The 72089-nt window shown below is 39.2% G+C and overlaps 1 protein-coding gene across 3 annotated transcripts; it reads left to right on the top strand.

The window, feature by feature from the left end:
* The first annotated feature begins 18240 nt into the window (after nucleotides 1-18240).
* On the top strand, nucleotides 18241-55588 carry LOC105006160 (glycophorin-C). Of its 3 annotated transcripts, XM_020055000.2 has the most exons (6): nucleotides 18241-18493; nucleotides 19522-19623; nucleotides 19996-20133; nucleotides 31498-31623; nucleotides 51905-51946; nucleotides 53734-55588. In XM_020055000.2, the coding sequence occupies exons 3-6, from the start codon at nucleotides 20052-20054 to the stop codon at nucleotides 53928-53930; spliced, it is 447 nt and encodes a 148-aa protein (XP_019910559.1). In that variant the 5' UTR covers nucleotides 18241-18493; nucleotides 19522-19623; nucleotides 19996-20051; the 3' UTR covers nucleotides 53931-55588. The 3 variants fall into 3 exon arrangements, with proteins under 3 accessions (XP_019910559.1, XP_019910558.1, XP_010862833.1); XM_020054999.2 differs by lacking the exon at nucleotides 19522-19623; XM_010864531.4 differs by lacking the exons at nucleotides 19522-19623; nucleotides 31498-31623 and having other exon boundaries at nucleotides 18245-18493.
* The last annotated feature ends 16501 nt before the right edge of the window (nucleotides 55589-72089 follow it).

The following is a 72089-nucleotide window of genomic DNA, read 5'->3' on the forward strand; positions in this document are numbered from 1 at the left end:
CTCGTTTAAATCTTATTTATCTGAAAGATATCAGTTTGTTAGTGTGGATGGCATATCCTCTGACAAGTCAAAGGTATGCTTTGGAGTTCCTCAAGGCTCGGTTCTGGGCCCATTACTTTTCTCACTATACATGCTCCCTCTGGGCGATGTAATCCGAAATCACAATATTAACTTTCACTGTTATGCTGATGACACACAGTTATATATTTCAATGAAGCATGGAGAAGCCCCTAAATTAGCTATTTTGGAAGCATGCGTTTCAGATATTAGGAAGTGGATGACAGAGAATTTCTTGCTCTTAAAAAAACCTTGGCGTTACCCTTGACCCTGACCTCTCTTTTGAAGAACATATAAAATATGTCTCAAGAGTTGCTTATTTTCATCTTCGAAACATCGCAAAAATTAGAAACTTTCTATCAAAAACTGATGCAGAAAAATTAATTCATGCTTTCGTTACTTCTAGATTAGATTACTGCAATGCTCTTCTCTCTGGTTATCCAGACAAATTAATAAATAAACTTCAATTAGTGCTGCACACAGCTGCTAGAATCCTAACTAGAACAAAAAAAAATTTTGAACACATTACTCCTGTCCTGGCATCCTTACATTGGCTGCCTGTTAGGGTTAGGGCTGATTTTAAGGTTTTACTCTTAACCTATAAATCAATACATGGACTTGCTCCTACTTACCTTGCTGAAATGATCCAGCCATACATACCTACACGTAACCTTAGATCGCAAGATGCAGGCCTTTTAATTGTACCTAGAATTTCTAAACAAACAGTTGGCGGCAGGGCCTTTTCTCATAGAGCTCCACTCCTGTGGAATGATCTGCCAATTAAGGTTAGAAATGCAAACTCAGTGCAAACTTTCAAGTGTCTACTAAAAACTCATCTCTACAGCACGGTTTATAATTAGGTGTAGCCTGGCCCGGGGCGTGAAGGTGACCAGTAGGCTTGATACTGTCCACCCTTGCTGTCTTGCCAGGTGGGCTCTCGTCGCCACTGGGATGCCCTCCCTCCAATGCCCTTCGGGGGAAGAGTCACTGGCTTGTTGTTGACTCTCTATTGCGCACTTGTGCAGTTGGGCTGTACGCTGCTAGCAACACTCGGCCCTCATTCAGGGGGGTTGCGGTTGGTGGGTGTCCCTTTGGTTGATGCCTGGCAATGTGGTTGGATTGATTTCCTGCCTGTTGGGCCCTGTCCGGGGCCTCCCCCGGGTAGGGCCACAGTGTCACCGGACCCCCCCGTCTCAGTTTCCAAGGTGTTACGCTGCTATATTATTGTGCTGGGGGACATGAGGGATGTACTACTAACTTTTCTCAGTTTCCTCCAATTTTAAATTTTAGAAGGAGATGAGGTCCTGGTCCACACCTGCGGATTACCTGGTTTGGGGGGACCGTTGCTGTTCCTGTCCTTGTCCACCTGGTCATACTTCTGACCTAGTCTAAAATCGAATATACTCTGGATTTAGCCAAGAGAAATGTATTTATTATTCCAATTGGACTCTTAATATCTCACCCGGCACAGCCAGAAGAGGACTGGTCACCCCTCTGAGCCTGGGTCCTCTCTAGGTTTCTTCCTAAAATTCGACCTTCTTAGGGAGTTTTTCCTAGCCACTGAAATTCAACACTGCTGTTGTTTGCTCCTTGGGGTTTAAGGCCGGGTGTCTCTGTAAAGCACTTTGTGACAACTGCTGTTGTAAAAAGCGCTTTATAAATAAATTTTGATTGATTGATTGATTGATTGTAACACTATTTTCCAGCAATAAATGGAATTGGAGTGTCTGCTCGGACACAACTAATCTTGTTAGCTTATTGTCTCAACCAAAGAGAAACCTTCCTAAAACTTATCTGCGCTCATACAAATACGATAAACAAGAACATCGAATGATTTTCTACATAGTATTATTGTTTCTCCGTCATCATCAAGAAACGTACACATAGATTTCCTCGACTATCTAACCATGTAGCAGAATGAGAGGATGTAACCTACTAGTCAAGTATTGAAAGGTAGCCAACTCTGCATCACTGTTCACACAAATCAAATGCAAAATGTACCCTCTTTTGTCCTATGCTCACGTTCCTTTTGTATATTTTAGTTTCTGGAGCGTTCTGTGTAGGCCACATGAACCCAAACAATGCTTGTCATTGGCCTTCACCTCACACACCTTCAAGGAAGTACACGCCTACAAACGTCCAGGCCGTCAACTTTTTACTTGCAACCATGGCATGGGGATAGTGTCAGTCCTGACCCTGCCAGAGACTGTTTAACGTTAACTGCTGGTATGTAACGGTTATTATCTGATATTTTAATTATTAAATGCTGCATAAGGCAACAAAGATGTGTATAGACAGTATCGCTATCAAATTAAGGACAAATCGTGGACTGTGAGACATCTCAGGGACATACAATCCCTTTACTCATTCACTGAAAATGAACAGTAGGAATGCTGGAGTGAATCGAATCAGATAATAAACAATTGGACATAATTACCTGAAATCAGCTACAGGAATGTTCCGCTTGTTTTAAAAGAAACTGAGACTTGACACAAAAGTATTTATCTAGGTAAGGATTGTTCCAAGTTAAATAGTACATTTTAAAGCAACATTTGGCAAACTCTGACCCTGTCCCTGAATATATAACTTATTCATGATAAGGAAACCATATGAAAAGTATTGAGGTTTGCCTTGTTAAAACTAACATGGGTGAGCAAGACTCACCTCTCCCCTCTGGTTATGTAATTAGGAGCTGAATCCCTACAGTGGGAGAGCTCTTGGGGCCAGGAGATTACAACACAGGTTTTTTGTCCACTGCGACTGACTGTGACTTATCTACAGTAGACCACCTTAACAGGTATTGACAACATGAGGTTGACAACACCACTTCTGTGATCATTTCTGAGACAAAGCCAATATACATTTGTATGGAATTTCAACCTACTTGGACAACGTTTGTTAAATGTAATAGATTATTTATCAGTCAGTCTGCTCTCTCCCTCTCTCACACACACACACACAAATACACAGATACTTCTTTACTTTTCCTTATTTGCCATGGGTTACTGTCCTTGTCAAGACTTCTGGTAATACACACACATGCCTTAAAAGGACAGATCAATAGAAATACAAATTGTCACAAAAAATAAAAACACACAATAAATATGCAATTCAGTCATTTTGAAGTAATATGCTAATGGTTGTGTTTGTTCAATTTATTCCAATTTGTCTGTATTTCTGCTCGAATGAATGTGTGTGTGCGGGCATGTGCACATTCAAAGCGGTCTTAAACTTGTCTTACAGTAACAATACATAAGGGTTTTAATTAACTACAACAACATGGAGACCATCTCACTAATGGATCAGAGAGTAGGTACTTGAAAGAGAATATAATACTTGGAAGAGAATATATAATCTTGGAAAATAATAATAAAAAACTAAAGCTGCAAGCAGCATTGAGCAAGGTTTAGCATTCAGACAGTAATGGCCTTATACCACAACCTTTGTGTCGAGTTACACAAATGCACCATATCTCCCTTGCTGCACCAAATGCTGAATAATTTTCTTCTGTCCATTAGCGCCCTCATGTGGCCAAATGTATTTACAACCAAACTGATTCAAGACCCTGAGTATGTGTGCCAATTTTCATCACACTGACTGCCACAGATCAAGTATTAATGTGTAGCCATATCAAAGTTACAGTACATCTGAGTAGTGTTTTGTGCATTTTTCTTCATTGATATTATAATATGACCATTCATTTCCGGTTTATAATTTAAATGCCAGACTAAACCCAAGTGAAAGGTATTCATTATTTTTGTTAATAATTACATAATCTAAAATATTGATTTATATTATAACTTGCTGTGCAGGGCACCACTTGATTGTTATTCATTAGCAGAAAGTATTCTTTATAGAAATTTAGGTACAATAACAATAATCTCAATGATAATCTGAAGGTAATTATATTATTTGAATGACTAGTTTGTTTTAATTTCTCATAAGACAGAAGTAAGATTTTTTAGCATGAAAACATTTATTATGGGACCATGATGAACATAGAAAATTTAATTAAATCAAGGCAGTTGATGTGATATATGCAATTTAGTTGACTTTAACACATCATAAAAGGGGAATGGAAAACAGAGCTTATGACCATCATCACCATAAGTACTTTTGTCAATGGTAATTCCACAATAAGAATGGAGTAATTTCATAGAGGTAAACACAACCTAAAAAACAATCACGTCCATGCCAGTGTGAGGACAGAAATTAGAGAACTACATTGATATTGCTTAAGCGATTCTTTTGATCGAGATGAGTGGATAGCTGTTCAGGAAGGGAGCAACCAAGTGAAGCGCTTAACACTCTAGGCACGGAACATATCCTCGGATTGCCTGACACATTCCATGTCTGATCCAGAGTCATTTTTACCCCCAACGATTTGAAGAGGTTCATAATATTGTCACATCAGTAGTAAGTAAATAAATTGTACAATTATGTGTAGTCAGCCCTATGACACGCTTTTCTTGAAATAGGACAAATATGACATGCTTTACTTGAAATATAAAGTGTGTATGTTTTGTTTTTATACTACAGTAAAATTTTTCCCTTGGATATTGTTACAAGGAGTTTGTCTGCCCTTCCTCTGCCTGTAGGTGAGTTCCGGTACCCGGGGGTCCCCCTGCTTACAAAACAGAGGAATGTTAATGGTAGCATATCATTTCAGAGGAGATAAGGCAACATCTTGTTTACAAGGGGTCCTTTAGAATAGGCATGGGAATGAATGGCAGGTCATAGTTGGCAACTTTAGAGGTTTGTTACATCAACATGGGTATATTTCTAAACACCTCTGGGGTCTGTAGGTTTTTAGGTTGGGCTCATACTATATTGTTTAGATCAGGCTACTAAAGCAACTAAAATAATGAAAACATTTCATTACCTAATATTGAGGGGTTAAATTAGGATTTGGAAAGTGGGGAGCCCTGCTTTTTACTTTCCAGTTATACCTAAAATGTTTAATGGCTGGCCAGTGGAAGTACAGGAGCTCAGCTTCCCAAAGGACTCATTTCGACAATATGTGCAGGAGCTCAGCACCTGCGGGCTCCCGCCCAATTTAATCCTTGCTTATAATGTCATATGATGACTAATATTTGTGGGGGTGTTTTTACAACTTCTGTGTGGGACCTGTCAACTGGAAGCATATTCGCATCAAAGCTTTTAGGAAGTGCTCTATCATCCTGGCTGAAGGATAGGGGGACTATGGCCATGGTCATGTGTAAAACTAATGAGACGCTTATTTTATTCCAAGGATCTTCTGACCTTGATGATGCCATGAAGATCTAGAACATTTGTCCATTTTGAGACAAATTCATTTTAAAAAACTGCTTTGAAACTGATGGGTGGTTATGTATGTTCCTCAACTACTGTACCTTTGAACCTCAGTCTCATGCCACAGATTCCCTGACATGGCATAACAAATTATCATTTATTGTCTCTTGTATAGATTTTTGTTTCCAATCCAGATAGTAAAATCCATACACACAAACAGCGCATAAGGGGCATAAACAGACAGATCCATAGCAAAAAGTATTACCACTATTAATCAAAATTGTTTGTTCAATTTACACTGAATTGACGTGGGTATGCATCTGTGTGTGCTATGCATGAGATTGTGGACCATGCATGTGTATGTGTCTTCAAGAACAATCATCACAAGTCCTCCTGGACATGCCTGGCGGTGAATGTAGCAGGGTCTTCATTAATTAAATCAACAAACAGCCTACCTCGCTAATGGATCAGAGAGCTCAGCTCCACTCAGCTAGAAACTTAGATAACAATGAAGATACACTATGTTGAAGATATAGAATGTTGATCCTGGATAATAATAATAACAAAATAAAATGTATTTGGTCTATAAAATAATAAAATATATAATTAGCATGTGTATATTTTTAAAACCTCTTGGGTTGATGGGTTGTTTTATGAGGTTAGCGTTACATCAGATGACTACATGAACCTACAATATTGAAACACTTCATTACTACATATACTGTATAATGTATAGTATACTAATACGACTGATATTCCTCACCATCATTCTAGAGCCGTCCTCTATGACCATGTAAATTAATGAGGGCTGAAGAGCAACGAGCACTTTGCCAATGTTTAGTATCACCCACTAACACATCCAGGGAGACAGTGAGTTTTCTACGTATGAAATGTAATAGCTAGAATGACAGGCAAACATCTGGTGCCAGTGAGATGGTTATAAAAACAGTTTGCTTAGCATCTGTAGTTCCTGACAGCCCCCAGTCACCCCCATTTTTAAAAGAAAATGGCGGCAATTAAAAAGCTATTCAGTTCCAGCTAGCCAAGTTTTATCACACTGCAGTCCATCAATGTTTCAAGGAACATTTCAGCTCGCTCCCTGCTCAGTGGGTGATGCGTCTTTGAAATATAAGTATACAAGTCCATTCATATAATTTGATAGTTGCTGTCCATAAATGAGTCATTACCTTGTATGTTAAATACCTCAGCTACAGAGAAACTCTGCTACAGAGGAATTTAAAATCACTTATTGTAGAGTAATAAACCCACACTGAAAACTCGTGCAACTCATATATCTCCTTGTCTCAAACCCAAGGTTTTACACTGCTATATTAATGTGCTGGGGGAGTAGTTCTCCCTCTCCACTGTAAATCCGTGTAAACCTAAGGAATGCACTCTCTAAATATTTTTGTCTCCTGCTCCATTCAAACTTAGGAGGACATGAGGTCTTGGACCATACCTCCCGAGTACAAGGCTCTAAAGACTCATTGCTGCCACTGTCCATAGTCCTCCCAGCTGCGTTGCAGATGAAGACGATACCGGACGATTTCAGCTGCCTGTCTGATAACCATCCCCCCTCCACCTGGTTCTCCCTGTCCTTGTCCATCTGGTCATGCTTCTGACCTGACAGATTAAGTTTTATAGACTCTGGACCCAACCCAAATGCATTTCCTAATTATTACAACTTGTATACTTAAAATGACAGCCAAAAGAGGACTGGTCACCCTCCGAGGCTGGTTCTTCACTAGGTTTCTGCCAAAATTTTGGCCACTCTTAGGGAGTTTTTCCTAGCCACTGTGCTTCAACATTGTTGTTGCTTGCTCCTTGAGGTTTTAGGCTGGGTGTATTGTAAATGCATTTTGTTATGTAAAGAGGGCTTTATAAATACATTTGATTGAAAATATGAGGATTTCTCAACATATATTTATATTGATTTGTGCCCAGAGTATGCTTATGAAATATATTACTTGCGCTTCTCACAATATCATAATACAAGGCATGTCATACAATTTAACGTTAAATATTATGTGTTAAAATAATTAAATATATTAATATGCTGTACTTTAAGCAAGAAAGAGCATATCATTATGAAAACAATATGCATACATTTTACAGTATCATGAATTCTATTCTTCTATGTAAAAGTACTTCAAAGAAACGTCTAGATATCATAATTAACACATGACAGGAAACAATACAAATATATATCAGTTAGACGTAAATGCTAAATGCAGGACGGCTCAGGCATGGAATACTAATCACGACACCGAGACGCTTCCATCCCGCTCACTCCAGTCACATGTGTTGTGCACCAAACCCCCTGGGTGTGGGGGTGCCACATGACTTGTAGGCCAGATCAATCACCTCACGCAACTAGTGAGACAGACGCAGTTTCGACAACGGCTGGCCCACCTTGGGGCCACCGTGACACACAAAGCGCTGGGCCGTGCGCTGCACATACTGTGTCAACCTCTCTTCCCTCTCTCCCGCATGGGGAGGGGGAGAAATCATCTTAGGCAGAAAGTCGTCGACAGCGCACAAAGGCCACTGACCCTCTTAGCAGAGATCAGAGCCAACAAAAGCGCAGTTTTAAGGGACAGCGTCTTCAACTGTATCTGATCAATTGGTTCGAACGGCGCGTCACACAGCGCATCCAGAACCAAAGCCAAATCCCACTGTGGCTACGGCCGCCGAGCCACAGGCCGGAGACAGCCAGAAAACTTTTCACCAAATGATGACTAAACACTGACATCCCATTGAACCCTTCATGACACAGATCGCACATGCGTATACCTTGAGCGTGCCATCTTTGCTGATCAAACACTTCAGGAACGACAGGACACAAAGAACGACAGGACACAAAGATCCTCCAATGGCTAGCTTAGTCAGCCGACATGGAAGCCGCCCTCGTACCCTGAATGGTAGCGACTACCTCCTCGTTCAATCCTCGCTGCAGCAGCCTGGCCCTCTCAGGAGCCAGGCCCATAGCGGCTGGCCCAGCACAGGGAACGCCCAGATTGAGCTGTTTGCCAGTGTCAATGCCCCGTGGCAGTAAGGGATCGGCCACGGCGTCCCCACCGCCATCTGGGGCGAACAGGATAATATTGCCCCTCCGACCACACCCGAGACATGACAGGGAGAATGCACTGTAGAGGGGGAAAACGTGTACAGCAGTACTCTCGGCCACGGCTGGTGAGCCAACGCGTCCACGCCCAACGGGGGCCTGTCTTGCGCTTGAAGAGAAAACCCCAGGGGGCAGTGCCTATACTCCTACGCGAACAGATCCACCTGCGCCTTCCCGAAGCATCACCAGACCTCGGCTGAAATGTCGGGATGGAGACGCCACTCGTCGTCCCGGGGACCACCCCGAGACAGCAAGTCCGCGCCCACATTGAGCTCTCCGCGAATGTGAAGGTCCCTCAGAGACCTGAGGTGCACCTGCGCCCATTTGCAGATCCGCACTGCCAACAGGTGGAGGGGCAGAGACATGACCTTGCGGTTGTCCGACCACACCAACATGTCCTGACTCGGCAGGGTCGGTGTGAAGTGCAGCAGCACGCGTCTGACTGTGCCCAACTCCAGCCAGTTGATGTGGCGCTCCGACGGAGACCACGCCCCTCTGACTGAGTACAACTGACACGTCCCGCCCCAGTCCGTCAGGGAAGCGTCTGTAAACACCGGGACCCGAACCGACACTCTGCCCATGGGAACCCCACGTAGCAGAGTGCGCGGGCCTCTCCAGTACACTAGTTCCGACTCCAGAGAGCTCGGGACCTTGACCAACCGCCGCCGGTCAATGCTGACGCAGAAATCCCTGGGGTCTTTCAAGAGATGCTTCATTGTGAGCATGCGAAGCAGCCTCTTTGACACGTATTTGTTCAAAACGCGCAGGTCGACAATCGCCAGCAGGTGGCGCAGCCGAGGACATCTGTCCTGAGACCTCTGTGGGGCGAGCAGAAAACTACTCCTCACCCAACAGAACCCTGCCTGGGCTCCCACACCCGCCAGCCACCCCAGCAGCGGCAGGAGGGGGAGTCACAGACTCATGGAGTCTGAGACCACCGCTCTCAGTCAGAGACTGAGGGCAGGAAGACCGCTCACTAAACCTACCCGAGCATGCAACAGCCATCTGCAATGAAGGCTCACTCACTGATAAGTAAGGTGCACACACAGCTTTATTTACCAGAGGAGCTCCCCACGAAACACACACAGGGTGGGGAAGCGTCCGAGGGACACTCCCACCCAAAGAGTCAGGTACGGCGTTTCTTGAACGGCAGGACCTTCCAGCCCCCCTCGTTCTGCCGGCTGGAAGGAGGAGGAGGAGGAGGGGATGACCTTAGGGGGCGAGGTTCCCTCACCTCAAGCTGCACTGGTCGAGCCGCATCCCCTCGTTCTTACATTTCAAACTGATATTTTCATCCATGGCAATTAAACTGCTCCAACAATAACGGGTGTGCAATACACATTTTCCTCAGGATAATTACATTTCGGGAAATGTCACACTTCCATAATGTGCACAACGCTGCGTCTACAATTGTAATTAATAGGTCTAATTGTAGGCAATATCAACATTGTATGTGAAACATGATGTGTTCCATTGGCCTTATTTGATATAGTGATATGTTTTGGCTACTATAGGTAATGAGGCAATAACTGTGATTGGACTAAAATGTGACTAAAACATAAGGGCATTTTGTTGACCATAAATGCACTTTGTTTTCGTCATTTTGACAATAACTATACAAAATCACTATTCAAATGATATGTGTCTAAAACTGAAAGATATTTTAGTCAAAATGACTAAAACGAGACAAAATCAAAACACGGGTGCCAAAGTAAACAGTGCGCAACATCACTGCCTGGGTACAGGCTGTCCTTGGTGTTGAACAATGATCAATAGGCTATATTCTGCTGATGCAATTGTGCTTTTGCAGTTTAAACTTGTCTCTCTTTTTTAAATTATTGAATATGTATAGTTAAAAGTGGATAGCCATCAGTCTATTCACATAAGAGGCAGTGGTATAAGCTAGCTAATAGATTAAGATACATTTTGAGGGGTTTTGGGAGAGGGGCCTCGAGGTCCGACCTCGTGGGGAGGCCTCTGCAATGTCACCGCCACTGTGAACATTTTTCATAATTTAGTTGCCTGTGTAGAAACAGCCATTGCGCACAGACTGTCATTTTGACCCTATACTCCAGCACATTAAATATGAAATTAACAAATGACTAAGAGGTTAAAATACACAACATCTTTAATTAGATGTTATTTCTGTCCATAAACCGTGAACAATGTAGACATTACAACCCTTTTAATACATAGTCCCCCCAATATTATGAGTCCAAAAGTAACTGGATAAATAATCATCATCTTACATAACTTTGTAATATTTAGTACTTGTTAAACTGCTTAAAGTCTGAAACTCATAGATACCACCAAACACTGGGTATCTTCCCTGGTGATGCTCTGCCAGGCCTGTACAGCAGAAATCTTAAGCTGGTGTTTATTTCTGGGCAGTTTCTGGGCATTTTTAGGCCTGCAAAACTCAATAGTAAAGTTCTGTCCAATGAGTTTTGAGGCATTTTATTGAATCTGATCAGACAAATTACTTCTGTACACTTCAGAATTGATCCTGCTACTGACATTATCGGAAACATTATCAATGAAAAAAGTTGCGATACGTACAAGTTCTGTTTTTTCTCCACCCTTTCATCTTGCCATCACTGCTGTGATATTTACCACACCTGTACATCATTTTTCAGAACTTAGCAGGATCTTTTCGCTATTTTTGGATATCTTATTTTTGAGACTAACTAATAGGGCTTTTGCACCTTGTGGTCCAGCCTTTGTATTATGACTTCTGAAGTCTCCTGCATGTGGTATTTCCAAAAAAGTTGAAAAGAAAAGTTTGTGAGGAACAGAAGCGTTCAGTTTGCAGTGGTTTCTTAATTTTAACCCTTCTGTTCCTCACTCAAAACCTTCATTTTCAACTTTTTTGGAATGGAAAGAAAAAGGTGCATTGGTCTCTTAATTTGATTTATTTCTTCATATTTATCTGCATCATGATGGCCAGCTAGACATGCACTTGCAAGTTTGTGATCCTTTTGTTGTCAAACACCAGCAACCAACTCCATGTTGGATGCAAAATCTGAACACAAAATCTAGAATTAAGTCTAGACAGATCTCTTGAACAAGAAGTAATAATGCAAACAAACACACCAGATTTATGAAAGACAGCTGTGAAGCAATTTATCCAAATACTTTTGGACCCCTTAAATGCAGGAATATTTATTAAATGTAATCTTAGACAGACCTTAGACAAAACATTTTTTTGTTATTGCTTCAATGATTCTATAACTGTTTGATCAGCGAATATTTGCAAATTGTGTGTTGCATACACAGGATCCTACCGTTGTATTTTCAATGTCAAGTTGCTTTCAAACACCGAACTGTAGGAAACGGCTCAAGATCAAATCTTGTCAAAGACTGGACTTTTTTTGTTGAAACTGCACTATAATATATTTATACAGCTCAAACATGCTTGAACACAAAGTTAAACATCTCTTTTACACTTTTTAACTTTTTTTTTAACTTGAAATAATTTTTTTTGTTTCCTGATTTAGAAAGTACATTCCTTTTTCATTGATGTTCCTTAGAAGTATAGGAACCTCTGTAACAATTCCCGAGACTCTTTATGAAACGAGGAAGCAGAAGACTGACCTTTTGTAGTACTATTTTGTTTGTAGTCAGCCTGTTATATTGCCACTGTGTGTCTTTCTTTGCTTGCATGTGTTGAGTCTTGACAGCGAATTGAACGCGTATGTACATAAAGTTAATGCAATGACTATTCAAAGTCTACGCTACCTAGGTATAGGTCATTCAGAGAAAGAATGTTTTGGAATGGAAGACAGAAGGGATGCCAATCTGCAGTTTTTGATGTCACAAGTATCACAAATGTTGTTTCATGAGGAGGGGAGTGACTATGGCCATCTTGAAGTCAGACGTGATACAGCCAGTGGTCAGAAATGTGTTCAGGGACGTTGGGAATTGGAGAAGGACTCCACACACCAGCAGTTACTGTGGAGATCAAACAAACCAAATGTTTTGACTGAGGTTAGCTGTTATACACAACTAGTTATCTTATCCATTGTCATCATATGTCATCTTATGTGTCTGATCTGGGCTTAACTGGCACTGTAATATAATATAATTGGCACTGTGATGCTATATAATTTCTATCATATTACAGCACAGAAAAAGAGATTAGGATATTAAGCCTGTTGGCTAGCTTGCTAGCAAGTTGACCTGAGTATTGTGTTGTTTTGTTTGCGTTTAGTTTTTGCCTTTGTTCCTGAATGTAGCTGGTCCTTCTGTCATTATTGCTTACACCTGTGCCTCGTTAGCTCACCATTTAGTATGCCCAGTTCTGTTCAGCTCTTGTCAAGTCATTGTGTGTGTCTTGCCTTCCGTTGTGTGTGTTTCTAACTGCCGGCCTGGTTTCCGGGTGACTGCCGTTTAGTTGTTTTTTGCCTGTCAACGTTTCGATATTAAACTTGTCATTGTCTTACAGTGGTGTCCTGTCCTCAAAATCATTACAAGTATCTACATGAATATTAGTCTAATGGGCACTGTTAGTAGTAACATTGTTTGTGGTAATGTAGTATACAGCATGGTGAGGGTAGATTATACAAGCTATCGTCCTAGCCATGAAAATGCCTAGGTATGTATGTAATCATTGTTAGGCATGGAAAGACATAATTTACAAAAAGTGCAAAATATTATATTAACTATAAAATTAATTAATGTAACTCATTAAGGTTTTTAAAATTATGTTTACTCACACTCTTAAGTTATTGACTTAACAGCACATGTGGCAAAAGCATAAATTGGAGAAAAGTCTCAAGCTTGTACTTCAAACAGATCTTACTTCTTACAGAACTGCTTGCTATTGTATACTCCTGAGGAGGACAAACTGGCAATCATAGATGCGACATATTGCCTTCCTTGGAAAAAAAAAAAAAGTTGTCTTATCTCTTCCCTGCAGTGCACTTTGGAAACACTGGACAGTTACTTTCATTTTAGAAATGGTGGTTCAATAAAATAAAATTTCTTATCCATCATCAGGTTTCTTTGAATAAAATGTAACAAAGCCATAATTGATGCTGTCATGGGTGTTTCATTCTTGGCTGAATTCAAAAAGTATTTCAATGGTATATTTAGTTCTTTGCCTCATTGACAGTCATTAGCCTACCTTTCTACATTGATCATGAAAGGATGACATTATCTCCTTTCAATACATGGTTATTATTGTGTAATCATTTTTAGTTTTCATACAGAAATCAATATAATTGTAGGATAGTCAACCCCTCTTTGCAACGGTGTCTTCAGAGAGGAAAGACTTCTCAATTGGAAGATGAATGGCAGTGATCAAATAAATATCACCCACTTCTTTTGTAATCCAGTCATTTACAGTATTGATGTTCACAATGAAGTCATACTTAGGTCGAAGTTGACAAACATGATGAGCATACCAAGGCCATTAAAAAGTTGTTGAATAGAATTTCAAATGACAGCCTAAAGCATTGTACTGTATAGCAACAGTACATAATAATATAAAAGAAAATATGAAAATATGCTGTAGGAAGTGGACTTAAAGGAGAATTTCAATGTTCCATGCAGTAATTAGACAGAGTGATGATGTAAAAATAATAATTTTGAGACTGCATTGGGCTTAAACAAATTTCAGCTAATTAAAAATCATGTACGGCCAAAACACTTCTGTTAAATCCTGTTTTTCTAACAAGGAAGTAATTCCCACCTTAACTACTACAAGGTAAAAGCAAGGAACAGGAATATTTAATAATTTTGGCAGAAACATATGCATCAAACCTTAAGAAACATAACTTATATGAATGCATTGCCTTCAACTGAGTGGAATTTAAAAACAACACATTTGCATGAAATGACCGAAAGGACAAGATCCCGGATACAGTCGGCCGAAATGAGCTTTCTCCGCAGGGTGGCTGGGCGATCCCTTAGAGATAGGGTGAGAAGCTCGGTCACCCGGGAGGAGCTCAGAGTAGAGCCGCTGCTCCTCCACATCGAGAGGGGTCAGCTGAGGTGGCTTGGGCATCTGTTTCGGATGCCTCTGGAATGCCTTCCTGGGAAGGTGTTCCGGGTCCGTCCCACCGGGAGGAGACCCCGGGGAAGACCTAGGACACGCTGGAGGGACTATGTCTCCCGGCTGGCCTGGGAACGCCTCGGTGTCCCCCCGGAAGAGCTGGAGGAAGTGTCTAGGGAGAGGGAAGTCTGGGCATCTCTGCTTAGACTGCTGCCCCTGCGACCCGGCCCCGGATAAGCGGAAGAAGATGACATGACATGACATGACATTTGCCTGGAGAAATGCGCCAAGGATATGATGCTTAATTGATATTTGTATGAGTTGTGATATTTGCCAAACCTAAACAATTGCTGTATGAGTTGTTCAGTGCTACTCTTCTTGGCATTGTTCGGTACATTTGACAAATAAAACTTGAAACTTGAAAAAAACTTGTCGCCTATCATTGTTCTCAAAAAGATGCGTTGAGAGTACAAAAAACTAAATCACATTTTATTTGGGTCGGCTAATATTATCGTAGAAATACTTGACTCGGTTTTTACCTGCCATCTAACCAATAACCAAAATTAAACTAGAGCTTCATCGGTCATTAATCTGCGACTCCACCTTTGCTCGCATGATTATCCCACACAACTGAGGCACGCAATTGTTATTTTCATTCAAAATATTTAAAAACAAAATCAAGCATGCAACGTGTCGTAATACTTTCTCGCACCTAATCTTTTTCAATTGAAGTAATCCAAAATTAATCATATATTTTTTTTTAAAGTATCTGTAATGCGATTACAATATTTAGTCATAGCATAATTTACAGTTACTGATGTTTTGTAACTTGTAATCAGTTACTCCCCAACTCTGCCTATCAGTATATTTTCTCTCCCTCTTTACTCTCTAATTGGACATGGTTGTCAAAGCAGTGTATCAAATTAATCACTAATGAATCATATTCATAATAAATCTGCAGAAATGGGTGAGTTTGGTACATACAACCTTTTTACAGGCATTTCTAATTACAGTAGAAGGTGTCTGATCGTTTCATTATCAGCTGCAATTTCACTTCAAAGTTACTTTTTCTTTCTGAGGGCTTATCAAGGACAATTTTAAACAAATTGCAAAAAAGCCTTAAGCTTCATACTTTAATCACACCTAATTTCTGAAAATATTTTATAAACAAGAGACAATCTGATCAATGCACCTGTTGATTTTATCAACTCCATTTGAATTGTATCTCAGTTGAAATACCTGCATAAATAATGATAAAATAAGCCTTTTTCAATCCGTAAACGGCTCTAGATGGAACCAATAAATATTCACTTGAAATAAATTAGACACATATTTTAACTTCACTTAAATGGAAATTAAATTTCCTATCATGTATTATAAGCATATTTAAGTATGATATATGTGGGTCCATTATGACACAGTTATACACTCACCTAAAGGATTATTAGGAACACCTGTTCAATCTCTCATTAATGCAATTATCTAATCAACCAATCACATGGCAGTTGCTTCAATGCATTTAGGGGTGTGGTCCTGGTCAAGACAATCTCCTGAACTCCAAACTGAATGTCAGAATGGAAAAGAAATGTGATTTAAGTAATTTTATGCGTGGCATGGTTGTTGGTGCCAGACGGGCCGGTCTGAGTATTTCACAATCTGCTCAGTTACTGGGATTTTCACGCACAACCATTTCTAAGGTTTACAAAGAATGGTGTGAAAAGGGAAAAACATCCAGTATGGGGCAGTCCTGTGGGCGAAAATGCCTTGTTGATGCTAGAGGTCAGAGGAGAATAAGCCGACTGATTCAAGCTGATAGAAGAGCAACTTTGACTGAAATAAGCACTTGTTACAACCGAGGTATGCAGCAAAGCATTTGTGAAGCCACAACACGCACAACCTTGAGGCGGATGGGCTACAACAGCAGAAGACCCCACCGGGTATCACTCATCTCCACTACAAATAGGAAAAAGAGGCTACAATTTGCACGAGCTCACCAAAATTGGACAGTTGAAGACTGGAAGAATGTTGCGTGGTCTGATGAGTCTTGATTTCTGTTGAGACATTCAGATGGTAGAGTCAGAATTTGGCGTAAACAGAATGAGAACATGGATCCATCATGCCTTGTTACCACTGTGCAGGCTGGTGGTGGTGGTATAATAGTGTGGGGGATGTTTTCTTGGCACACTTTAGACCCCTTAGTGCCAATTGGGCATCTGTTTCTGACCATGTCCATCCCTTTATGACCACCATGTACCCATCACCTGATGGCCACTTCAAGCAGGATAATGCAACATAATGCACCATGTCACAAAGCTTGAATCATTTCAAATTGGTTTCTTGAACATGACAATGAGTTCACTGTACTGAAATGGCCCCCACAGTCACCAGATCTCAACCCAATAGAGCATCTTAGGGATGTGGTGGAACGGGAGCTTCGTGCCCTGGATGTGCATCCCACAAATCTCAATAAACTGAAAGATGCTATCCTATCAATATGGGCCAACATTTCTAAAGAATGCTTTCAGCACCTTGTTGAATCAATGCCACGTAGATTTAAGGCAATTCTGAAGGCGAAAGGGGGTCAAACACAGTATTAGTATGGTGTTCCTAATAATCATTTAGGTGAGTGTATGTATTACTTGTTAATCAGTATTTAAATGCTATTTCAATAATATTTACTGCACTGAAGTACAACTTAACTGGTTCCAAAATAATGCATAATTGTCTCCCAAGTACAAATAAACTCCCACGTTAAATATTTTTCTGCTCAGTCCACACTCTTGACACAGTCTTTTACAGACTACTCACCAAGCAAAATCATCAGAAAACATGTTCAATGTCTTTTACATTTTAAAGACATCTCTTCAGCGTAGTTTCAATATTTTTCAATTCTGCTTTTAGGGTACATTTTGGCTAGAGAACAATATCCTACCCATGGAGTTGGATAGAATTATTATATCAATTCTATATTATATTGTTTCCCTCATGGCATCTGTGAAAGCTGCAGGCATCTCCATTTTGAAGTAGTATTTTTTTTGTTACCAGATAAGTCAAATTAGAACACATTTACAGAGACGACCTGAGAGCAAGTAGGGTTAATTGACTTGATCAGGAAGAGAATGGAATTTTTCACCTTGTTGGCTTTGATATTTAATTTAGCAACATTTCAATAATGGTCCAACCACTGGGGCAATATAGGTATTACTATTCCCTGCTGATGTCACTTATCAGCATCTCACACAGTTATTAAGCTAAAACACTTCAATTGTGTGATTGCTAAGTAAGTTGATTTACATGTACATTTATATATCATTCATTATTCAATGATAATGCACTGATTAATTTGTTCATTGATACACATTTGTATTCAAGAGAGTTTGAAGTCCTCAAAAACATACATTCTCAAAAGTAAAAACATCCCCCCGGCTATACATATATATTTCCTTTCATGGAACCCTTTCATTCAGTACCTGATTCTTGAGTGTGTGCTAATAAAGTTCCTTGTGTTATATAACTCTTCGGCTATCTTATTTCCCATGGGCTGTGTCAGTTCGCTACAGACTATTATAACTTATAGAGCCAGGATGATCTCTTAAGTATTTATCCATTTGATCCCCTCCCAATTGACTATAAACCGACTATAAAATGCTAAAATATGTTACATCCAAGTTGAGTCCTCTATCCATTTCTGTGGCCCTACTACTTCACTTCCTCCTCCCTAGTTATTTTTCCTGTACCCTCCCTCTTGCCTGGACTAAAGTGAAACCCAGCTCCAGAACAGCTGGTGATTATTTGCATGGAGCTGGGAGGGGCCTCCTTGTCTGTTGCTGGAACAGAGATCATTAGTTTGGGAGAAAAGTTAGGCACGAGAAAAACTGTTTATGTGCTGCACAGCATATCCGGTAGTCAGTTTGGGCTACTACAGACAGTGGTAGGGTAAAAGATCTGTCAAGAGGACATTTGTTTTGATTAAGTCTTCTTGGCGAGTATAGTTAGTATAGGCAGGAGCTTTTGGAAACGTGTTACTGTGCAGCTCTGGCAAATTGGTGAGTAGGTGCTCCTTGTTGCAGTCCCTTTGTGAAAACTACTTCTAATGATTGTTTTTCCTGCATGTTTTAAAAGCGGTTTGAAGATAATTTGGTCTTGGACAGGGACAATGTGGGAATGTTCTGAGACAGCTCTTCATGCCTGTTGATAAATTGTTCACTCGCAGCAAGCATCCTGCCACTGACATTTGAAGGCTTGTTATTTAGTTCTATTATTTTTTTTCACCTTAAAATTGGCCAAACTGTGTTTGCCTCCTCTCTAATTTATGCCTTAGTTTGACAGATAGTGGTACATATCATACAGTTTGATGCATGGTCTGCATATTTTGAAGACTGAACACAAACTGCCTTTTTAGCTCGTGTGACAGTGCAACTGGGCATGACATCTGACCCTTACGGGGGCATTAGACGCTAAACAAAATGACTTATCTGGCACATAATCAGAACCAATGCTTGGAATCTACTCGAGGCCCTTGAGTTAAAACATTGTGGTTTTTGCACTTGACGTTGTTTGGGTACTGCAAGGCTCTGGAGATCTTAGTCAAAATGATCTCTGGGTATCATGTTATGGACATTCAGTATGTCCTGGCCATTAAATGAAAACATGTATGTTCCCAGTCATGTTAATTACAGATACTGATATTCTCTGTGCAGCCATGCTGATGTCAGAACATCCTACAGTACGTGCGCTGCGTGCTGAATGTGAAGTTTTCTCTCTTTCTACATGCGATCGAACAAAAAATGTGACACAAAGGCCAAAGAAATAGGAAATGTATACAAACATTCCGCATGTTTACGATTCCAGAAGTCGGATCGCACCATAACGATAAGCCATCGTGTCATGAGAGTAGCTGGACGAGTACCGTAGGAAGTGCAGAGCAGACAAGGCAGGGTTGGTGTGATGAGACAGGGGAGTGGTTGAGTGTGGAGCTATTCTTCTCCCCAGAGTAAACTGTGCATCTGACTGTTTGACTGTGATAAGGCCGTGCACCACACTTCCACCAAGCACCACTTCCTCTGTTTGTTAGAAAGCTTTTGGATCAGCAGCAGGCTACAGATACTGAGAGGAAGAGGGAGCTTATGGACCAACTCCAAAGGAAGGCTATGGGATAGGCTGCCTCACATTCTTGGTGAGCCATGACCCCGCTATGTTTTGGAGTTTTCACAATTCGGACTGAGATACTCAACAGAAATGTGATTACAGAACTTGCTGAATAGAAATACAGTATATCGAAACCTGGGAAATAACGGAAGGATCTGTTGAGGAGAATGGTTCAACAGTCCAGTGTGTCCGTTTGTATGTCTGTGTATGAATGTGCATACATGTGTATACAATATACTTTTGGTAGCACCCATATCAAACAAAGTAGGATTGAGAGACTAACAACAGTTCCGCTCGTAATTATTTGTCCTTAGAGATTTCACAACAGAGAGTTAATACCCAAACACTCTTCCTTCAGGCTACCCCTTTACCCTCTAACCTCTGTCTCCCTCCCCGTCAGCTGTCCCTCTCAATCCCCCACTCCGGACATCCTGCCTAACGCCCGCTCTGCTAGGCATGGAGAACTCCACTGCTGTGGCCTTAAATCCAACACCTGACCTGGTGAAACAAGAAGCCATGACACAACCCACAACAACCAGTAAGTATTTTCCTATGATCCAGTCAAAACATCACACACACGGGCTGTGCCTTTCCATTGACTTTCCAAAATGCTAACTGCCAGTGTCACTTTCTATAACTGCTCTATTAAACAGGAAGAGATAAGGGTTTGGTGTACAGTGGATATAAAGTCTACACACCCCTGTTAAATTGCCAGGTTCTTGTGATGTAAAAGAACGAGATGAAGATAAATCAGGTCAGAACTTTTTCCACCTTTAATGAGACCCTTTAACGTGAACAATTCATTTGAAAAATAAAATGAAATAAAAAATGTTTTTGCTGTAGGCTTCTTGGAAGCCTCCCTGACTAGTTTTCTTCTCGTCTTTTCATCAATTGTGGAGGGACATCCAGTTCTTGGTAATGTCTCTGTTGTGTCATATTTTCTCCACTTGATGATTACTGTCTTCACTGATTTCCATGGTATATCTAATGCATTGGAAATTATTTCCCCCTCAAAAATGTATTTGTTTTTCAATTGAATTGTTCACATTATAGGTCACATTAAAACTGACATGATTTATCTTTAACTCATTCTTTTACATCACAAAAACCTGGCATTTTCACAGGGGTGTGTAGACTTTTTATATCCACTGTATATAAGGTGGATATACTGAAACAGACTTTCTTGATTATAATTTGTCTCCAAACCCCCAATACTCCACATTGTAAAATACACATTTGCTTGTAAAAGAAGAATGTTGATTAGTTTGCATCACTGGGAAGTCAGAGGGGTGTGTTACATGCATGGTTAAAGGGAGTGAGGAAAACCCAAAAACCAGCAGACACTAGGACATGGATACATTATTTGCGGAGAGCTGCCAAGCATTAGCAAGATAACTTAGTGAAGTCTGAGTTCAAATCCTGGATAAAAAGTCTCACATTATAGCCCGGTACATTTATATGGAATTGTTTCCTCTATAACTATCCTGGTGCAGGGTAGGTTAAGTCACTCCACTTACACTATATTGCCAGAAGTATTCAGACAGCCCTACAGATGATTTAGTTCAGGTATTTCAGCCATACCTAGTGCTCACAGGTGCATAAAATCTAGCAGATAGCCATGAAATTTCCAAAGACAAACACTGGCAGTACAATGGGTCAGCTGCCCTGGTCAACTGTAAGTGTTGTAATTGTGAGGTGGAAGCATCTAGGAGAAACAACAGACCAGCCATGACATGGTAGCCCACGCAAACTCAGGTTATTTATCAGAGCTTTTTATTTTTCCTCCTCAAATTGTTTGTTTTTCAATTGGATTGTTCACGTAATAGGTCACATTAAAGGTGGAAAAAGTTCTGACACGATTTAGCTTTGTCTCATTCTTTTACATCACAAGAACCTGCCATTTTAACAGGGGTGTGTAGACTTTTTATATCCACTGTACGTCATAATGGAGATTTGTTACTGTGTTAAAAATATGAATATTAAAATACAAATACATTACAAATGAAGCATGAGCTGGAATGTGGAGCAAACTGAAGCTAGTTTAAAAAAAAAACCTGGGTAGATCTTGCTCGGCATGTAATACATGTCTCAAGTGTTGCAATCAAGAAAGCAAAACAAAATGAATGACAGCAAGCAGCTGTCTCATTTCACTCTGTGATCTTGCATTATTCAGCTGAGTTTGACTGTTTTTTTTTATTAACGTGTATTAGACTTCTCTTTGTTTCCTGTCAAGCGCTGCCTTGTAAAGTGACAAAACATTGACAGAGCAGGAAGATTTCTCCGATTGTTAAACATGTTTTGATGAAGCCTTGGGCGTACATCATCGTAAATGCATTGACACTGTGCTTGGTCACGTATACAAAAAAGACATGAGGCACACAACTAGTTCCTCCAGCTATTGCTGTCTCCTCGAGTGTAAGGGCGAGGGAGCAGGCACACAACATGACAGGTGTCAATACAGACCTCCTCAGACCCCCAGGGCTTGGCCCTGACAGCGGGGAACATGTTGCCAAAGTGGGCAGCTACACACTCCCAGCACAAAAGTCAGCTATCACAACTAACCACTTTAACAGTGACGTGGGACTTCCGTCTATGATTTAACAGGCCCAGTTCTTCTCATGAGAAATAGTATACCTTTGTTACTGATGCAAGGACACGCATCTGATTTAGCTGGATACAAGAAGCAAATTAAGGGGCTCAGGTTTGCACCCTGGCTAAGAACACTCTGGGACCACAAAGTGGCACTTTGGGAATGTGGAGAACCACACGACATCAGTCTGTCGAGTCAGTGTTTCAAATGAATTTCCTCTCCATTTATTGTATTCCCTGTAGCATTTAGGTTAATATCATGAAAGCAAATCTGATCTCACATGTGTAGGCTGAACAACGTGTGAGGCAGTGGGTCAAGAAAAAGGGCAGTCTGTTGAAACCTGTCTTTCAGACCCTGACTGTTCAGTCTCGTGCTTTCTAGTCTGTCTTTTTTTAAACTGGGTTACAAAACAGACTAGACAGAGCAGTAAACATCATTCTCTTCTGCTACTTTAGCAAATCACTGGTTCTCCACAAATATATGATGTATTCTTTGTTATTGTAAGCATAACATTCATTTTACTCTACACACCTGAAACCAAGAAACTGGTAAAAAAGAAAAAAGAAAAAAAAGAAAATTGAGATTTTTGGATTTAATTAGATTCTCTGCATTAACTACTGACAAGAATTAGGTTAAAGACAAAAAAAAAAGTGTGATTACTTTGAGCTCCAATTATCTCAAAATAGGCGATAAAGACCCAACTTTAAAGACAGTCTTGTCACATTTGATGAGGATGAGCTTCAGTAACTCCCCTCTATTGGATGGTACTGATTGAGCAAGCAATTTGCCATCATGGTTGGCTGCTGATGTCCCTAAAGTGCTATGGGGGAAATGTGATTTTAATGTTAATTGACAATTACCTGCCTCCATGCCTACAGGTTGAATCATTTCTGGCCTATAGCACAAGGCAAAACCCCATGGGAACCACAAAGTCCTTATCCACACCACAAACTAAAATGAGTGTTGAGCGTTCTTAGCAATTGTATACTGTTTTTTGGGTTGTGCCTAGTTGGAAATTGTTCTTAGTTTGGCCTCAAACACACAATTCCACTTTACTGGGCAAGATATGTTTTGTGTGAATTTGTGTTCTCATTTCTTCAAAATGTTTCTTCCCTATTTACCTCAATTCAAAATGTTTTGCCATTAGCCAATCTGGACTAAGTAAGCTGGAACTGGCTAGTGAATGTACACTCCCAGGGCCTTGTTTATCATATTGCATAGAAATTATCCTAAATGTGTACTTACAAATGGAATTAAGATTGTGTATATGTATTTATCAAAATATCCTATGGCTGTTTTACACGCAGCGGTAGATCAGCTTGATAAACAAGAAACATTGTTATAGTTGACTGTGATCTAGCAAATATGTTTAAGTGGGTAGCTGTAAATAATAAGATACAAAAAATGCTGTATTTATGTTGATGAGCGGAATCACATCAAGCCATTGTAATTCTCTTTTGCCCTGACTTCTGTGTTGTGTTTGCCATCCCATTTCAAACCAGACTGCAAGAGCAGGAAGCTCTGACCTGCATGAGGTGTCTTTCAGAGACCAGGGAAAAAAAAGGACGGCATTCAATTTCCAATTAATTTGCAAAAAGGAACATTGCTGAAAGCCACCCACCTCACCCCCAAAAAACAGTGGAACATATTGCTGTTAGCAAAATTTGCATTGTGTCATTAAAATGAATAGCGACACATGCTTCATAGTTAATGGGATGGTAGGAATGGTGGCGTTGAAGCCATCCGTTGGGTCAACACTGAGACAGTGTTCATAATAGATCAAAGGCAGTGGTGAATCTAAATGATGCCTGTGATATGTATAGAGATTTATGCTAATTTTAAAGGCTGACTTTGGGCAAATACACCACAATAAAGGCTTTAAACTGATCAATGTTCCATCATTCCATATAATTGAATATACAAATAAACAACATATTTGGCTACAGAAGTGCCAATTACAGCAAAAATCTATAAAAATTGAGTCAGTCTGTAACAGTAAAATGTTGGTAGCTTTAACTGGACAGATTTTTCTGTGCAACAAAACCCATCAGTATATATTTGTCCCGAGAGACAAACCGTTACTTGCAAAAAGAAACATATTCATTCAATAATCTTTTAACTTGCCGCCTCGTGATTTGATCTCACAACCATTAATTATCTGGTTAGATGCTGTAACTGCTAATCCAGTTTTTCCCAACCTTATTCTGTTGCGGAACCACTTCACTAAGTAATCTGATGCCTATGTGCATATTTAAAACTGGTATGTAAAAAATGTACAATTATTTTTTATTTAAAAAAAGCATTAGATGAACACACTGTTGTGGACCAGTCTGCAATTTTTTCATTTTATATGTAATTTCTAGCTAATTACATTATAATTAATTCAGACTAGTAGAAATCAGAATATTTCACATAAAATTTCACAGCACCCCAAATGCATTGAGTTTCATTAAATTATGATTTGAGCATGAAAGGTGGAAGTATTATACTTTATTTTTAAAGCCAGTCTGTATGTTCTAAAAGGAATTTTGTCAAAGTCAAGGTATTTTTATTGTCAAATGCACAAAACAACATAGTGTCGTTCTGAGCAGTGACATTTTTATGACATGGCACATGACCTCTGCGCAGTAAGCATTAAGTAAATAATAAAGCAAAAAAATATACATACAAACTAGCAGCAATTCCAAAGAGTGTAGGAAAGGGGTAAATGGACAATATGAAATAAATATTTTTAAGTGTAATAGTGCCAATGAATGGTAGATTAAAATATGCTAATGTACATTGAATGTGCATAAAGTCATCAGAGCATTTGAAGTGTTCATGTGATCAATATGATCATAGTTCAGTGTTGAGAAGCCTTATGGCCTGGGTGAGAAAACTGTAGAGTCCGCAAGTACATGCCCTGATGCTCCAGTAACGTTTACCAGACGTCAGAAGTGTGAACAGATCATAACCTGGGTGGCTGCAGTCTTTTAAGATGTTTCTTGATTTCATTGTGAGTGGTAGATGCCTTGCACAGAGGGAAGATGGCAGCCGATTATATTTTCCACTGACGCCACCACCCACTGGATGGCCTTGCCATACTAGGCTGTATTGCAGCCTGAGAGGATGCTCTCAATGGTGCACCTGTAAAAGTTGGTGATAGTTTTTGCAGACATGCCAAATTTCTTGAATTTCTTGAAACTCTTTCAGCAGGATAATGCGCCCTGCCACAAAGCAAAAATGGTTCAGGAATGGTTTGAGGAACACAACAAGTTCTAGGTGTTGACTTGGCCTCTAAAGTCCCCAGATCTCAATACAATCGCAAATCTGTGGAATGTGCTGGACAAACGAGTTAGATCCATGGAGGCCCCACCTCACAACTTACAGTACTTGAAGGATCTGCTGCTAACGTCTTGGTGCCAGATACCACAGCACACCTTCAGAGGTCTACTGGAGTCCATGCCTCGAAGGGTCAGGGCTGTTTTGGCGGCAAAACGGGGACCTACACAATATTAGGCAGGTGGTCATAATATTGTGGCTGATCAGTGTACAATTGCTCGTCAAGCACCAATTGTGTGCCAGGCCACACTGAATAGGTACATTAAAAAGGTGTTGAATACTATTGATGTGTTTCTTAAACAGCTGGCAGTAAATGCTCAAAAATATTATTAAGGGACCAGATGATGGTTTATGTAAGCTGGTCTGGTAGCTGTCAGTCAGCATGTTTTCATTAGCCTGCTATAGAAAAGAGGCCCTTTGTCTTATCAACTGTGCATTGTTAGCTATCAAGATAATACAGCATACTGTATAACTGCAACCTATGAATCATCAGACATGGCCATTCTTTTCCCAAATTTACTCACTCCTGATTATGACGTAGTTCACTGAGACAAGCATGTAGCATCTCAGACACAGAGTCACCGAATAATGGATATTCAAAATTTTTAGCATTAAAGCATGTGTCAGCGGAACTGATGAGATGACAGCAGAGCTGACCTTGACTTCTCAAGCTTGCTAGAGTTGTGTGTCTGTGAAGCTCTGTGTGTGAAGAGGCAAAGAGGGTTGATTTCTCCCTTCCACAGCTCTGACTGTCAGTGCTTTCGTCCTACTTTTAAGATTAAGAAGACTGGTAGAAAGACAAAGACACAGGGAAAGATGGAGGAGGAAGATAGAGAAAGCATCCTGGAGAAGGAAACAAAGAAGCAGAGAATGACCAAAAGGAAGAGTGCATGTGAAAAAGAGCTGAAGAGAGAGATTGAGGCTGGGATGAATAAGCCAGGATGATGTGACCCATGTGACTACTCAGCAAAAAAAGAGTTGTGATTAATTACACATTGCGGAGGAGCTGTGACTTACTGGTTGGACAGCAGGTCATGTAAATGCAACATTTTCTCTGAATTTGAACCTTTTGATAGGTTGTCATGCATGTTGTTTGCAAGCATAACACCTCACTGTTACTCTCTAATTAATTAGAATTCCTGCCCCCTGACTGAGTTAATGTGGTGTTATGATCCAACTTGTGGGAGTTTACCACATATGACTGCAAACAAATACACTTGATTTGTTTGGTCACTTCCAGTTGGTAATTACTAGTGGGATTTGCTGGTAATTACTAGAGAATTTACCAACTCATTATCAGCAGTTAACAATAAACATTATAAACAAATATAATACAAATCTTTTTTTTTCATCTTATCTTTTAACAAGCCTTCTAATTGTAGTTTTTGTTTATTGTCGATATATGTCGTGTTAGCCATTAACCAATCAGCAAGTTCAAAGTAGGGATGTCGCAATATCAGATTTTCACTACACGATTATCTTGGCCAAAATAATTCACGGTAATTATATTATTGCGATAACTGTCGAAAATTTGATGAAAGAATATGATATCAGTCAAATTCATCTTCAACATTGTTTAATATATTTATTTTCTTTTTTTGGCAAATTAATTACATTCAAAATACTAGTGTATAGAGGTGGAGAGAGTCTGCACCATAACTGTACAAATAAAAAAAGAAAAGCATACAAAAAGAACAATTACTCTTGGATAGTGAAAAGGCAACCAGATATAACTGATAAACAAAAGGCCAAACACCGAGAGGGTTTTTTGGAAAAATACAAAACATTTTCGCCAAGTGAATGCACTATGAAAAGGCGTTAATTCAAACACTAGTGTGTAGGTAATTAATGAACGGCGCGTATTTGCGGCCGTCCTGGGGGTTCTAGTGGGGCTAACGAGTTCATTTCAACACCAGTGCACAGGTCAAGTCTCCTTGTTTAAACACATGCATCGTTTGTCTGTAGGTGACATGAGGTATGAAAAAAAAAAAAAAAAATACAACTTCAGTTTCGCCTAGTGAATATGATATTATCATGTGTATTAACATGATATAAATTGAATGGAATTTGGGTCTTGGCAGGTCAAAATTAACAAATGAAATAACACTGCTGGATGCGTTAAATAACAATGTTTAACCCATAGAATCGTTTTACTAACCAATCAGCAAAATAATATGAATATCATCACATAATTCTATAACGTGTATCATTTATTTATTTATTTATTTAGTGGTTACACTATCACTTGTATGCTATCTACAGCTGATACTCACTCCCTTAAAGAACATCCTCTAGGACATCTTTTTTTTTGCTGGGCCAACTGGCTAAAATAAATCTAGCTAATACAGTGGATATAAAAAGTCTACACATCCCTGTGAAAATGCTAGGTATTTGTGATGTAAAAGAATGAGATAAACATAAATCCTGTCAGAAATGTTTCCACTTTTAATGTGACCTTAATGTGAACAATTCAATTGAAAACCAAACTGATACCTTTGAGGGGGAAAAATGAAAGCAGAGAGCTTCCAAAGTATCAGAGGGATCTCATTGTTGAAAAAATTCCAAAGCATTAGATATACCATGGAACACAGTGAAGACAGTTATCATCAAGTGGAGAAAATATGGTACAACAGAGACATCATCAAGAACTGGACATCCCTCCAAAATTGATGAATAGACAAGAAGAAAACTGGTCAGGGAGGCTTCCAAGAGGCCTACAGCAACATTAAAGGAACTGCAAGAATTTCTGGCAAGTACTGTCTGTGTGCTACATGTGACAACAATCACCCGTATTCTTCATATGAATGGGGTAGGGTGGCAAGACGGTATCCTTTTCTTACAAAGAAAAACATCCAAGCCCGGCTGAAGTTTGCAAAAACAAACATCAGGTCCCCCAAAAGCATGTGGGAAAATGTGTTATGGTCTGATGATTGAACTTTTTGGCCATAATTCCAAAAGGTATGTTTGGCACATAAACAACCCTGCACATCACCCAAAGAACACCATACCCACAGTGAAGCATTGTGGTGGCAGCATCATGCTTTGGGGCTGTTTTTCTTCAGCTGAAACCGGGGCCTTAGTCAGGGTGGAGGGAATTATGAACAATTCCAAATACCAGGCAAGTTAGGCACAAAACCTTCAGTCGTCCATCAGAAAGTTGAAGAGGAAATTCACCTTTCAGCACAACAACGACCCAAAGCACACATCCAAATCCACAAAAGCATGGCTTCACCAGAAGAAGATGAGCGTTTTGGAATGGCCCAGCCAGAGCCCAGACCTGAATCCATTTGAACATCTGTGGGGTGATCTGAAGAGGGCTGTGCACCGGAGGTGTCCTCGCAATCTGACAGATTTGGAGCACTATTGCAAAGAAGAGTGGGCAAATATTGCCACTTTAAGATGTGCCATGCTAGTAGACTCAAAAAAAGACTGAGTGCTGTAATAAAATCAAAAGGTGCTACAACAAAGTATTAGTTTAAGGGTTTACACACTTATGCAACCAGGTTATTGTGAGTTTTCTATTTTTCCCCCTCAAAGATTTCACTTTATTTTTCAATTGGATTGTTCACGTTATGGGTCACATTAAAGGGGGAAAAAGGTTCTGCCATGATTTATCTTTCTCTCATTCTATTACATCAAAAGAACCTGGCATTTTAACAGGGGTGTGTAGACTTTTTTTATATCCACTGTAGATGCAAGTGATGTTTTCTTAAACGATAAAAAAATCAGTTTCAGTTAGTTAACTAGTGAGGTGTAATAATTTCTTAATTTGCAAGACGGTTTTCGTAGTTCATCATGTTGGGACCAAATCCATCTTGGTAGAGCATGAGGGTGAGAATATTAAGCTTCTTTAACAATGTTATTTAGCTTTTGTTTGGGACAACAGGACCAAAAACCTTGCTTGTTTATTTCGTTATCTACAGTATAAAGTTATTTTAATGTTCAACTGTTTTAAAAGAACAATTGAATATACTAACATGAAGCAAAATCATTGCTAAGAACATCTAAGAGGCCTTCATTTGCATTCTTTTCGTGGTAGTTTAATAATCTTTTTCTTTTTTTAAATGTAGAATTTTTTAACACACAATGACAAATCAAGCATTCTGTATGGTTATTTGCTGGGTTGCTTTTCATGAGTTGAACAATGGTAATTTACAAATGGTGAAACAGCCCAGAACAACATACATCCACTTCCTTATTTTACAGAGGGGACTAGTTGCTTTCCCGCATTATTTGTATTTACACCAAGCCTACCTCTGGTTTTGGTGGTAAAAAATAAAACTATTTCGGTATTCATCTGAACATAGAACCAAGTAACAATTAAAGTTCCAAAGGCTTTTAGCAAACTAGGTGCTGTCTTAAAGAGAATAGAGGCTGTCTTCTGACAAGACCCCCAAAATAGCTTATGGGCATGCAGGTTGTCTGTAATTGTAGTTGTAGATAGAGATTCAGTGACCCCAAGTCCCCTTAGACCACGCTCCTGGCTGTGCGTGGAGGCAAAATACATGTATGTCCTTTTCCAGACAGCTTTATCACAGCTTCATTTGATTAAAAAAAATATGTTTTGCCCCAACAGTGGGGATGGGTATTTTTAGGCATGTGGCAGTTATTGATGGATTACGTAAGCAGAGCCAACCAAGAAGAGCGAATGCCTCTGACTGAGAGAGTGACTGACAGACTACACATTAAGTAGTGCAGTGGTTAGAGACACAGACTGACACCCAGCAAACAAGGTATTGAATCTGAACAGGGACCAGTAAGAGTAGCTGTGAATAAGCTAGACATTAGCTAGTTAGCTTTGGTGCAACAGGGTCTGTAGACTAGCTTGTTTGTTATACAATGTTATTGTGGGGATCTTTTGTATATACTATAATGTAAGCTAATACATTTGGTTCTGCATTATCAAGGTGTTGTAGGATGAAGTGCATGCCCATGATGACTGCATCATATCTGTTGTCCCCCATTAACAAAAGCTAGCTAACAGGGATAAGCTTCCCCATCATTTTTCTCCTCTAGGACATTTTTCTTTTTTCCCTACGTGGTGAGTGGGGTTCACTAATGAAGTTTCTGCCTAGGTACAGTAAAATTCAGCTCACCTCCAAGGCTCCATGGAAAATAAATAAGCCACTGTGTCCATCTCTTGCTTGTGTGAAACCACCTATAGCAGTAAACCAAGCTGGAACTAATATAGCTTGCAAGTACAATGTAAGTAAATAAATGGTTGCTCGTCAAGCCCCCTCCCTGTCTCACTAGTCACTTCTACCTGTGGCCTGGTTGAAATAGGCTTGCTTAGGTTTTTCTATGTTGTTTTTATTCCCAGTGCCTAATTTATGAAGGTCACAACCTTTTGCCTCATTACATTTGTGTTCTATAACCCTCATTATGTTGATAGATTACTAAGGGAGTTTTGCATGTCACCCTCATATTTATATCCCAATGAAACAGTCATGGATGACTACTAAAGTGTTTCCACTCCGATGAACTTTGAAAACATATATGAATGGAAAGACGCTTCTATTAGATTTGGTTCAAAAGCATTGACACATGTAACACATTTTGAAGAAAATAAAGTATTTATTGATGAAGAATTTGTTTTTTAATGAAATGGACAATAATTATATTGTAAAATTATAGAGATTAAATAAATTTTACATAGGTCAATGCAACCTGTGTAGGGTGCCGTCTTACAGGCGAATGGTACAGCCCCATCATTATCGACACATCTTGCTGGCACATCACAACCGCGTTTCCAGGACCTGAAGTCAGGAGGACTTAGTTTGAGGAGTAGATGGAGAAATCAATAAGATGTATAAATAACCCTTCCTGTTTTCTTGGAGCAGGATGTGTTGGCTTTCGAACCACAGGGGTTGGAGGTATTTTATCCAAGAGAGATGGGGGTGGGGGGGGTTCAAAACCAGTGTGGAGAGAGAGATCCAGAAAACAAACCCAGAGATGGTGTCTCTGTAAAGTCTGTTTATCTTTTCCCCCAAGAGTCTCCTCCTCCATCACATCTATCCCTCTGCTCCAGAGATAACAGGGCAGATGTGCTAGCACCCACAACCTCAAACTGGGGTCTGGCAGCGAGAATGGATGTTGGTCCTGGAGGACAGCTGTCCAGTAAGTTTTCCAATTCCCTTGGAGGGTCTATCTCTCTGTTTCTGTAGACAGTAGAGGTGTTTAATTGATTCTACCCAGGGTAAAGGGTGAAAACTCAAAGATGTTTGTAGCACTTCCATAGGGTGAAAATCAGAGTGCATGGGTGTTATATCTCAATTGACACAAGGTGGGGGGGGCGGTTGTCTCCAACCAAATCTCCAAAGTCCTAAATTGCAACTCACCACATATTTCCAAAGCAATATCTCAAATATTGATGTAGTAAAACACGTTTTCGCAATCAATCAAATCACAAGTATTTCCCATGCATATAAGGTTGAGATGTTTTTTTTTTGTTTGTTTTTAAGTGGAAGCACACTTTCAGAGTGCTGAACCTATCTGCATTGGTCTGGACAGATCTGTATATCTGTCTCTACCTCTGATTCACTGGTCTGTGTGTGTGCTTGTTTACTATAGTGGTGCCTGGCAGGAACTGATTTAGCGTATCCCTATAGGCAGTAAGACAACGGGGGGTGTGAGACAATGCGCCATGTGTCCGTAATCAGCCTCAGGCATGCCTGAAGAAAGTCGCCTGATCCTGTCATGCGATTTTATAGACATTAACAAACTGGCGCAGACCCTTATCATTCCGCCTTCACTCGGTCAGCAATGGGAAAACTGCTGTAACTTCTACATTATAAGGAAGGAAGAAGAGGGAAAGCGGAAAGTTGGGTCCATAGTGCCAGTGCCATATGTTTGGAAGAGATACTGTACTCCATTTTATTCCCAGCCAGATATTACACCTCCCTCAAGGCTACCAGTAAGAGAGAGAGACATGAGTGTGCTGCAAACCAGTGTCTTTCCAAGAAGCAGAAAGACACCGGAAAGGGTGGGTTTTTGTGTGTCACCTCCTCTTCAGACTTTCATGGGATTGTTGTGTAGTGAAGTGGGGTTGGAAGTGGACACATACTAACCATGACTCTCTTGAAGATATTCCCCTGCAGAGAGGATGCCATAGCTAACACTGATATCATTGTTCAGCGACAGTTTGCAGACCATAGCAATTCAGAACATTAATGATACACAGATGAATAAAAAGTTATAGGATACCCTGGTCACATACAATAACAATGGGCCTCATTCACCAATATCTAAGTATCCTAATTCTTAAATTTGTTCTTGAGAAAGGTCCTAAAAAAACAGGCTATGTCAGATTCATGATGTGTTCTTAAAACGCAGAATTGTTCGCACCTATGTTCTTATGATAATGACTCCCATTGCCCTCAAAGTGTGTGCCAGTTGTTCCTCATTAGCATAGGTAAACGCCTCGTCCACCCCCATGCTCACACACAGGCTGAAACTCGAATCACATACTATATAGTATGCCAAATTAGTATGCGAGAAGAGGAATGTGTCCTAAACCACAGTATGCTGAAAATAGTATGCCAAAAGTTCCCGAAAGTGTTTACTATTTCTGATGGATTTTCAAAGTCTGTGTTCATGCATGCTTTTTGGGTAATATAGAGAACAACCCCTTGTGCGGTAAAAGAGGATGGGTTTCCATGATTCTTTCATCTTTTTACTTGAGGAAATGTCAGTTATCGTCACCTATAATGATAGTAATTGCATTAATGTAATTCACTTATGAAAGAAACATTGAAGTTGTTGTGGCATGAAATGAAATAGCGATGGCAGTGTAAAGTTCATCTTCAGACTCGCTTGCATGGGATCAAATCTTCTGACTATTCCAAGTTGTAAGATACTAGTATTACTGGTTTGTAAGCTATTAAAACAGCCAGTGGCAAAAGCCATAAGGGTCATAGATACTATATGTGGTGGAAGTTTAATTCATAAGAAGCGTTAGTCAGTTCAACACAATGCTTAATTGTGTCTATCTAAATATTCAAACTTGGCGTGATGTTAATGCACAAACAAATCTTATTTCAAGATGCTATTTTTAACACAGGCATAGGTATGCTGGTTCTCATACTTAAGTTGTCGATTTTGACTTTATCAAAATACAATTTAATAATTAATTTTGTAATACCATTAGGACTTTAATCTCTCTTTTTTGAAACAATATACTACTGTAAAAATTATGATTAACTGGAATGTAAACCAATATGTGCACAACATTTAATGGAAATACAGTTTCTGTGCATCTGGAACATATCTGGGGTATTTTATTTCAGCTCAGAAAACAACACCAACACTTTAAATGATGCATTCATATTTTGGTTCAGTTTAAAACACTTATTCTTTAGCCACTCCAAATTCTAACAGAATTAACATTGCGTTCCTATGTATCACAGGGGGAGAGATCAACCTTCGTGCTTCCAGTAACCTTTTGCCTCCAATTATTTTCTCTCTGTGTGATTTTGTAATGATGAAGTGTGACTCTGTTATTGAACCTGTATGGAGAGCACTGAGGTAATTGAAAGAATCTGAGGGAAGTGATTGCATTTCTCAAATAACAATACTTTAGAAAATCCCTAAGGCAAAGTCTCCAGGTGACAGTGTCTGATTAAGGCTAATAACTGTTTTAGCCCTAGGACTTACCAATTGTGCAGATTGTTTCCAGTCACTCCAAATTGATTAAAAAAGAATAATCATTTTTAAGGATTTGATGTGGAAATACATATTTGAAACAGTTTTGTCTGAACATATCCCTGAACATACCCTGTTTTTTGTTTTCTTCTGCAGGAAAACACATTGTCTATAAAATGCTTGAGCTCTACCAAAAAAGGCATATTTGAGTGGTAAAAAGGAATGCCAATTGCTGCACTTGCTACAGACCTTTTACAGTTTGCATTTTTGTTGGTTAGACTTATATCTCCATAATTTCAGCTGTTAAAGTGAAAAGTCTGATGATGTGTCTGTCTGCATGTGTCTGCGAGTCCCTCTGAAAATAAATAGAGCTATTGAAGCCACACTCATAATCATTAGAAAGCTAACTAGTTTTTTTTGACATAGTTTAGAAGCTAGGCTTGGCATCAGAGTAAGTGGAATCATATTGCCTTTGTGTACACATAGGAGGTTGCAGAATCTATTAGAGGTGGATGCCTTTCTCTACTGTGTGCTATTTCTTAAAAGGAAATAGGTACATCCTATTATTGTTTTGGCAAGAGACACATTTTTTTGGTAACTCCAACAATATTATTGACAAATTATGTCTGTGTGATCATTTATTTATTTTGTTTCTCTATAGTTTTTTACAGTTACTATCCAGTGAATGAAATTCACATTCCTGGTTAGTATGCATGGCATTATAAGATACAGCTCTTCATATATGCTTAAAAGGTTTACTACAGTAAAGATGGGGTTATCATTTGGTCCAAAGGAAAGTGTGATTTTAGCCTTTTCAAATATCACAGAATGCCAGTTTGTTGACAAGTTCAGGGTTGAACCTCGCATTCAGCACAATGTCACACATTATTAAGAAGAAGGTCAGAGATTGTTGTCTTGAAATGTTGTGGTTGTTCACATTATTGCTATTTATCATCAACCAGGAAGTATTTGATTCGAGACAATGGAGTAGAATGGTGGACCTGAGAGTAAATGCAATCTTTTACAGTTTTTCAATCTACTTGGTGGGGTTTGTAATCCAGCATAAATTGATATTCGTGTTCAAGAACTCACTTGACTTGAATTAGAAGTAGGGGTAAGGTGGGTAAAATAGCTGTCCAAGAACTGGTCCAGCATCAATTTAAGATAGATTAGTTTGAAAGATATCAGGTATCAGAGCCAGGACCTTACTGAAAAAGAAGGAATTATCATTGTTTGGTCCATAAATATTCATTAGGAAACTGAGGTTGAGTGGATCACTCCTGGCACAATTTAGGTAGTGACCCTTTCTGTCAGCAATAGTATATTTGTGTTGATAATAAACTTCTACATTAGGAAAGTTGAGTAATTCCCCAAACCTATCTCTTCACTCTAATTTTCGAATCATGTTACTTTAGGAGGCTATGCCCTGAATTCATAACTTGAAGCAATTTTAACACATACAATCAAGGAGTAGAATGACTCATGTTTCTTTAATGAACGTTCTGAATCTGAACATCAATGGTCATGAAGTAGACTGCTACCAAGGTAGGAAAGCTCAAATTACGTTCAATTACAGCACCTGGAAAAAAAGGGATGTTAGCCAAAATAAATATGAAAAAAAGTATTGCTTCCCTCGGCACAAAGTGACTGGAAATTGATTTAAAATACAATGTGTTGCAGAAACAAGCCTTCTAAAACATTTCCAGATGGTAAATAACTTCCACCTGGAAAAGAACTTGTAACAACAAATAATTTCACAACTGTCTTTTTGGTCTTCAGAAAGTTTCTCTGGGTGATTCAGGTTATTCGACTGTGAGTTGCGACGCATACATTGACAAATATGATATCAATGTGTTGGCATGGTTTATCCGTATCGCCTCACCCACCTATTGTTTGATTTTGATGATTGGCACGCATTCAGGGCACCACCTTTTCTCTCAAGTTGTCAGTCTGAATCTGGTCTCTATATTTGTCATTTAATATTGTAGTAAAGTAAGGGAGAAATGGAAAGAATGTGTGAACCACAACTTTCTCCCGTTTTCCTTGCAGCTTCGTTTTCCAATATTATATCCCTGAAACATCATATTCTTTCCCAGTCACTAAATCAGTGCATATGTGACCTGGTGACCAATGGGTCATTCACAATCTCCCACATGTCAACTCTCTCAGTAATTCAGAATCTATTTCCTCCATTTCTTCCTCTCCAAAAGATTGAATATTTTCCTTCATGCAGTTTTAAAGTGACCTTGTGCTTTGTGAGCCCCTTTCTTTCAGTGCTCCTTTTATTCATTTTTCTGGGCCATAGACTCTTCAATTCCACTTAGATTCGTTATCATTTGCCCTCTTTGTTTTGAAGTGAGAAATGGGAGTCTCATCAAGCAAGATGTCCTGCTTCACCCAATGATCCGGGATACTTGTCCACAACGTTAGATAAATGTTGAACCTGTCACTTTGGCTACATACTATTATCATTATTTATTGGTTTATCCTGAAAAACAGTGCTTGTGTTACACACCCTTGAATTACGTTTCATTCTACATAGGTTTTTTATTTGAAATACTAGTCCTTGTGTAGTGTTCACTTTTTGGACCCTTTGGTACTGTTCAGGTCAAATTGGCCCGGGACATTATTGGGGTTTTAAATGTAATATAGAAATAAAAAAACTCCTTAACATGTATTGTCTTTAACTCAATTCCAAACAGTACAGATAACATATATGACTAATGTTTGCAATGAATCTCTGCTAGATCACATTTAACAATGGAAGTGTCATTCACTTTTTGGGATTCATTTATAATTGATGTAAAAAACCCACTATAATAAAGACTTGGGTGTTATAAATCATGCTTTTCTAGGACAACTTGAAATTATACAATGATTTCATTGATGATAATTATTTTGAACTGATACAGGGTTCTTGCATCATTTTAAAAGTCAAATGAAATGCTTTTTAAGTCCTTTTTAAGACCTCAACAGAAATAATTTAAGAACCAAAACATTTCTAAACAATTTCTATGGTTGAAAAGAGTCCTATTTCATTATTTAGTCTAAGATTAAAAAAAAAAAACTTTAGTTAAAGTTTTTGTAATGGTGTATCCACACAATTACGTGTTGCATTGTATTGCCATCAGCATCGCGTCAACCTGACACACCTGCTACAGTAAACAGAATGTGCTTTATCAAAAGTGGAGAAGATCAGACAAAGCATTTTTTAAATAAAGGGTAAGTAAAATATATTCGTTTAAGTTTTTCACAATTATTACGTTTCTCCTTCACGGTAATGTCTTTTTTAGGGGTAAATTGGGACCAGGGTGGGAAATTGCCCACCGGTCACAGTGGATGCCCAGTTTTACAGAGTACACTAGCATATTTTGAATTCCTTCAATACTTTCATTGTATTATTAATACATATTTTATTAATATAGGCAAATAATTAGAGTGACATGTGAAAACAAGCCTATGAGACCATGGATTTCTCAAATGGTCAAATTATGCCAATCAGTTTGGTCATATTCTACAGTAATTGTAGGCCTACATGTTTAAAGGACTTAAAAAAAAAAAAGCATATTGACTCATCTCTCAGTAACAGCATGAAAGTGTCACTTTTGTCTTCTGATTCATCTTCCTCTCCAGACGCCTCCTTCTCATCTTCAGGTTTGGTATTTCTCTTCCTGGCTACTCTTTCCATGAAATCCGGCCTCCTTGCTCTGGTGCTGGACTGACGCCACATCTCTATGGCTGATTCCGAAGAGAGTTCTCATTCTGTCCAACTGGGCCGATTGCATAGAGCAGATGGCCTTTATTGCCACACTCCGCTCTTGAGGTCCCGTCTTCGTCAGCTTTGTGGCAGTGCACTTGATATGAGACTTGGATGACTCGTGCTCTTTTATTGCTTCTAATTTAAGTTTGGTTGTTCTTCTGATGAACAGAGTTCTATAAATGTCCCATACAAAAACCTACACTTTAATGATCCTTCGCTGTCCATTATCCAACTTTCACCATGACAAGGTTGGGGCTGACCTGTGGCATCTTCCCAAAAAACGTGAGTCCCGAAAATAAACTGACGAATGTTAGCCTAGAGCTAGAAGCCCAAAGAGCTGAAACAATGCTGTGAATCTGTAATTTCTCCCAACATGAGGTTAATATGAGTTACCATTATTTACATGAAGTTTTAATGAATCGATCTGCTGGCCAAAATCAATCTCTCTTATTATTTCAGTTCACAAGAAATAATTAAAGTTTCTCAAGAAACATTAATTTGCCGACGTCAAGATTTGAACGTCAGCGTTTCGTGAAGCTTGGACGCTGCCACTGGACGTGACGTAATGTAGCAGCAGTCATTTCAAAGGGGGCGTTCCTAATGGTTTGACGGTTGATGGCAACACTGAACGCTCGATGGCTGCAGTGTAGCTCAATATATAAGCCGCTCAATATCCCCCCACCATTGTTTGGTAACACCACCCCAAACTCTCCTCAAGACATGTAGCTTAGCTCTGCTGCACTCTTCTCAATTTCACGGTCTAGGTCCACCAAATTGCAACTTGCCTCATACTCGTTTTCTGCTGGTGTCAACCACCTCTGAAACGTATCTTCCTCCAACCATTTTTCATTGAACTTGCATCTCCCCATCTTGGCTCAACCCTATCTAGCAACTACTGATGACAACGAAAAGATGACACACAGCCATTTGTCAACGTCTGTAGCTAACTAACGTGACGTAAAACGTATTAAAGGCGGGGTCTGTCATTGTCTAATACTAATGCGCCATCTGCAAATGTAATACCTACAGCAAATTTACAGTACATTTAAGACAATTTACAACGTTAACTTCCCTGATTTTTAAGACCTTTTAAGACTTTTTAAATGAGCAGCGGGAACCCTGCGGATATTCTCAACTGATTTTCACCTTATTATAATCAAAGCTGTAAAGCAAATACAGGTGATTAACAACAAATAGAAACACAAAACATGAACAAAATGTACACTCGATGAAATACAGTATATAAAAAATACATCTCTCAAATGATTCTGAAATAACATTGGATATATTTGTGTGCACAGGGGCATGCCTGTCTACACAACACATGATGCACAGAATTTGAGGGTTTATGTACTATTGATGTAATTTGTGCAGTTGCTGCATGTAGTCTGTGTGTTTGAGTTCTCTGAGAGTCCACACATCTTGCAGAGCTTCGTCTTGTTGCCACCGGCTACAATCTAGAATAATGAAAATACTTCATCAGATCAGGATTTTTTTTCACCGCTTCTCGTAATATCCACACAAACAAACAACAACAACAGGACACCTCAGACGCTGAGGTTGTGGTTGTGTGGGTCATGCAGGTGTGACAGCAGGAGCCTCCACCATTCTCCTCACCATGGGCACATGGTGTCTTTGTATGCGTGGTGTCACCAGTGCCTTGCCTAGCTCCTCTGGAAAATAATGCATTTTGGAACTTCCTTTGATTCCAGTCAGGGTATAATTGCCGTCCAGATTGCAAACACGTTGTAGGCTGAGACATCCAGGATATTGAAGATCACGAGTGGCCAACATAAAGTTTTTCTTTGGCAGCTTCAGAATTAAAAATGAAATCCTTGTATAAATGTTCTTTTAGTAAAACATTTTAACGGGTCAATTTAACCTGAACACCACATAAGGGTTAAAGGACATCATTTCCATGAAAGGAATTTTCTTCACAATTCTCACAATATCACTATATCAAGTTAGTCACCACTATGTTTCCCTGGGGTTTCTGACCTAAATGTAAGGTTTTTGGATAGGTTGCGAGGCTGCTGTTAACAAGTCTCTGAGAGGGGATCTGAGTTAGTACCGTAATCCATCCCTCTGACAGCTCTGGGCTCAATGAATAAGTGAAGCTACAAGTGGGGAAGAAAGAGAATTTGTTTAGTCTTAATCAGAGCTGGGATGTTGGATCCAATGTTTTATGGAGAGCCAACCTCATGGTGGCATGGTAAATGATGAGACGTCAATCTTGAGGCTTTCTCCACGGGTTGATTAGAGTACTCCATGGCACTTCAATGATAACATTGTCATCGATAATTCTAGGAAGGGAACTTTGATTTTGCAACAGAACTAGCCTAGGGAGTCTGAGAGAGGCAGTAGAAGAGAGATAGCGAGAGAAAACCTGGGACGCAACCAGATAAGAGTAAAGCAGAGAAGGGATGTGGGGAAAGGAAAGATAAGTGAAAAGGGAGAGCAATGCCAAATATTCGACACAGTGTAATGGTTCTGGGGAATGGGTGGATTGGAGGGCCCCAACATGTTTTATTGCAGTACTGCCCACTCTGACAAAAACACAATAGAAACTCTTCCAATGTATGACTGCCCTTTTGCCTCAGCACAGAAGCCCCACCCCTTCATTTCCTCTGCATATATTTCCTGGCTCATCTCTGTATTGGTTTTTCGTTCTCTCTCATTTTAGGGGTGAACCAACCCCATCTGACTCTTATTAACTGTATTCAAGGATTATTTTGTGTGTCTCAGGAATCGGTGCTGTTCTCAGAAACCCTTTTCACACAATCCCCCATTCTCACACCTCTGTGAACAGATAGACCGCTGCTATCACATCTCATATAGGTCTGACATATAACCGGTCAACTTTACAATATCTTTTGTCAATAACAGATGTTTAATCTAAACAACTCAGATGGTTATACAATTATTTTAGGATCAATTACTTTCTAATTTCTGCATCCCCCCTGCTGTGGTAATATGTGCTGTCCTTCTGTTACTATGAGCATTAAGGCCTCTCAGGATAGAATCTCTCTATTTCTCTCTGATAATGCCTAGAATAATGCTTTTTTTCTTGTCAATACTATCTTATTTTGGGGTGGATATATGCCATTAATGATATGATAAATTTTCCAATGTAAAGTGAATCTATTTGCCTATGATTGAATTACGATATATTCACATTCCCATTCAAATTGCTTGCATGCTTATTGCCTTTAGCATCCTTCTATCTATCCCTGGATAACTATTTATCAGGCTAGTTATTCTAAGATTATATATGAGATACAGATTATATACACTTAGCTATAACAAATGCTATTACACTACAGCATCATACACCCAGACATTTGGGAGTGGGAAGATCATGGCACATGAGCTGGTTTTATGGAACCAACACTGCACCAAGTTAACCTGTTACAACACATAACATTTGATAAACTCCCTCAAGGACCAATTTTCTGATAGGATCTCTCTTACAATCATGGCAGAAGAAATATGTTGTCCACTTTTCAGCCCAGGTTGATAGTAAAGCTGATAATAAAAAATGTTCAACACTGAAAATACAGGTTTGTAAAGCTCGTGCAGCGCCAACATTTGTCTGACAAGCATTGAACTCAAACACACCACCCTCTAACTGGCTGATATATTGGGATTTTACTTCCCTCCACTCAAGGCTATATAGATGCTTGGCCTTCCTCTGTATAAAGCATTTCAAGCTACAAATGAGCTTTGAGTAGCACCCTCAGAATTACCATTAAGACCTCAGACAGCATCCCATTGAAAAATTACAGTATTTCCCATGAGACTCCAATTAAGTGGACTGATCATTTGGTTTGTTTAGTGGACTCTTTGGAGAAGATAATTCACTCATAACAGATAACTATGTTGTTCCCACATTTAGAAAATTGCATTCTGTATCTGCAAGATAAAATGAGTGCTTTTGTACATTCACTATTGATTGAGATATCCAGACAGATGTTATGATTTAATGAAACATTGTAATTGTATTTTCTGTAAACTACCACTCTCTCTCAACTCATGTAGACGGAACTATTTGGATAATAGCTTTTTGGTTTGTTTGCAAGTTTATTACCAATGTCTCCACATTGCTATAGCACTGGCATTGCTAGTTTCATCAAAACATCCACTGGTGTTGAAAATAGATTGCACTATTGCCCCCCCCAACAACCCCAGTCCAAAGTAGCAGAAAGAAACTCATTAGAATGTGTTGATTAGTTATGCCTGGCAGGCCGTTTGCTGAGAGAATCAACTTTATTAAAATGTGAAGTTGTTCTACTGCTTCGTCCCTCAGGCGGTTTACTTTCATTACGGTCGCTGGAGATGATGATCAACCAACATCACTGCTAGAGAACACACTAGAACAACGCTGAGTTGTTTGGTGCCTATCTTGCATAAATGCCTGCCAAGCAAATGGGTTAGACCTGTAAACACACAAGTGCATGTTTTCAGCTAATATTTAACATTTAGCCTACAGTTCATCAATGAAAATATAGTTAATTGTCTGTGCTTTTCCTAACTAGAATACCCTGTGTTAGTTGGCAGTTTAAAGAAAATATGAAATGGCGTTTCCCATTAGAGATTTGTATTCCACTAATGAACTCAAAGCGTTTGGTGAAACCTCTCAAATGAACCCTATAAAATTGCATGTCTGCATGGTTTTAGAGTTGAAACGATGCCTCCCACCCACCACTACCCAAATCTTTCATCCATATCCTTATCACAAGGTGAATTAGAGGTCAGTGTATGAGTAGAATAAGTGAAGGGAAAATATGAATCTAGAACATGGAATAGAAAAGGATGTTTTGCTCAGCTCAAACAAAATGGCAGTGGAGCAATTTCTTTCTAAGACACGATTGTAATCTCAATGAGTATGTTTATATGAATACTAATAATTTGGACCGGGACAGCGGAGTGAAATGGCTCAGCAGCAAGGGGATGGGTGGTAGAGATGTTGAACAGGTTTGCCTTAATTCATCATTCACTTGCAACACCATGTAGTGGTTTAGGCATTTATTGAGCTACCGCATGGAGCAGCTAGAGTGCAACGAGACAAGGAGGGCATGTCCCACATCGCAGTCATCTAACCTGTACCCCCGTTGAGCCAATTTGTTGCACCTTCTCTGCAGGACCTGTGAGCACTGTTGGTATGCTGCAAGCGGGAATCAAACTCTTAAATTAAACTTAAAAATTAGGCCCCAACTGACTATTCCGAAGTCATGTAAACACACTGCACTGCTTATCTTAATTGGCATGAAGTCAAAATCATAGAAAGCATGGGTAAACTGAGCAAGCTCTCAAAAAATCTGGACATTTAACGTCTTAATATGTGCTCCAGCACCTTCCAACAGGACAAAGACCCTAAGCACACAGCCAAGATAACACAGTAGTGGTTTCCGAACAAGTCTGTTATTCTGTTTCAGTGCCACAGCCAGAGCCCGGACTTGAACTCGATCCAACATCACTAGGGAGATCTGAAATTGGCTGTGCAGCGTTGTTCCCAGTACAACCTGACAAAGCTTGAAAGGACCTGCAAACAAGAATGGGAGAAACTCCCCGATACAGGTGTGCTAAGCTTGTAGCAACCCAAGAAAACTCAAGGCTTTAATTGTTGACAAAGGTTCCTCAACAAAGTACTGAGTGAAAAATGACAATGTTTTGTGCTTGGTAATTATACAGTATCTCACAAAAGTGAGTACACCCCTCACATTTTTGTAAATATTTGAGTATATCTTTTCATGTGACAACACTGAAGAAATGACACTGCTACAATGTAAAGTAGTGAGTGTACAGCTTGTATAACAGTGTAAATTTGCTGTCCCCTCAAAGTAACTCAACACACAGCCATTAATGTCTAAACCGCTGGCAACAAAAGTGAGTACACCCTGAAGTGAAAATGTCCAAAATGGGCCTCCCTGGTGTCATGTGACTTCGTTAGTGTTACAAGGTCTCAGGTGTGAATGGGGAGCAGGTGTGTTAAAATTGGTGTCATCGCTCTCACACTCCCTCATACTGGTCATTGGAAGTTCAACATGGCACCTTATGGCAAAGAACTCTCTAGTTGCTCTACATAAAGATGGCCTAGGCTATAAGAAGATTGTCAAGACCCTGAAACTGAGCAGCACCACGGTGGCCAAGACCATATAACGGTTTAACAGGACAGGTTCCACTCAGAACAGGCCTCGCCATGGTTGACCAAAGAAGTTGAGTGCACATGCTCAGTGTCATATCTAGAGGTTGTCTTTGGGAAATACACATATGAGTGCTGCCAGCATTGCTGCAGATGTTGAAGGGGTGGGGGGTCAGCTTCTCAGTGCTCAGACCACACTGCATCAAATTGGTCTGCATGGCTGTCGTCCCAGAAGGAAACCTCTTCTAAAGATGATGCACAAGAAAGCCCGCAGTTTGCTGAAGACAAGCAGACTAAGGACATGGATTACTTGAACCATGTCCTGTGGTCTAATGAGACCAAGATAAACTTATTTGGTTCAGATGGCAACCAGGTGAGGAGTACAAAGACAAGTGTGTCTTGCCTACAGTCAAGCATGGTGGTGGGAGTGTCATGGTCTGGGGCTGCATGAGTGCTGCCAGCACTGTGGAGCTACAGTTCATTGAAGGAACCATGAATGCCAGCATGTACTGTAACATACTGAAGCAGAGGATGATCCCCTCCCTTCAGAGACTGGGCCACGGGGCAGTATTCCAACATGATAATGACCCCAAACACACCTCCAAGATGACTACTGCCTTGCTTAAGAAGCTAAGGGTAAAGGTGATGGACTGGCCAAGCATGTCTCCAGACCTAAACCCTATTGAGCATCTGTGGGGCATCCTCAAACGGATGATGGAGGAGCACAAGGACTCTAACATCCACCAGCTCTGTGATGTCATCATGGAAGAGTGGAAGAGGACTCCAGTGGCAACCTGTGAAGCTCTGGTGAACTCCATGCCCAATAGGGTTAAGGCAGTGCTGGAAAATCATAGTGGCCACACAAAATATTCACACGTTGGGCCCAATGTGGACATTTTCGCTTAGGGGTATACTCACTTTTGTTGCCAGCAGTTTAGACATTAAAGGCTGTGTGTTGTGTTATTTTGAGGGGACAGCAGATTTATACTGTTATACAAGCTGTACACTCACTACTTCACATTGTAGCAAAGTGTAATTTCTTCAGTGTTGTCACATGAAAGATATCAAATATTTACAAAAATGTGAGGGGTGTATTAATTTCTGTAAGATACTGTAGATATTGGCCCTCATTCATGAAACCTCAGCAGTGGGGTCGCTAGGATCACAATACATTCGGGGCAAATTTATCCATTGTACATCTAGAGGAAGTGACCTCTTATATAAGCACTTAATTTAACCTTTTATTTTCTTAGAAAGAGCTTGCAACAGTGACAATCAAATACTTTTTTTTGTCAGGCATTTATTGCCCATTCATTGAACAGTCCATTCTGAGCTTATTTTGTTTGTTCAGCACCATTTTTGTCTTATGTGACTGGGCTCCTACTGCATAGGATAAATAAGATATGTTTTCTCCTCCGTGTGATGTCACGAGGAAAATGAACGAGCAAGTCAAAGTGATTTCTTTAGTACCTGCAGTGCGAGGGAGAAGCAGGGTTCAGAACACATGAACATGAATTATAGATCAAAGTTTTTAAAAAGTCATAAAGTCAAATATGTTTGCAGCCCAGGCAGGGCATTTTGAGGGGAAGTAAAGAAAATATCTGAATCCTTCATACTAAAACTAATCTGCAAGTAAAATGTTCCTTTGGCTGGCAAATTGAAATATTTGACATTTTGCTCAGGAGCGTTATCTTAATGATTTCTATGACCCTGACGTTGGGAGAAAGTTCATTGTTCATTCATGAAGGCCTTGCAGCACCTGTACCAGATGAGTATGTATTTGATGTAAGTGGTTAAGACTGCTCACGGTTTCTTACATAACAAACACTATACTTAATAATAGGAGTTTTAATGGTCGGTGCTAAGCTACCGGAAACACAAATATGCATATCGAACATGCACATTTCTCCATTTTATGCGCATGGAGAAAATTATTTGTGATTGTGAACTCGTCTTTCCTAAACATTAATCACACATTATTATAAAACTAGTACTCAGGGAGGTGCATTATTGTTACATTTACCTTAAGCACAACCTCTCAACAGCTATATGGAGCCGTCTGAGCGGTCAGCTGTTAATGCCCTAACGCCTTATACAGTGGGGAGAACAAGTATTTGATACACTGCCGATTTTGCAGGTATTCCCACTTACAAAGCATGTAGAAGTCTGTAATTTTTATCATAGATACACTTCAACTGTGAGTGACGGAATCTAAAACAAAAATATGATGTATGTATGATTTTTATATGATTTTTAAATAATTAATTTGCATTTTAATGCATGACATAAGTATTTGATCACCTACCAACCAGTAAGAATTACAACACTCACAGACCTGATAGTTTTTCTTTAAGAAGCCCTCCTGTTCTCCACTCATTACCTGTATTAACTGTACCTGTTTGAACTCGTTACCTGTATAAAAGACACCTGTCCACACACTCAATCACACAGACTCCAACCTCTCCACAATGGCCAAGACCAGAGAGCTGTGTAAGGACATCAGGGATAAAATTGTTGACCTGCACAAGTCTGGGATGGGCTACAGGACAATAGGCAAGCAGCTTGGTGAGAAGGCAAGAACTGTTTGCGCAATTATTAGAAAATGGAAGAAGTTCAAGATGACAGTCAATCTCCCTCGGTCTGGGGCTCCATGCAAGATCTCACCTTGTGGGGCATCAATGATCATGAGGAAGGTGAGGGATCAGCCCAGAACTACACAGCAGGACCTGGTCAATGACCTGAAGAGAGCTGGGACCACAGTCTCAAAGAAAAACATTAGTAACACACTACGCCGTCTTGGATTAAAATCCTGCAGCGCACGCAAGGTCCCCCTGCTCAAGCCAGCACATGTCTGAAGTTTGCCAATGACCATCTGGATGATCCAGACGAGGAATGGGAGAAGGTCATGTGGTCTGATGAGACTAAAATAGAGCTTTTTGGTCTAAACTCCACTCGCCGAGTTTGGAGGTTGAAGAAGGATGAGTACAACCCCAAGAACACCATCCCAACCGTGAAGCATGGAGGTGGAAACATCATTCTTTGGGGATAGGACGACTGCACCGTATTTAGGGGAGGATGGATGGGGCCATGTATCGCGAGAACCTTCCCTCAGTAAGAGCATTGAAGATGGGTCGTGGCTGGGTCTTCCAGCATGACAACGACCCAAAACACACAGCCAGGGCAACTAAAGAGTGGCTCCGTAAGAAGCATCTCAAGGTCCTGGAGTGGCCTAGCCAGTCTCCAGACCTGAACCCAATACAAAATCTTTGGAGGGAGATGAAAGTCCGTATTGCCCAGCGACAGCCCCAAAACCTGAAGGATCTGGAGAAGGTCTGTATGGAGGAATGGGCCAAAATCCCTGCTGCAGTGTGTGCAAACCTGGTCAAGAACTACAGGAAACATATGATCTCTGTAATTGCAACCAAATGTTTTTGTACCAAATATTAATTTCTGCTTTTCTGATGTATCAAATACTTATGTCATGCAATAAAATGCAAATTAATTACTTAAAAATCATACAATTAGATTTTCTGGATTTTTGTTTTAGATTCCGTCACTCACAGTTGAAGAGTACCTATGATAAAAATTACAGACTTCTACATGCTTTGTAAGTGGGAAACACTGCCGATTTTGCAGGTTATCAAATATTTGTTCTCCCCACTGTAACTGAATACTTTGTTCTGACCTACAGTACAACCGGCATGAACCAGGCAGTTGCTTCTTTTCCCAGTTTCATTATATCTTGATCACCACCACACCGTACACATCATAAATGTGTTCTTGGAACAATACAGATGATAGATATGATCTTAGAAAACTGCATGTAATAGATATGATCTTAGATCACTACAGATAATAAATGTGAACTTAGATCACACCAGACAATAGATTTGAACTTAGAACACTATGTAATATGATCTTAGAACACTACAGATAGATGTGAGCCTAGAACACTGCATGTAATATGATCTTAGAACACTACAGATATTAGATGTGATCTTAGAACACTACAGATAGATGTGAACCTAGAACACTGCATGTAATATGATCTTAGAACACTACAGATATTAGATGTGATCTTAGAACACTACAGATAGATGTGAACCTAGAACACTGCATGTAATATGATCTTAGAACACCACAGATAACAGATGTGATCTTAGGACACTGCTGTGTGGTATTTATGGCTTGATTTGCGGCATGTGTTTGAGATCATTTGACCAGGGGAGCAAAATCTCTTGCATAAATACTGCAATAAAACACTTTCATCTAGAGTGGGCGGCGCCAGAGTCCAAATGTCCATTCGAGCCCGACAATTGGCTGAAAGGTCCTTTTTACAACGACTCCGTCTGCTCAACTAGACAGCTGACAGAAATCCAAAGGTGTGCATTTCATTTTAAAGGGCACACTGTGTTTTTCTTTCTCAGACAGCTGCATGAGCAGCCCTCAGCCAACGTGTTAAATAATACAAGATGAGGAGCCATCTCTGTGGAACGTTACAGAAAGAGGAAGAGCAGAGTGAGAGGTGCGGGAGAGGTGTTTAGCCAGCCATTTAGTGGATGTTTTCACCCTCAGTTAGGCACAGGCAGTTGGCCACAGCTGAGCTGTTTTCTAGCGGAACTCAGGAGTCAGTCATATCCACAAAAAAAACATCAGGTGGGGGAAAAAAGCACCCAAATACCTCGTCAATGTAAAAAAAAGTTTCAAATCCACAGGGACAAATTTAAACTGTGCTTTGAAGCGTTGTGTGTTAAGTCTGTCGGTTCACCATTGAAATTCAAAGGCTATGTTGAAAAGTTTATGTAGTGTTAGCAGAAATAATATCTACCCTCTGCATATTTGACACAGAATTTGATATGTTTCACTATCTCTTGTGTTATTTGATAGGCTCGGCATCTCAGACTGTACTGGAGATTAGTCCCAATTATCACATTCTTCCAGCGCATAATTGGAGCTAGTCTCGCGCAGCTGCTTGATCCCGCAAGCTTACATTAAACGCTACATCGTGTAGCATTTATGTAAGCTTGTGGGATCAAGCGGCTGCGCAAGGCTAAATTGGAGCAGTGTTGGGACAGTTAAAAGAATTCAGAATATTACTAAAGGAAACTATCCCACAATTAACAGCATCTAACCAAGTACAAGTATAACTACATGACAGTTGTGGATTTTATTTAAAACATAATTGTGTGGCAACTTGCTACAACATGTATGGCCTCATGTAACTGCTGCCAAAAAACAAGTCTTATTTTCACGGTTGCTGGCAGCTGCATCCACCTCTCAATACTTATCACAACTCCATTAATGACATGCCCTGTGCCAGCTGGCCCAGAGAAGGAACCAATAAATTGACTGTCCAACTGCAATACCCCCATAGTGGAAACTACATTAGAGCACCATCTCTGCACAACATGATAACATTTTCATTAAGATTGGTCCATGTAGTGTGATAGTGGTGAGAAGCAAGATGGCAGCCTATCTAACAGTTAAATGGATATTATTTACTTTTCCTTACGATTGCCACTAAATTGGACTGCCATTTAGGGACCAAGAGCCACTGAAGCTAGATTGTGGCCAGGCTTTAGCATATATTTGCTTCCTGAGAATATCATATCAGCACAGTGTCAGCCACAGAGCTGCAGGGAGGAATTAATTTGGCTTCCAGTTCCCCCCTTCCTTTCCTACAGGGAGACACTTACCAAGCCTGCTTCACAGCCAGCTTTGGGCAAGATTAACGCCACTTCTGGGAATGCGATGAAAGCAGTGTATCTCGCTCCCAGGGCAAACTTCTCTGCGGATGTGTCGGCGAAATGTGTGAAAGAAGCAAAAGGAGTAGGAGGGGATGCATGATAGTGCTCTAATGCTCTGTGGCATCCAATACTCACCATCACCACTCTCCACATGCTTTCGCCTGCCTGTTGGCCTCCTTGGGTTCTGGTGACAGGAAGAGAAATGTGCCCTTGGATGTGGTTTAACAGTTCCCATCGGGGCGGTGCAGATGTCCCACTCTCCATGTCGCAGCTGCAAGCGGATCTTGCTAACGAGGCTAACGAGCAGACACCTCCGGGCAAGACAGACCCCCGTGTTTGGTTGGCAAACTTATCTGGGATGTTGGCTGGCCTGATTTAGTGTAGATCACAGAAATTAAATGTAACCTATTCCCCTACCTTGAATTATGGATGGATATTAAGTAGTTTCCTTTTAAAATGGCAAAGAACAAGAATAAGAAAAAGTGGCCTCCCTCTGAAACACCATGAATCTTAAAGCCTAAACTATTAACCTGCTGCCTCACCTGTGATGATTAATCTTGCCTTAAGATACATTTCTAATTTTTAAGCAGGTAGCTTACTTTCTGGAAATACTTGTAGTTAAATGAGTGCAGTTCTGTAATGAAATATTAAGTAACATTTTCTACCTACTCTTTATAAGTGTAACAGTTATACCACTTGTGTAATTATGTATTGCTTCAGCAACTATTAATATAGATTAAGAAAAAAGTTGATTGCATTTATACGTTTGTGCAGGGAGATTGATGGCCTCTTGCTCTATATTCCATGACCAATAACTGTCCTCTTTTTCCATTTTTGCAAAGGTATAGATGAATTAGATGCCACAAGAACTCCTATTGGTTAGTTTTTCTTCATGTCCTGTTCTGAATAATGTTTTGCATTCCAAAATCCAATCCACGTTTTTACAAGGAAGAAGATTGCAAAACAGAGAAACTTCCCATACTAAAGAAGTTTTATTGGTCTGCATTTATTTAGATAGACAAAATACTTGGTGCTGGGTGCTGTCACACTGTCATGGCTGTTGATTTAGCAAGGACTACATCGAAACTGCCCAGCAAATTAATGTGTTGCTTTGTTCATCAGTTCTTAACATAGGGAGAGGTAAAGCCAGTGAGTGCATCAAAATTTGTTGATCATATTTGGATAAAAATGTTGTGATGATTATAGAATTCAGAAATGCATTTTGATGACCCTTGTAATAGGCGGTCCTTAGGTATTAAGCTATGTTGTTGTTTTTTTACTTAAAGAAAAATAGCAAAATAAATCATGATTGAATATATAATTATTGAATGATTTACATCCATGGTGATGTTTCCAGTGGTCCCTGAACCCTATCTCATCATCGCTACTCCACCAACATATTCCCACAACTACAACAACAAGGTTCGGCTGTAGAATTTCTCTCTCTCCGTCCCAAATGAGGAAGTTCTATTATGCCACTAATTGCTGAGAATGTGTCCACATCGTAAACAATGCATGGTGATGAGGATCTAATGAGTGGGCGAACACCTAGATGTTTTGGGTGATTAGGCATTAATGAGGCTGCCGTTTAATTGCACACTTTGGGGTCTTAATTAACATAGCACCATTTGTATTCTTCCGTCCCTTCTTCCTTAGTTATAGAGCTTTTTCAAGCTTGCAAGGATCAATCTTCATTTTGGATATCACATTGTTTTTCCAAAATGACACAGTTTCAGCTCTGGCTAACAGACTCTGTGACTCTGTACTTCAGACAATGTCAAGGCGGGCAGATGTTGCCGGCGCGGTAATTCATGATTACCTTTAATCACTTTCTTTAATGAGAGTTTTGTCCCCCGGTGACGGATACAAAGAACCTCTCCCGACACACCAGGGAGACAGCTGTCTGTAAAAACAAACGCTCATGAAAAATGCACATTTGTTAAAATAACAAAGTCAAAGTGGGCAAACTAAATATTAATGTGGTTCAGCTACACGGCAGGAATTGAAGGGGAGAACTCCAGCTTACTACATTTGTGTGTAGGTAAAGTTTTCTGTTTCTTGGTCTTGAATGGGCACATTGGCCAAAACCCCTTTGTTTTTCCTCTACAGGTAACAACATGGACGATGGATACTTTGATGCCATACTAGGAGGTAAGTTGCCCAGGACATTCAAAGGACTTCCCTGCTTTGCCTCACCCTGCAAACCTCGTCCAGATCAATATGGCTGATGTATGTTTGTTTTTGTATGGTATTCATTTACAGTGAATGCTTCATTTTGTCATCAGTAAATACAGAGCAGATCTGTATTGCCAAAAAAGCATTACAGATCCCCCAGCCTGGTTGATTAACTTTATCAACCAGGCTGGGGGGGCCTCATTCGTTGAATACCAACAACCAAAGAAAGTGTTCAAAGAAAAGAACAACCTGCCAACAACCAAGGTTTGTGCAACTGTAGGGTTGCTATGCTGCTGCTGGTGGTGAGGGCCTGGAATGTCTGCAAGGCGTAATTTAGTCAGTAGATTATCAATGGGTTTTAGAGTGCAAATTTCAACCCAAACAATGGGTCTCCGTTAAATGTTGTCTCCACAAGACACACTAAACCCACTCCAGAACAGTTTAAGAATAAAAGACCTGAAATAAGTACTAGTTATATCATTAATTCAATTTAAACCCCAAAAAATGGTTGTAAGAAAGGCTCTGTCGAGTCGCTAAAACAGTGGCTAAAGGTTGTGCACTAAATCCTATTAGGCTATTCTATGTGCAGAATTTGTCCCAAGTCGTTGAAACTATTTGTTTTCAAACATGGAACTGCATGGCTATCAGAGGTGTGATAATGAATTTAGTTATATCCTATGCACAGATAAACAACCTATTACATCAAAATGTGAAGTTTAATAAATCATCTATTTTTTGGTCTGATACTGCAATTAGCAGACATTTGCAATGTTGTGCTGGCACCACAGGGTGAGGGGGCAATAAGGGGGCATTGAGCCTCCAGATTGAATCTGTGCCCCCTCAGTTATGTTTCCCCATAATCACTGCAAATGGTATATGAATTAGACATGCCCCCGGGCAACCAGCTGGGTCTGGTTGTGCTGTAAAAATAGCAGTAGCATAAAGTTTTTTTTTTGGCAAAAACTCTGTACTGCAATCTGAAAGAAAAATAAGTCTGTGTTACATTAAGGATGCAGAGGAGTTTCCTCCCGCTTCATATTGGAGTGATGTGATCATTCTTTGATGTGGTTGATTTAATGAGTCATGTCAATCAACATATTACCTGGTATTTAGGAAGCAATGTTCAGAGTTTCCAATCTCTGCATCTTCATTGAAATTTGAAGGTCGTCAACATTACAAAAATGTTGTTGTTTATGGAAACATACAAATGCGAGGTGTTGAGATCAATTATTTATTTAAAATGGAATCTTTTATTATCAAGAGACAAAGTAGACAATTAGGTCACAATGCAACTCCGCAAGTTGTAATTCTTTGGCACGAGGCTATTCTAACAAACGAGATCAATGCTTGACACTGCCTCTCTGATGAAATTACTGTTACAATGTATTATTGGCAAACTAACACAATGACCTTTAACCAAATGAGAGAATAATAATAAGAGAAACAACTTTTTAGGCCTGTACTTTTAGGCCTGTACGTTTCTCTAAACACAGCATTACAAATTTTTTTGGATTACATAATGTTGGCAGGTTTAACCTTGATCAGTATTTTTGGGCGACATCCCTTTTGGGTTGTCTTTATTGACAAATCAATCGGCCGTGTTGTGTCTGATCCACATACACCCATGACACTTCAAGGTCAAAGTCTTGTCTATGCAGAATTGCATGCTATTGCGAAAAGCATCACAATAGCATTTTGTCTTTGAATTGCCATTGTGAGACCAAGGTCTTTGTCGTAACACCCTCATCTGTCTCTGTTTTCAGCTGTCATTGCTGCTGTGGTTCTGGTGCTTCTTTGTCTGGCTGTGGTGGTGATTCGCTACATGTACAGGTACAAGGGCACCTACCACACTAACGAGGCCAAGGGCACTGAGTTTGCCGAAACAGCGGATGCGGCGCTCCGGGGTGACCCTGCTCTGCAGGACGCCATGGATGAGAGCAAGAAGGAGTACTTCATCTGATATCAGGCGCGGTGCCACCTGCTGTTTATTATGGACTTAAATTTTTTTGGGGAGTCTCAAAAGAAATGTATCGAGTGTTCTGGAGTTTGAGTATATAAGCTTGAAGAGTGGGGGGGAAATGCCCTCACTGTACTTAAGGGAAGAATGTCTAGCCAAACGTCTCTGTTTGCCTACTGAGGCTCAGAGTGACTGTTAAGACAACAATTCACCAAAAACACTGTCTATTTTCCAATAATATCCATTCTCTGTTCAACATATTTGGCATAACACTAAACAGATACTTTTCTAAACATTGACTTTTTCTATTAGAAGGCTCTATTTGTCTTGTAGACCATCTTCCCATGGGGAACTGTCAGCATAAAAGCCTCTTGAGGATCTAAGGCACACAAACACCTATGCCTTCTGTGAAAAATCGAGAACACTGACTTGGAATATACAAACAGCTGTTGAATATTTTCAAAGATGCCTTTGATAATTGTACTGACATAGAACTTCTCTGAAAGCTATAGATATCTGTATTAACTAACGATATTGAAACCAAAGCATGAGACATCGAAGATGCTTCTCAACAAATTGTCAAAATTGTCAGCAAGTTCAAATGTTCTCAAGTGCACTGATATAGAGGAAATATGGAGAACATGAATTTAGCAACTTTAACAAATAACTCCATCAATATGTCTGGTTGGCTCCAGATGTAAAATTAAATACTTTCTGGTTCAGGAGTAAAATTACACATTTTGTGAACGCCCTGAACTTGTGAGTGTCATGATCTTACAGCAAGTACAAGTGTTCTAATGGCATTTTCTCTCAAGCAACCCGTCCATTGATTAAAGTAAATTCCAAGTATACTGATATGCTATTTAGATAGAAACAACAAAACCACACATTGAGATCTTTCCATCATGGTTTAGGCCTAATAAAGTACACACATTAGTAATAAAATAATGACATTACTCAATTCTTCAGATACTGCAGAGTTTGTCTCTATAAAATAATTTCAATGAATATTGGTGCAGAAGTCATTGATGTCTGAGGCTGGATTAGTTATGATCTGGTCAAGGCCATTTGGAACTTTTCTTTTTGAGACTTCACGTTTCCATGCAGTTTATTTAATTAGATTTTGTTAAGCACAACCTTGTCCAATAAATATTTTTATATCTACTTACATTAGGCTTTTTAGACCCTTGAAATCCTCAGTCTAAAGAACTTTCACCATACACAAAACTGATCGGATGATAGGATGGTCTATATCCACCTACTTGTGTAGCTGAATATTCATTGTCTACTATAATCAAATCAGTGTTATGACATCATGCAGAGTACCAAAATCCCACATAAATAAGCTGACTCCAGGCAATTCTTCACAAAATGTGTTCTTACACATAATGTGAACTCTTTCAGAGTGTTATTCTGACCATATAGTGTGGAAATACCATTGAAATTAGACACATTCTTCTTTGGGAGGGGGGTTGAGTGTCAACTAAATCTATTGTGTTGGAAATTGCAACTGCAAATATGCCTCTGGAGCACCAAATCTCAATTTAATTTCCCTACTCCCTTTGCTCTTCTCTACTGACTTTGATTAATGTGAAGACTCTGCAGACCTTTCCTTTGTTTCCAATGATTGCAATGTTTTTAAATAAAATAAATGAGAGTTGTCTCAGTTCAAACTGCAGGTTTGTTAACGAGAGAAATGCTAGATCCTTCTCTGCAAATTCAGCATTGATAGTTAGTGCTGAGTATGACTCTTTGCAAACAAGTATAAGATACACTCAGACAATCTTTCACTTTTGTGAAATACTTTTTAGGGATAACATGAACATGACAATGTTTTAAAAATTATTATCCACTATTCCAGGTTGTAATTTACAAGAGTAATGCAAGACAAAGCATAGCATATAGCAAAATATTTTTAAATGTAGATATCTTAACTGTGCAACATTGCTTTCTGCTGGCTTTGCAATAGACATATACTGACACAGCACTGACTGTCACCATGAATGTATTCCATATAATATTAGCTGCTACAAACTAAGAGCTCTTCGACCCTCTATTTCATTTCATTCTTCCATTGGTAATAGGAGACCACCAAGATTGACAAACAGAGCGGAAAGATCCCAGCTACCCAGCGGCAGTTAGAAATAAAACGTTACTCCTTCACTTTTACACTGCAGGAATAACCAGTTTCAAGCAGGAAGAATTTATTTTGTAAGTCCCCTTCACCACAAATGTTTTCTTAACTGGTGAAATATTCATGTTGACGCATTATTTTGAAGCTCAAATGTTTTATTTATTTTCACAGGGTAAATCCAACTAAAAGCAAATAAAAGGCATTCCAATTCAAATGTACTATTTCCAAGTTTGGGGAATGACGTATACACAGTATTTAAGTAATCAAGTAAGAGAAAAGTGCTGCTCTGGTTCAGAAGTATTTTCCATGACTCGTGAGCCGTGACTGGTCTTCCGGATCAACACACAGCCGAGTGTAGTCCGAGTGAGTCTGTTTGTCAAGAACTCTGATGAGCCTACTATCAAAAGACTGCTGTGAAACTTATCGAGCATGTCTCCCCCTGCAGAGAGGATTTAGTTCTGAACGGTAAACAAGCTGAGAAACGATGAACTGAGTACTGCTTCCATGTAAGCCACTCTTCTGAAATCTCTAAGCTCCAACATGATTCTAGAGGAAATAATCTATTTCTGCCATGCAGTATAAAACTGGCTGTAGCCTACCTCATAATTACTGCCTAGTTATGACTTGGGCCCAGAGATGTTTCTGACCAAGTTGCATTGCGGTCACTACATACTTAGACCCTCAAGCCTCTATAATGTCAAGAGCAAACGAATGTCTCACAACAGCCTCATTGAAATAATGGATTCTTTTTTCAACCATATAATGTATGTACTTTCTATTAACACTGAAACAAAAAAAATGATATACAAAGAAATATGTTAGTCTATGGCTACCGTTCTTTCCCTTTCCACAAAGCCACTTTGAGATACTTTAGTTGTGCTTGGTGTCAGATTTATACCCCCTCAAGAAATGAGCCTTCTCTACGACAACCATGTGGAGAGACACAATAAGGCCAGTTTCATCCGACATGTCTCAGACAGGAGTTATGGCCCAGACGTTGGCCTCGATTGATCTCCTCTCTCCAGGAAAAGAGAATCACCGTAAATAATTCACAGTGTGGTCTAACAGATATGGCCGTCAGACACGTCTTGTCAGAACACTTTGTCAGTCGCCACTCATTTCAAGCCTCACACTATGAAAAGTGTTCTTGAAACTCCTCATCAAGCAGGGTCCAGAGCCAGGAACACACTTAGAGAGAAGCAATCTTGCTATGTTTTTGGGAGAATGCCTGAATCGTTCGGGTTATGCAGCATCATATGTTCATCCAGGAGATTTCATTTCGCTATGAAGCCCCAATACAAGTTCCAGAACTATTCATCTTCATGCTAGGATTTACACAAACTGCACAGATTGGTGGAAGCTCCCCGGACCTTGGTTTTGACTTTTGAGATTGAGTATTTTGAATCTCCCTAGGACCTAAATGACACACTGTGACTCTGGACAAAGACAAATTGCTTTCTTAAGGTTTATTTTAGCATTACATAAAACTCCAAAAGCTTGTCTTTTCCAGTAGTGAGCAAGATAAGGGAAAAATGAAAATGCATTTGAGTGTTTTCCTTTGTGATAAAAGCTTAGAGGGCTGTTTGATTTGTTCTCCGTGTCGCGTTATTGAGACATGGTGTGCTAGGGATTGTCATATCAAAGTCAAGTTTAAACTGGGAGCATTCAAGCTATTCTTCATGAGAACATTGCCCCACCAGCAAAATTGTTCTGGATGTTTTATTACTGCTTAGTATATGAGTGAAAGTATAGAAAGTTCAAGCTGTTAGAATTTAGAGGTTACGTATAGTGGTTAAATAATAGAGAACCCGCACAAATCTAGGTAGAATATACATTCTGTATTTATTGGAATAATGCAGAAGAATTGTCTTATTTCAATGAATGTTCTAAAATGTGCTCACTGTAAAGCTGGTCACAAGCTGATGTGTACATTGAAGGGCGTGTCTACCTAGCAAAGATCATGTTTCCAAGACAAAAAAAACCCTGCTAGATGGTCAATGTAAACATTCCTGTGGTTATCAGAGCACAACCTGCTGAAACAGAGAATCTAAACACAGATGTTCCTATTGCTATCTTACCTAGGTACATATAACGTCCACTGAAACATACCTTCATAATCCATTTAAAATACTACATTATTACATAGATTCCACAAAGCTGATCTCAAGTTTATTGCTTTGTTTAGGAGTAGGTCACTTTAACTTAAATACACAGGGGTTTGTGTATCTAAATGCAATGTTAATATACCGTTTTTCTATCAACAATGTACACTCCCTGTATGTTGCTTTGAGTTCTGGAGGAGTAAAAACATTAAGCTTCGTTCTCTGTTAATCTAGGATCCATTTTTGATCATAGTCATACGTTTTGATATCTGGATGAGTTATAACTAGCAATTAGGTTACTCAGGTTAATATCTGTAAACACACCATCAAGAGAAAGATATTTACAATTCACTGCTCCAAACCCCAGGAAATTGCTGTTGAGCAAATATTCTAATTAATTATCTAACATGAATGTAGCAAAAGTGGGTAATTATGAATAATAGAAACTCAATACTTTTTAATGAGGTGCAACCAAAAATGTTCATCAAGCTTAAGTGGGTAGACTGGAATTGTGAGAACTTCACTGTGCATCAAAAGGGACATAAAGGAGGCTGGCAAAGCAGATGCCTGTGCATTGTTGTTGTTCATTCAGAGAGTTAATTAATCAAGAGTTGCACAAGTCCCAATATTGAAGCAGCTGATATAACACTCAAGAGAATAGAGGTATTTATCAAAGGGAGTATTACTTGCTACTCATTTGCATCAGTAATGACTATGTCTCAACTACCATATAGAGTCATGTGAAAAGGGAAATAATTCTATATATTTTTTATGAATTTGGATATCTGTGCAAAATTCCAACAACATTAATTGATTTAGGTAATCCAATTCAAACAATTCACACAAAAACGTTTATGCAGTTACAATAAACAGAAATTCATTTTTATATGCAAAACATTTTTGTACACCCGTACCTTTACCATCATGTAAATGGCTAAAAGTAGAATCAGTTGCGCCAAAACAGGTGCAAATAATTAGATAATCATAAGTGTAACTCAGGAGGGTCCAGCCTCTCGTAAAGATTAGAGACCTGGTTTGGTCTTAACCATATGGGTGTCTGGTAACACACCATGCAAAGATTAAAATACTTATCAAAAGACCAGTGAAAGGCTCTCAGAAGATCATTGATGTCCATGAGTCTGGGTGAGGTTACAAAACCATTTCCAAGCAATTTGAAATATATCATACCACAGATCAACAGATCATCTACAAAGAGAGAAAAATACATACGACTGGCAATAGGTTGGACAGGTTGTCAGCTCAAGAACTAACCAAAAGATGTTTCTAGAAGTATCTAAGATCCCCAGGGTTACAAAGGGATCTACAGGCCTCTCTTACCATAATCAATGGTGAAATAAATCCAACTGTCAGAATCATGGCCTACATGGGAGATGCTTCAGTATGACCTGAAGCACAGTAAAGCCCTGTAAAGAAAAGTGAGCAATAATTCCTCCCAGATGATGTAAGACATTAACAGACAGATACAAGAAACAGCAGTTATTGGGAAAACAACAGTTATTGAAGGTAGGGGTGTGCTTATTTCTCCACACTATGAAATTAAATGTCAGATTTTTTATTAATATATGATAGACATTTTATATATTGTTAGGTTTCCATCATCTGTAAATGGTGTTGAAGTAAAGATGAATACATTGTAGATGTGTATTGATATATCTAAATACAGTATGTAAAGGAAAAAACTTTCCAGGGGGTGTGCTTACTTTTTCACATGGCAGTATGTTATTTTCCTGGTAATGCAAATATGTTGTTTATAGACCATAAATAAACAATTTGAACTTGATCCAATGATAGATCCAAATGATTAGACAATAAAGTATAATATGAGTACTGAATGTTGCATCTGTACACATGGGAACATACTAAATCTAATGCACACAGTCTAGCGTTTGGGTAGAAATGTGTGGTGAGAGAGAAGCAGACCTGTCCTTTGTCTCTTTGAATAACCATGAAATGTTATTCAAAACTGAACGACAGTTCAGTTCAATTTCATTGGGCAAAAAATTTTAGCACAGCTTTAGTATTTCATATTTACTATTTGTATCTATTTCTTACCATCCCCCACTAATTGTAAATCAATTAAAGTTTCCACTCAACCTACAATACTTATTTAAAGGGATAGTTCAGTAAGTAAACAAGACACTGATTTACCAGTAGAAGCTATAGTACAAGCTCTAAATCCATGTCATTCTTACAAGATGAATATCAAATTCTGTGGTCAGTCTTACAATTAATGGTAGGCATGTTCTCTGCTATCCATTTTGTACATTCCAGCTGAACATCTAAATGTTTCAAGTTGCCTTAATGTGCCATTATAACAAATGTTAACTTCATGCATAACAAAACATAATGGAATCATCATATATGTATCATGAGTATATTCAAAACTCTTGTAAGGATGTTAGGTGTAAGCAAGTAAGTCATAACATTATGTAGAATTTACTAGCCGTGTGTGTTATGGACTATGGTCTGGAGATGGCAGGTTTGTCACAAGGAATTAGATGGAGCAGTGCTGAGGGTTATCACATGACCTTCATGCGGTATCTTAGAAAAGGAGACCAAACAGAGACGCCAAATGCATTGCATCTACATGACAACTTTATGTCATGCCAATGAATGGACAGTACTGTGATGTCTTGAGTGTGACGTACAGTAGCTTGAACCTACAGCTCCGGAAACAATGGAACCTAAAAACTGAAGGGAAAGCCATCCAAAGTCATTTCAGAGGTTCGGTGACCTTCATGTAACCCTTGTAAAAATATTGCATAGTCCTTTATTGTATGTAATCTTGCAAAGTGCTCTTACTAGTACTTGAATCAAACAATGTAAAACATACTGACTGAGCCATATGCTTGAATACAAATCTTCTTAGTGATCAACCTTCATTGGTTAACAGCCATTCTTAGTGCACTTCAATGTGAAGACCTAGCCCTCACACATCTGTTCATCTTCTAAAGTGTTAACCCATAAAATTTTCTGTTTATTCAGAAAACAGTCACTAGCAAACTAAAGATTCTGTGCCCAATTGAGTTGACATTAATTCTGCTTATAACCCTAACTTAAAAATAATTTGGACTGATAATTATTTATTTATTTTTACTCTGTATGAAGACTGCTCTGTTGTGTACAAAGCTCCTTTGGATTTTAAATGACACAATGACTACAGCGCTAAGTGTAGACTATATGTGTTGACTATATGTCTCTGCATACTGTAAAAACCATTTAAAAATGACAGCACACTTTGTACATATTCCCTTAATATTAGGGTACCAAAAGCATTTATAAAAAAAAATAATATTACAGTTACCTTAAGTTTTGGCTATGATAATGATTTATTAGGATTTATCTCATTCATGATGGCCAGCTTGACATGGTCCTCATGTTGTCAAAAACCATCAATAAACTTAAATTAACAACCCCAAAGACTAAAATCCAAACTAGACATTGACAGCACTCTTGTGCATGCACTAACAATGCCAGTAAACACGCCTACATACCTAATAGGAAACAGCTGTGAAAACAATTGTCCAAATAATTTGGTTCCAAAATGGGTAGACAAAGCATCATTTCACAAATGGTTTATTTGATATAACAGACAACACTCAAAAAAAGTGTAATTGTCCAAATACTTTTGGAGTTTACATGTATGAACTACATATGGCCACATTCAGCCCCAGTGTGGGATTCTAAGTAATCACAGACATTTATGGGCACTCTTTAACAGGGAGGGAGAGGGTGAAGTTGGGGGGAGGGAGGGAAGCATGGATGTTGAATGCGGAGAGAGAGCATAGCGCAAACTGCTTCCGCGGCAGTTTTCTAGTCCCTGTACAATGGACATATTGGAGAAGAAATTATTCTGAAAGGAGAGATATGTACCAGGGCCACCTTCAAAAGCAATGAGAAGCCAAATTGTCGAATATCAAAGGATGCCTTCATTACTGCTCTAGATTCTGGGCTCTATGAACAATATTTGGTTTCACTCTGCTTTATTGCATGACAATGGATCACATTCACTACAAAGCATTTTTATTTTTCCCCATCTCCCACTAAGAGGCCATGGCCTTATTACTCAAGCCTTTTGTATTGCTTTACCTCATGCCCCCACATTGAAGGCAAAGCAATCAAATCATAGTTATTATGAGGAATTCAAAGGCAGAAAAAGCCTTACTTTAACTTAAAACCATACTACATGTACTACATGTTAGAATTATATAGGATGAGTGAATCCTTTGTTTAACATGATTTAGGCTACTCATTATACAAATGCATGTCTTATGATTTTTGTAAATGGAGGTGAATAGTCAATGCTAAATTATTGCATTTGAATGCATTTTTTTCAAACTCATCCAAATTACAAACATGTCACTATGTAATAAAAACTAATATTATTCCAATTTAAGACAGTCTAAGATATTGTTGGGGTCAAGACTGTTTCAATTACAGTCAATTCAAGAAGTAAACACATTCCAACTCCAATTCCCCTGAATGCCATTCAGTGAAGAGCAGTTGGTACTGGAATTTTATTTAACTCCTGACTGGAAAAAACAATTCTTCACAAACTAAAAATCCCTTAGGAACAAATACCATTATAAAGTGCAGATTTTTCATCATTTACAGTTTTACTGCACATCCCTGGACGTTTTAGAGTTTGTATGTGGTTGTTTGCTCTTTGTTTAAGTCACCCTCTGTCCATCTTTATGCTTTCACAGGTGTTCCTGTTTGTCCTCTATAAATTGATTACCTTCACTCTGCATCCGAGGTCCAATCATGAACCTACTACCCTCGTTATCCCGCTTGGACTTGTGTTGCTGTTGTCCAATCTGTCGGTGTCATTCGATTTAAATACACTTCCTGATTTTTATTGAGGGGAAGGGAAGGAGGTAGGAGGACTAAGTTTCCACCTAGGCGGGTCACCCTCTGTGTTTTTGATTGGAGAGAGCTTAGGTTTTCCTGTGTTAGTTTAGTTCTGTTGGGGGGGGGGGGGGGGGGGGTCAACTCCTCTCCCTCCCATTCCACTTCCTGTCATAGCGTGTGTGTGGTTAGGTGTGTTATGTAATCTCTAAGGAGGGGACGTAACATACAGTAACAGTCATTCAAGGGCATTTTATTTTTGCTACTTTTTATTAATTTCCACATTGTAGAATAATAGTGAAGACGTGAAAACAATACAATTACAAGTATGTAATGATTAAGTAACCAAAAAGGTGTTATAGAAATTAAAACACATTTATATATTTGGTTCTTCAAAGTAGGCACTCTTTTACTTGATTACAGGCTTGCGCACTCTTGGCATTTTCTCAACCAAGGGTTCAACATACGTGGAAGCTCCTTCAAGATTGTTGGAAAAGCATTCCAGATGACTACCTCATGAAGCTGGTTAAGAGAATGCAAAGAGTTGCAGAACAGTCATCAAGGCAAAGGGTTGAAACTTTGAAGAACTGACAATATGAAATGTATTTTAATCTGTTTTTTGTTTACTACATGATTCCATATGTACAGTGGATATAAAAAATCTACACACCCCTGTTAGAATGCCAGGTTTTGTGATGTAAAAGATAAATCATGTCAGAACGTTTTCCACGTTTAATGTGACCTATAATGTGAACAATTCAATTGAAAAACAAACTGAAATCTTCAAGGGGGAAAAAATGAAAAATAAAAACCTTACAATATCCTGGTTGCATAAGTGTGCACACCCTTTTATAACTGGGGATGTGGCTGTGTTCAGAATTAACCAATCACATTCAAACTCATGTTAAATAGAAGCCATTACACACCTGTCGTCATTTAAAGTGACTTTGATTAATCACAAATAGAGTTCAGCTGTTCTAGTAGGATTTTCCTGACATTTTCTTAGTTGCATCTCAGAGCAAAAGCCATTGTCCGCAGAGAGCTTCCAAAGCATCAGAGGGATCTCATTGTTGAAAGATATCAGTCAGGAGAAGGGTACAAAAGAATATCCAAAGCATTAGATATACCATGGAACACGCTGAAGACAGTCATCATCAAGTGGAGAAAATATGGCACAACAGAGACATTACCAAGAACTGCAAGTCCATCCAAAATGTATGAAAAGACAAGAAGAAAACTTTTGTGCCCCAGGACAATACAGCATTACACATTCCGTTACTACTAGAAGCAGTCACATAATACATACATGAACAAAAGAGCAATCCTAATTTAAATTCATAAGACAATTTAGGTATCACCATCAACACAATGTAGGATACACAGCATTGTATCCCTATAGAATACTTTAACTCACAGTTAGTGAGGCTAATGGGGATCTATTCATATAATAAGGGAGATAAGAATGTAGAAGCATGCGTAAGTGTCAGAAAGTAGACCTCTGAGCCTTGGTCATCTTTGAGAATGCCACTTCAGAAACCTTGCCTCATTAACATTACTCGCTGGCATCTAATTGGTGAATGAAACCGAGATAAGAGAGAGACAGAATAGGGATATGGGGGGAGGGAAGAGCCCATTTCAGTGTCACACAAAATAAATTGATTTGGCTGGTAGTCCAGCATAGACAGGACCATAAGGGACCTCATGCTGCTTACACGGGAAAACCTGGTTTCCTGATATTACAGAGATCATTCTCAGGGTTCATTACACTGTCCTTCCCACAGGCCTATAGGGAGATGATGTGGATGATGTCCCATCTTGCACAATAGGAGCCCTACCTACAAAAAAGTATTCACTTTTACTATAGTTGGGTTCTACAGAGTTTAGTAAAACACAACCAATCCATACACTTAGAATAGTAACACTGCATCATATTGGCATGCAACGTACAATTACTTAAAATAAGTACACCTACTGGAAAGTTTTTTTCTCACATATTTCGACACATTTTGAAAGAATATACTTTGCAATAATTTATTAGTCAGCAATCAACAGAAATTAATTTTCATAGTGAAGAAAAAAGAAATACTCCCCCAGCTTTGTTAAATGGTGTTACCGCTTTTGCTGAAATAACTTAATGTAGCCATTTTTGTAACTGTCTATCAATCTCTTAAATCAACTGGGAATAATTTCTCCCCACTATTCCTCACAGTAGTGCATTCCACAGAATTTCGAAAGGATTGAGATATTTGATTTTACTCCTTCTTCGGTAGCTTCGCTTGGGTCACTGTCTTGATGTTTGGTTCAGCCTCAGCGTTTTGATGTATTTGCCCTTATTCTCCTCAAGAATTCACTGGTTCAATATGGAATTCATAGTTGACTAATTGATGCCACAAAGCAAAATGCCACCGCCTCCATGCTTTGCGGTTGGTATAAAGTTATTTTGTTCAAAGCCACAGTTTTGTTTTCGCCAAACATGGAATCTGGCATTTTCTCCCCAAAAAAACTCCTTTGACTCATCTGTCCAGAGCATGTTTCAGTAGTTTTGGTGGTGTCAGTTGTGTCTTTATATTTATTTATTTTTAAAGCAGATGGTACTTCCTTCCTGACCTCCAATGTAGGCCAAGTTTGTGAAGTATCTTTCTGATAGTTGATTTATGTACTTTGAAATTGATGGTGGCAAGAGAGTACTTACGTTTTCACATAACTGTATATATATTGCTTTCTGTAAATAAGGAAGTGCGGTGGAGCAAATGTAATGGTGTTAGTTTGAACACAATGGAACACCAGATGTCAGAAAAAACAACAATCCTAGCTCAATTTGCACAATTACAATTTACAAAGTGGCACTGTCAAATTATTTTATCAGCAACACTAGAGGGACAGTGTTGCCTACAGAACCCCTGTAATAACTCAGGAACGGCATTCTGGGGTTTGTCAAAGGCGTAGGGAAACATGGTAGATAGAAGCCTTATGCTGTAACCTGGGGTTGTGGCGGGTCCCCCAGTATTTGTAATCCTGGTGGCTCTTCCCTGGTGTTGAGCAAATGTATCCAGTGTTCTTGGGCCATGCAAAACCACTTACACGGTAACGTGGTAAAGCTGGTGGCAAGCGTGCAAAGAAGGGATAGCAAATGTTCTGCCTCCGACTGCATGACAATGAGCTTCTATGGTAGACCCTAATTGAAACTGCCACAAACCTACACAGAGCACTCACACCTACAGACATACACACAAACAAGCACTCACACACACTCAGGTTTGACACACACATAAACAAACCCACACACACACACACACACACACAGCAACATGCAGTCACCTAAACTAACACAAAGTTATTCAAACATGCCAATTTACTCACAATAATTGACCTTGACCTCTCCATGTTGGTCTCCATCCAAGACAGGTGTTGAATATGCTGTGGAATATGCCATCCTGAAGTGTTGAGAAAAGCAATGACATTTAGGAAACATAGAGTTGGGGGGAGATAAGAGGTGAGGTGAGATTCTCCGGAGAGGCAGGGCAGGTTCAGACACTGTAACTAAGTGTGAAATGGTGTCCACTGGGTCTCGGCTATCATTTCATTCCATTCTGTAGAAGGTAAACAACAGGAATAATGGAGGAGGCAGAAGAAGCTTTCTGTTTCTGCTCATAAAGGATACACTCCTTTCAGCAGAGCTACCTTTCAGGTGCACTCGTTATCAGCTAAGACAAATAGGCCTTTATGCCGCCCCTCATTTGTTTAAGACAAAGTCATGTAATTAAAATCTAATCAGAGACAGGGCCAGAGTGCCAGAGAATACATGAATATTTAAATCTGTTTTGCTTCTGATTCTTAATGAAATGGTAATTTATGAAAGCTACAGGCTTAATTTTGGCCAAGGAGCAAATTAATGGGATTTCAAGAGATTCCCTAAAGTATTTTTCCCTCTCAGGTTTTCCTCCTCAATGTGTGTTACATATGGAAATCAGAATAAAACTTCTATTTAAATCTGCTCCAACAGCTTATGAAACAAATCCAGGCCCTTTATGCTCATTTTCAAAATATTGATGTATGTTCTCTCTGTCAGAGTTTGTTTTATAGGAGTTGTTGGGATTTCTGATTAGGGCCTGGAGGGAGGTTGAAATCATGTTTTCAGGCAATGACGATTTCACACCCTTGAGTGGGTCCCATAATCTGCATTGGCTTAAAGTATCTCCAGCTCTATAAATGGAGGAGTTAAAAGTCTTAAGTAATGTAAGCATCCCGGGGCCGAGGACTGGACTGGCCACGTAAATAATGAAAGACTTTAATGTTGGCAGCCTGGACTGTCTCATCGCCGTTGACTTAACTTTGCTTACTTTCAGACACAATGAGTAGTAGAGTCACACAAATGCGTTTCTCGCCAAATGATGCAGGTGTTAAAGACTAGTTATGTGGATAGCATCCTGAGACATCACTACATGACCGGGGGGATTATCCCAACTGTCAGGAAGAGGCTGATAACTGATCACTTCTTTAAAGGTACAATTGTGTGAAGTAGTAGTGTGACATGAAATGCCAGTGTGGATATAATCAATCCTCATCGATCTTTCAACAGCACTTCCAGCATGCTAATTAGATTATGTAATTTATTTCCCCTGAAAGTGTCAATGAATAAGTTCATATTTTATTTTTGCAATTTAAAAAATGTGTTAAACTTGCCATTTCCAGTGTAATTTACTAAACAGTCATCTCCAACACATAATGTTGTTCAACCACAGGCTGCATTACATTCATATTTAGTTATGCAAAGGGAGTGTTTGATTTTGAAAAGATGTATGAACAACATACTCTTTTCTACAGTTGCATTCCTTACAGTAAATAGACCACATTTTAGTGATTCATGATTTCAAATTATTGTATTTCATTTACATTTTTTATTTGGATGCCCTTTTATTTTAGAATAATGTTGACACCAATGACCTAGTGATGAATAGCATTTTGACCCACCAAAATAAGGGTAATATTGACCAAGGCAATTGCTCTGCAGACGTTTAGTAACGAGGGTGTGTGGACTGGATTATGCCCAGCATGATGGTGGTTCTCTGAATCGTAGTTATCGAGGAAGAATAGTAGAATGTTCTGCTTTGGACATTTCAGTCAGTGCAATTGAGTACAATGCGAACTGCCAACTAAAGACATTGCTGATCTACTGTGATTGTCAACATTGTTTTCAACAGTCCACACACTTTTGCTTATATTAACATCCTGTAGAGCCAACAATTTAATATTTTTTTCTGAATACATGCTCCTATATATGAGCAAATATGTTATGGCATCAAGCCAGCCATGGTGGACCAAAGACTTCTCCAATCCCTCTATTAAAGATGCACTCCAGTCACATGATCATCCATATGACATCTCTTTCCAGCTGAAAAGTCACACCTTGCAAACAAATCATTGGTTTAGATGACTAAATAAGAATGGACATCTGATTCTAGCCAGTGTTTTAGAAAAATCGTGGCCATATATATGGGGTGATCTTATGAACATAATAAGTCCACCACTATTTAATATCCCTACATCCTTTCAAAATAACATTCTGTATTTACAAATTACATTTATTTATTAATATTATGTATTAATGTCTGGCAGGCTGAATTGTGGGGTTTGCAAGATAAAACCGTGCACACCAGTGAAATTGCGCACTGTGAAAACATCGGATCTCACTGTATGCGTTTGTTAAAATCATTCAAGTAATGTTAATGATAATGAAGGCTTGCAAAACAAATATACACCTTCATCTTAAACCCAGGCCTCATCAGCGGAGCCCCCAGAATTCTTTCTTAAGGGTGGCCAGATGGCCACCGAAAATCTTGGGGTGGGACACCAAAACCAAAAGCCCTAAATGAATTTCAGAAATTCTATTATGCTGTGGTAGTATATAGGCTAGTTGAAAATGATGTCTTTATGAGAGTTAAGCCATTGCATACTGAAATACTTATGGTTACTTATTTTACAGTTATTGGTACTAATTATCTGATGTGCACAGGCTAATATGGGATAGTTAACATTTTGAGTTTCACAAAAATCCTCTTTTAATGTGTTAAATATCTGTACGTACGTTAGGCAATATATAATCATAATCAATAATGCATATTTTTCATATTTTTTAGTTTGTGTGAAATTCGTGTGAAATAAAATAACAAATGCATAGCCAGGATAGACAGATCACCGGACAGAAGATGAGACAAGGTAAGGCCAGCCTGGCTATGCATTTGTTATTTTCTTTCACATGAACAGTTATGGAAAATATACATTATTGATTTAAAGCTGCAATAGGTAACATTCTGAAAATAATTCTAATGTGAGAAACAGCGCCCCCAATTCTTCCTTCTAATCCCCCTCTAACCCCAAGCCTGAGTTTGATTGACAGCTGGGTATCTCTTTCCTAATAACATGATGTATGTAGGCAGGTAGGCGATCTGATGCTATTTTTAGACGCAGCGAACCGAATACTAAAAGAACCAGCTAAATGCAATTGCAACAACACGGGTAAGAAAAGATAGCTATCTAGTTATATGTGTCCCTATAGACACATTTATATTTTACGTATATTGAGACAAGTAATAGTAGCCAGTTAGACAACTAATTGTTGCAGCCAACATTAGCTTAGTGGTTCTGGGTGCTACAGTTGGCTAGTGTAACACGATATTAAGCTGAACAACCTGTATTGAATGCACAAATGTTTTGCCTGTCCAGAAAGAAAGTGCTAACTCCATGTCCAACTTCTAATTTTTTATTGTGTAACGAGCCATGTTAGGGTTAGCTTAGCAGCAATGGGAGCTACCTATTAGCTATTCAAATATCAAGCAAACAATTCGTATAATAATGTGAATAAATCATGTAACCTGTCTGGAAGAAACAGTACTAAATCACAGTCGAACTCCATCCCTTTTAATGCCATTAGTTCTTCCTCCTTGGAAATGCTATAGAACCAATGTTCATTCTTGTTTTTGCCCTTGCTTGATTCAGCTCTTTTACGAATAGTGCTATTCTTCGCTTGGCAGATTTCTTTGTGTGTGCTGTTGTAAGCAGTGGAGGAACTGGTATTTTGTTGTCATCCCTGGGTGTTCAATATGGGCAGAGCTTCCCTTTCGCGGGTCACAGAGAGACCTAAAATGAATACCTACTGAGCTTTTAAATGAATACTACCTAACTTAAAATATCAGATAGAAGCATATTAGGCTCATGCGACTCATGAGGGCAAGGCCAGTGGGGGGGGACCAGCGATTGTATCACCCTTGGTCACCCCGTTGTGGCGCCAGTGGGCCTAATGTTAGTATTTTGGTTTATTTAAGGTATTTTATGTAATTTATCACAAGACATTTAGTGGCCCTTTTTGGGTACTTCAGATAATCACAGATCTCAAATGTATCTAAAGCCCTTTGTGTTGTCATTATCACATATCAAAATGATGTGATATAACTACAAAAAATTAAGACAAAGGTATTAAATATTCTAAATATGACAACTTGTGAATACCATCAGTGTTAAATGTGAAGGTTTCAACAAAAAATTAATTATATGTACTTTTATACTTAATTTAGTATACATTGACTTGTTGACAATGTTAGTTATTGACAATACTAGGAAGAGTTGCAAATAATTTTTTCCCCCAATATTTAGGCAATTTTCTCTTGAACCATCTGATTATTCAAGAAAAAATAACTGCAATAGATTTTCTGTAATTACAAAAGTGACTGATATTTTTGGTCAATTACTAGTAGGTTTGCAACAATACCAGCATAAAAAATGCCTTGGACATTGTGTTATTCTTTTTTAAATGAGGTTGTTTTCAATAAATAAAAATGTATCTCAAGTGGAAAATTGCATGGTGTTGGACATGACTGCATTTCAAAAGACGGCCGCAGAGACTCTTACACGCCTTGGTGCAATCCACTACTTAGGGCCTGTCAAGGCGAATGTTTTGCCAAAATGTTCATGGGCAAACAATATTTAGTCAACAAAGTTAGTTTTTAAAAAACACTCACCCTTTTCTAAATGTAACTTTCAACTGAGATTACAGCACAGCTGTTTTTCTGCCGACTGGAGAAAGCGGGTATGCATTTCCACACACAATTTTAACATGCACAATTTAGCATTCTAGGTTAATAAGATCATTATCTGCTACAAGTTGGCAGTTAAACAGACATAGCTTAATTAAACTGGACTCCATTCTCATAGAGTCGGCCTCAAAAATACTGAGCTACAAACGGAGAGGCAACCTAAGGCTTGCATTATCTGCATTACACTATGATTAGTATTGTGAGTATGCAGTCCATGCCAGAACTGGGCATTTTCATCTTCCGGGACTTTTTTTTACAGATCCTTGCAACATGTGGATGTGCATTATAATGCCGAAACATGATTTTATGGCTGTGGATGAATGGCACGACAGTGGGACAATCAGGATCTCTTCATGGTATCTCTGCGCATTCCAGTTGACATCAAGGAAATGCATTTCTGTTTGTTGTCCATAGCTCTAGCCTCCCTATATAATAATGCCACTGCCACCATGGGGCCCTCTGTTCACAATGTTGCCATCAGCCAACACAATGCCATACACTGACATCCACTCTTTCTGCCATCTGCCAGGTACAGTGAATTCAGAAAGTATTCAGTCCCCTTGCATTTTCCAATTATTAGTTTTTTTTTACATTACACCCCTGTCCTAAAATAGATTTTTTTTATTTATTATTCAAACCTTTGCAAAATCAGAAAAAAAAAGAAAGAAAAAAGAAATATCACAATTACAGAAGTATTCAGACTATTTGCTATGACACTAGGAATTAAGGTCAGGCGCTGAATGTTTCCAATGATGACCCTTAAGATGTTTCTACAATTTGATTGGAGTCCACCTATAGCAAATTCAACTGATTGGACATGATTTGGAAAGGCACACACCTCTCAATATAAGGTCCCACAGTTGACAGTTCATGACAGTGCATGACATAACAAAACCCAAGTCATAAGGTCGAAGGAATTGTCCGTGACAAGACAAGATTGTGTTGAGGCACAGATCTGGGGAAGGGT

Source organism: Esox lucius, chromosome 16 (genome assembly GCF_011004845.1).
Source record: "Esox lucius isolate fEsoLuc1 chromosome 16, fEsoLuc1.pri, whole genome shotgun sequence".
Lineage (NCBI taxonomy): Eukaryota > Metazoa > Chordata > Actinopteri > Esociformes > Esocidae > Esox > Esox lucius.

Excerpts from the sequence above, each read along its gene's own strand:
- LOC105006160 (XM_020055000.2), top strand. The coding sequence starts at position 20,052 with ATGGAGAACTCCACTGCTGTGGCCTTAAATCCAACACCTGACCTGGTG. Across the intron at positions 31,624-51,904 it reads TCCTGGAGGACAGCTGTCCA|GTAACAACATGGACGATGGA; the intron begins GTAAGTTTTCCA and ends TTTCCTCTACAG. Across the intron at positions 51,947-53,733 it reads CTTTGATGCCATACTAGGAG|CTGTCATTGCTGCTGTGGTT; the intron begins GTAAGTTGCCCA and ends CTCTGTTTTCAG.